Below are 72,089 nucleotides of genomic sequence, written 5' to 3'. Positions count from 1 at the left end.
TTCCGAGTCATCCTAGAAGAGCCACTGTACTCAGAGCAGCCGGTAAGAACTCCATCTCACTGCCTAAGCCCCAGAGATACATCTGGGAGCCAGGGACATTCAGGACACAGCAGCTACCCAAACCCCGCCATTCCAGAATTCCACTTCCCTTCTGCCCCTGCCTGGTCCTTTGGGCTGGAGCAGACACAGAGTCGGTCTGCTCATGTCCTGTGGAGAAACTGAATCCTGAGTCATCTAAGAGCCACTGCACTCAGAGTAGCTGAAACTGAATCCTGAGTCATCGAGGACCCACTGCACTCAGAGGAGAAGGATTTCCAGATCCAAGAGGTGGCCTAAGTCCCAGGAGTTCTTCCACCCAGGAAATTAGGAGCATAAGACCACAGAGACATCTGGATAACGAGGAGCTCTGCAATAAGCAAGATAACTGGAAATACAGACTCTGGTCTTACACAGTGAGGGCAGGTACCACTAGAGTAACCAGATGGCGAAAGGCAAGCACAAGAACATAAGCAATAGAAACCAAAGTTTCTTGGCATCACCAGTACCCAGTTCTCCCAATATAGCAAGCCCTGAACACCCCATCACACCTGAAAAGCAGGATTCAGAATTAAAATCACTTCTCATGATGATGATAGAGGATTATAAGAAGGAATTAAGTAACTCCCTTAAAGAAATACAGGAGAGTACAAGTAAACAGATAGAAGCCCTTAAAGAGGAATCACAGAAATCCCTTAAAGAAATGGAAGAAAACACAAAGAAGGAATTAAACAAAAACATTCAGGATCTGAAACTAGAAATAGAAACAATAAAGAAAGTTCAAAGGGAGACAGCCATGGAGATAGAAAACCTAAGAAAGAGATCAGGAGTCACAGACGCAAGCATCACCAACCGAATACAAGAGATAGAAGAGAGAATCTCAAATGCAGAAGATACGGTGGAAAATATTGACAGAGTTGTCAAGAAAATGCAAAATGCAAAAAACTCCTAACTCAAAACATCCAGGAAATCCAGGACACAATGAGAAGACCAAACCTAAGGATAATAGGCATAGATGAGAATGAAGATTCCCAACTTAAAGGGCCAGTAAATATCTTCAACAAAATTATTGAGGAAAACTTCCCTAATCTAAAGAACAAGATGCCCATAAACATACAAGAAGCCTACAGAACACCAAATAGACTAGACCAGAAAAGAAGTACCCCCCCCCGTCACATAGTAATCAAAACATCAAATGCACAAAACAAAGAAAAAACACTAAAAGCAGTAAGGGAAAAAGATCAAGTAACATATAAAGGCAGACTATAAGAATTACACCAGATTTCTCACCAGAGACTATAAAAGCCAGAAGAGCCTGGACTGACATCATACAGACCCTAAGAGAACACAAATGCCAGCCCAGATTACTATACCCAGCAAAACTCTCAATCACTATAGATGGTGAAACCAAGATATTCCATGACAACACCAAATTTGCACAATATCTTCTCACAAACCCAGCACTTCAAAGGATAATTGATGGAAAACGCCAACACAAGGAGGGAAACTACAACCTAGAAAAAGCAAGGAAGTAATCTTCCAACAACCCCAAAAGAAGATAACTATACAAACATAACTTTAACTCTAATAACAAAAATAACAGGAAGCCACAATCATTTTTCCTTAATATCTCTTAACATTAATGGTCTCAATTCCCCAATAAAAAGACGCAGACTATCAGACTCGATACACAAACAAGACCCAGAATTTTGCTGCATACAAGAAACGCACCTCAGTGACAAAGACAGACACTACCTCAGAATAAAAGGGTGGAAAACAATTTTCCTAGCCAATGGTCCCAAGAAACAAGCTGGAGTAGCCATTCTAATATCAAATAAAATCGACTTTCATCCAAAATTAATCAAAAAAGATAAGGAAGGACACTTCATACTCATCAAAGGAAAAATCTACCAAGGTGAACTCTCAATTCTGAACATATATGCTCCAAATGCAAGGGCACCTTCATACATAAAAGAAACTTTACTAAAGCTCAAAACATACATTACACCACACACAATAATAGTGGGGGGTTTCAACACCCCACTCTCAGCAATGGACAGATCATGGAAACAGAAACTAAGCCGAGACACTTTGACATTAACAGAAGTTATGAACCAAATAAACTTGACAGACATCTATAGAACATTTCATCCTAAAACAAAAGAATATATTTTTTCTCAGCACCTCATGGTACCTTCTCCAAAATAGACCATATAATTGGGCACAAAACAACCCTCTACAGATACAAAAAGATTGAAATAATCCCTTGCATCTTATCAGATCACCACAGACTAAGACTGGTCTTTAATAATGACAAAACCAATGGAAAACCCACGTGCACATGGAAACTGAACAACTCTCTACTCAATGATGACTTGGTCAAGGAAGAAATAAAGAAAGAAATAAAAGACTTTTTAGAATTCAATGAAAATAAGGACATATCATACCAAAACTTGTGGGACTCCATGAAGGCAGTGCTAAGAGGAAAACTCATAGCTCTAAGTGCCTACAAAAAGAAACTGGAAAGAGCACACACTAAAAACTTGACTGCACAACTAAAAGCTCTAGAACAAAAAGAAGCAAATACACCCAGGAGGAGTAGAAAGCAGGAAATAATCAAACTCAGGGCTGAAATCAATCAAATAGAAACAGAAAGAACAATACAAAATATCAATAAAACCAGGTGCTGGTTCTTTGAGAAAATCAACAAGATAGATAAACCGTTAGCCAGATTAACCAGATGGCACAGAGACAGTATCCAAATTAATAAAATCAGAACTGAAAAGGGAGACATAAGAACCGAAACTGAAGAAATTCAAAAAATCATCAGATCCTACTACAAAGGCCTATACTCAACAAAACTGGAAAACCTGGATGAAATGGACAATTTCCTAGACAGATATCAGGTACCGAAGTTAAACCAGGAGCAGATAAACCGTCTAAATAGTCCCATAACCCCTCAGGAAATATCAGCAGTCATTAAAAGTCTCCCCACTAAAAAAAGCAAAGGACCAGATGGTTTTAGTGCTGAATTCTATCAAACCTTCAAGGAAGACCTAATACCAATTCTCTTCAAAATATTCGACAAAATAGAGACAGAAGGAACACTACCCAATTCGTTCTATGAAGCTACAATTACACTCATACACAAACCCCACAAGGACCCGACAAAGAAAGAGAACTTCAGACCAATCTCCCTTATGAACATCGATGCAAAAATACTCAATAAAATTTTAGCAAACCGAATCCAAGAACACATCAAAACAATCATCCATCATGATCAAGTAGGTTTTATCAAGGAATGCAGGGATGGTTCAATATTCGGAAATCCATCAATGTAATCCACTATATAAACAAACTTAAAGAAAAAAAACACATGATCATCTCACTAGATGCTGAGAAAACATTTGACAAAATTCAACATCCCTTCAGGATAAAAGTCTTGGAAAGATCAGGAATTCAAGGCCCCTACCTAAACATAGTAAAAGCAATTTACAGCAAACCAGTAGCCAACATCAAGCTAAATGGAGAGAAACTTGAAGCAATCCCACTAAGATCAGGGACTAGACAAGGCTGCCCCCTCTCCCCCTACCTATTCAATATGGTACTGGAAGTCCTAGCCAGAGCAATTAGACAACAAAAAGAAGTCAAAGGGATACAAATAGGAAAGGAAGAAGTCAAAATATCACTATTTGCAGATGGTATGATAGTATACTTAAATGACCCCCAAACTTTCACCAGAGAACTCCTAAACCTGATAAACAACTTCAGCAAAGTGGCTGGTTATAAAATCAACTCAAACAAATCAGTAGCCTTCCTCTACATGAAAGATAAACAGACTGAAAAAGAAATTAGAGAAATGACACCCTTCACAATAGTTGCAAATAATATAAAATACCTTGATGTGAATCTAACCATGCAAGTGAAAGACCTGTATGACAAGAACTTAAAGTCTCTGAATAAAGAAATTGAAGAAGATCTCAGAAGATAGAAAGATCTCCCATGCTCATGGATTGGCAGGATTAGTATAATAAAAGTGGCCATCTTGCCAAAAGCAATCTACAGATTCAATGCAATCCCCATTAAAATCCCAACTCAATTCTTCACAGAGTTAGAAAAGGAAATTCTCAAATTCATATGGAATATCAAAAAACCCAGAATAGCGAAAACTATTCTCAACAATAAAAGAACTTCAGGAGGAATCACCATCCCTGACCTCAAGCTTTACTACAAAGCAATAGTGATAAAAACTACCTAGTATTGGTACGGTGACAGGCAGGAAGATCAATGGAATAGAATTGAAGACCCAGAAATGAACCCACACTCCTATGTTCACTTGATCTTTGACAAAGGAGCTAAAACTGTCCAGTGGAAAAAGGACAGCATTTTCAACAAATGGTGCTGGTTCAACCGGAGGACAACATGTAGAAGAATGAAAATTGATCCATTCTTATCCCCTTGTACAAAGCTCAAGTCTAAGTGGATAAAGGACCTCCACATAAAACCAGATATACTGAAACTAATAGAAGAGAAGGAGCGGAAGAGCCTCGAATTCTTGGGCACCGGGGAAAAGTTCCTGAAGAGAACTCCAATGGCATATGCTCTAAGATCAAGAATTGACAAATGGGACTTCATAAAATTGCAAAGTTTCTGTAAGGCGAAGGACACTGTCAATAGGAGAAAAAGACAACCAACAAATTGGGAAAAGATCTTTACCAATCCTTCATCTGATAGAGGGCTAATATTCCATATATACAAAGAGCTCAAGAAATTAGACTCCAGACAACCAAATTACCCTATTAAAAAATGGGGTATAGAGCTTAACAAAGAATTTTCAAAGGAAGAAACTCGAATGGCCGAGAAGCACCTAAAGAAATGTTCGGTATCCTTAGTCGTCAGGGAAATGCAAATCAAAACAACCCTGAGATTCCATCTCACACCAGTCAGAATGGATAAGATTAAAAACTCACGTGATAGTAGATGCTGGCGAGGCTGTGGAGAAAGAGGAACACTCCTCCATTGTTGGTGGGACTGCAAGATGGTGCAACCACTTTGGAAATCAGTGTGGCAGTTCCTCAGAAAATTGGACATAGCATTACCTGAGTATCCAGCTATACCAGTCCTAATCGTATGTATACCCAGAAGATGCTCCAACATATAACAAGGACATATGCTCAACTATGTTCATAGCAGCCTTGTTTATAATAGCCAGGAGCTGGAAAGAGCCCAGATGTCCTTCAACTGAGGAATGGATTCAAAAAATGTGGTATATTTACACAATGGAGTATTACTCAGCTATTAAAAACAATGAATTCGAGAGGTTCCTAGGTAAATGGATGGAACTAGAAATTATCATCCTGAGTGAGGTAAGCCAATCACAAAAGGACACACATGGTATTCATTCACTGATTGTTGGATATTAGCCCAGAACCTTGAAATGCCCAAGATACAACTCACAGGCCACATGAAGCCCATAAAGAAGGAAGACCAAGTAGGGATGATTCGGTCCTTCTTAGAAGGAGCAACAAAATACTCAAGGGAGCAAATATGGAGACAAAGTGAGGGATGGAAACTGAAGCAGGGGCCGTCTGAAGAACATTCCACCTGAGTATCCATCCCATATGCAGTTGCCAAATGTAGATGCTGATGTGGAAGTCAGGAAGTGCATGCTGATAAGAGCCTGATATGGATGTCTTCTCAGAGGTCTTCAAGAGTCTGACATACTCAGAGGCAGATGCTCACAACTAGCCATTGAACTGATCATGGGGTTCTCAATAGAGGAGTTAGAGTGAAGACTGAAGAAAAGCTGAAAGGATTTGCGACACCATGAGGAGAGCAACAATACCAACCAACCACAGCTCTCAGGGTCTAAACCACCAGCCTGGGAGCACTTAGGGAGGGATCCAGAGCTTCAGTTGAATATGTAAGAGTGGACGCCCTTCTGGGCATAGGTGGAAGAAGAGAACCTTGACCGAATAAAGGCTGGATGCCCCAGGGGGTGGAAATTTTGAGGGTGGGGAGGTGGGAGTGGGGGGGAGTAGATAGAGGTTACATCCACAGAGAAGAAGGAGGAGGGGTGAGGGGATTGGGGGTTCCTGGGTGGGTGGGGGATGAGGTAAGGGGACAACATAGGAAATGTAAATAAAACATCCAATAAAAATTTTTTAAAAAAAGAATTTCACAGTACATTTCTATGCAAGTTATGGATAATTACAGAAGTTCATGCATGTGTCATTTGCATATGAAGTAATGATGCTAAGATTGAGATACCACTTTGCCATTGTATTGCATTGAAATCTTTAGATAAGTTAGAGTACTTTCTAAAAACATGATCAATAATTTGCGGATGTTAACAGCATACCAGACAATCTTAAAACCTGGGATTATCTAAAACCATGTTTTTTTCTTGCCCTCACCAGTTCTTTTAGCTCCACTTTTAACTTCTTTCTTTGGGGTGGAGGGGATTTCTGGCCATCCCATAGGTGTATCCTACTCCTATGGAACTGCTTATGACATCACAGGTAGATTGATGACATCAGACTGTTTCTCGACATTCTTATTCCCCATTAGTTTTTGTGATACATCTTTTATCTAACTCTGTTGTTAGATACAAACTCATTAATAGACCCTGCTGTCCTCAAACTCACAATTCTACTTCTCTAACCCTCCAATTTTTCAGAAGTTATCATGCATCACCTGATGTACAAGCACTGGTGATCTTAATGTGAACTGAGAATGACTTTCTTGTTATGCAACACATGCGGTATTTATTTACAAATATATAATGCCTGAAAGACAGCATTGGACAGTCATAAATGGCAGGCTTATTTAGCTTAGCTCAAGATGCTTTGAGAAGATCTTTGATATGCTATGCCTACAGACTTAATTTTCAAGCCTTATGGCTTTTTTCATCCAGAGAAATCAGTAGTAAAACATTCATGTTGTTGTATTTTGCGTATATCAAACACATGTATGCAAATTTGAATTGAGAAAGAGAATTTCATGTTTCAGAATTTTTGTCTACATTATATTTATATGCTCATATGTTTAATAGTCTCCTTGAATCCATTTCAAAGGATTGCTATTACTATAGATAAATGAGAAATTATTGGATTTACATTATCACTAATAAATGTAAATAAAATCACACACAATGCATACCAATGAAACCAAGCAAATTCTCTTCTATGTACTCTTAAGTTATTGACTTCTTGTTTAGAATATGAATTCTTAAATGATTACCATGTGTGGAGTGTCTAAAAATCATTCTGGATGAAGATGTCTATAAAGACAAAATAAAAGATACAGTTGAGTCCAATTCTTATATTATAATATGTTCACTAAAGAAAATTACTCAGGGTAGATGAATGGTTGTCCTTTATACACCAACAGTAGCCTATTTTAGCATTTCCTTACAACTTAAATATGGAAAACTCTTACTAAATCCCCCTTTATAAGACTCCTTTCATGAAATTGTGATAGATGCAGTCAGATAAGTATTCTGTCAGGTTAAATTGTTATTAGAATTATGTTATTTGATTTGTAAACACAATCAACTGTGTTGAAAGTGAGCAACTAGTCAACCTTATAAGATACATTAAAATATCTTCAGTTATAATGAGAAAGAAAACTTCTTATGAGATCACTGTATTAGTTAGAGCTTTACTGCTGTGAACAGACACCATGACCAAAGGAACTCTAATAAGGACATTTGATTGGGGTTTGCTTGCAGGTTCAGAGTTTCAGTCCAAAATCAAGGCAGGAGCATAGCAGCATCCAGGAAGGCATGATGCAGGAGGAGCTGAGAGTTCCACATCTTCATCTAAAGGCTGCTAGCAGAAGACTGATTTTGAGGCAGCTAGGATGAGGGTCTTATAGCCCACATCCACAGTGACACACCTACTCCAACAGGACCACACCTTCTAACAGTGCCACTCCCTGCACCAAGGATATACAGACCCTCACATTCCACTCCCTGGCCCTACATAGGCTTGTCCAAACATGAGTCTATGAAGGTCATAGCTAAACATAGCATAACGCAAATACATTTAGACCAACTTCAAAAGTTCCCAGTCTATAGCAGTTTTAGTAATGTTCAAAGTCCAAAGTTCAAAGTGTCTTCTCAGATCCATCCAATCACTTAACTGTAATCTCCAAATCAACAAGGAAACCAGCTGAGCAAACTCTGAACTCTGCATCTCCATGTCTGATGTAAAGGGCTCTTCAGATCTCCAATTCCTTTTCATCTTTGTTGACTGCAACTAACTGCTTTCTCCTCCGCTGATTCCACTCCCTGTTAGCAACTTTCCTCAGCAGGTATCCCATGACTCTGACATCTTTAACATCTTTAGGTCTCCATGGTACTTTCAACTTCACAGCTTCTTGTTCCAATGTCTGGGATCTCCACATGATCTTCTCTGCTCCTCTAAAGAACTCCTGTCTCTTTTCTAGGTCTGCCCTCTGTAGCATTCTAAGCTCGGGTTGATCCACTCCTTTGCTGCTGCTGTTCTTGGTGATTATTCTATGGTACTAGCATCTCCAATACACTGGTGTCTTCTGCTTCAATCAAGCTTCAACAATGGCAACTTATAGGCTCTCTTCATGGTGCCAAGTCTCAAATCCTTTTCATGACCCCTTCAGTCCTAGGCCATCAACTGCAACTGAGGCTGCACCTTGACCCATGGCCTTCCATAGCTTCTCACAGTGCTGAACCTCAGCTGTTCTTAATGACTGCTTCATACCTTCAAAAACAGTACCATCTTGGTGACTCTTACACATTAGCAAGTACAGCTGAACCAAGTGTTACAACCTTGGCTACCTCTGGAACACAGCTTCTTTGTGCTTTTAGAAAACACTTCCCACAAGGTATCACCTCAGTGATGCTGGTCTCTTCTTAATCACTGCTAATTGCTTAGCTCCAGCTAACCAGCATCAACTGTTACAGTAGTCCCTTCTAGTTTTCACTCTAAAACCAGAGCCATGTGGCCAAAGCTTCAGAGTTCTGATCCTTGCTGGGGCTGGAACATGGTCCCCTTGTTCTACTACGTTATCACTAGCTTTCTGTTCTCCAATTTCTTCCTTGGCTAAGCTTGGATGTCCTAGAACTTGCTTTGTAGACTGACTTTGAACTCAGAGATCTGCATGCCTGTCTCCTAAGCACTGGAATTAAAGGTCTGGTCTACCAAGCCTGGATTTAAGTTTGTGTTTTTTTTTTTCTTTCACCTAGAAATTTGCTCTAGGCTCTCCTTGAATTCAGAGATCAGCTTGTCTTTGTCTCCTGGGATTAAAGGCATGTACCACCATGCCTGGATCTAAATTTTGCTGGTTAGGCTCCGGCCCCAAAGTCCCACTCCCTTAACTTGTCATCTCCTTGAACACAGGATTCAGTTCAATTTCACTTCCTGGTGCCCCTTTAATACTCATATGTCATATTTTTTCCTTCTCAGCTTACCATGCTTGTTTAAAATGTTCTTCATGAGACTTAACCAGAGAACAAAGTCTATGATAGGCATTTCTTTTTTTTATATAATTTATTTTTTCTCAAATCGTAATTCATTCACACAGGGGTTATAAACACAGAAAGGCAGGATGTGGGTAAGGGAATGACACTGGAGTGTGGGTGATCAGGAGGAATACAGATATCATCAGAACCGGGTATCGGCTGGGTGAAGAGGTTCAGGGGACAAGTCACTATGACTCTGCCTATGACTTGCTTGTCCTTATCTAAGTCGGTATTTTCTGCCAAGGCTACCTATTTACAAGATCTATGACTACTCAGGCTTGTAAATTTCCACAAAAGCTGTCTGTTGACATTAGCTTATAGCCATCTGTTTCAATGTTTTTCCACTGAGACCCAAGACTTGGTGTTAGTAAACATGTATGACAGGCCTATTGCTGATTTTAGGCCTATGGCTGATTTTAGGCCTTCAGTGTGTAAGCAGGGCTGCCCCTGACATCTCCTCCCTTCTCTAAGTATAGAAGAGCTGTGGCAATTCTAAACTTGTCAAGGCAGGGATAGCGGCCTGTCTTCCAGTATTTGAAGGGGACCTTGTAATGGCTCCAGTCCCCCTGTCGTTGTCCAGTGAGGCATGAGGGCCATGCCCATCCTGATGTCTTTTTCCTGGAGAGGGGATACTTTTGACATCAACCCCTATGCAGTCAGGCTTGTCCCTCAGGGAACCCAGATAGATATTTTTATCTTTTATTTATATTCCCTTGCAGTGCTTAGCCTCGCAGCCTAAGCAAGAATTCAGATTGCCTGACAGAGGGGGTTCTGGGTGGCCCCTCTCTGCTTGGTCTAGGGGCAGAAGTCCCCCCTTTTAGGTTGGGTGGAGATGGGTTTTGGAAACACTCTGTATAAAGTAACAACCTCATCTTGAGTCTCGTGGTCCTCCAAAGCTAACTATTGATAATGTATCTGAGTAGATTTTGCTACCAAATTATTTATCTGTTGTATCACAGAGTTAGTCTGCCTATTTGAGAGCCAGGGACCAGCAGAAAAAAGCAAAAAGAACCCAAATAATGGTCCCAAGATGGGAGGAAATAGGGTTGACAATCTTGGAGTGGCTGAAAACCAATTCTTGTACCAGCCTTCATCTGTCTCTTTCTCTCTCTGATTTTTCTTAGGTCCTTCACTACCTGTTTCATGCTCTCTTTAACCCTCCTTGTCTTGTCTATGTAAAGGCAACCTTCTTCTTTAAGAGCTGTACACAGTCCAGAGCTGTACACAGCCTTTTCTATTGTAATAGAGTAAATCAAGTCCAATAAGGGTCTTTGTGATTTTAGGAGGCCTCTTCAGACAGCGAAATGAGGGATTTCTTCAGATTAGTGATGTCAATCTCTAGCTGTTTGATGTTCTTGTCAGTGGCCCTTCAAAGGTCTGAGTAGTATAAATTCGGAGGCCAGCATCTGGATTAGAACTTCCAACAGCAGACATCAAGGGTGATTCATTTTTACCTGGAAAGGAAAAAGAAGGGAATTCATAGGGAGATTTCTCTTCCCTGGATGTAAATTGTTATTCATCGTATTTATGGTTGGGCCTGAGGAGTTGCTAATTGGCTAAGATCCTATTTTAAGGTCTCCACAAAGGAATTTAAGTTTCTGTTCAATATTCTCAAGAGAGAAGTAAATCTTAATTTTCCTCAACAATTAATTGACAAAAGAGGGGTAATCTCACTAAAAGTAGAAGAAGCTATTACTAATCGATATATTATATAGTCTGATTAGTTGTCGGCGGTGCTATAACAGTCCTTTGACAAAAGATTATCAATACAGATTTATATATCCTTAAATAGGGTCTTCACGACTCTCTGAGTGTGGAAGGAGCGACTGTTGGCACTTCTGCCCTGATTTTACAAGAACTCTGAAAAATTGGCTTTAAAAACAAAAGAGGGGGAACGATACCCCCACAGAAGGAGTCCCCCTGAAATACTCTCCATCATGCCTTGTTCACTTTTATCTCTCTAAAGATGAAAGCTCTTGGCAAATCTGCTGCTGACTGCCTCTGGCACTACCGAGACCAACAAAACTTTGCCACAGATATGGGAAAGGACCCTCTTACCCTTAAAGGGAATGGCCCAGACCCAGTTCCCTTATGGGGCTGAGGATTGATATGCCTGTCTGATACCACAGAAGGCACAGCTAACTGGCTACCGAAAAGATTAATGAAATAAATAGATACCCCCACAAAGCCAGGCCCAACCATGATATGTAGGAAGTGGGTGTGGTGGCCATTCCAAAATGTCACCTGAGGCTAACACCTGACTTCCCCATATGCCCCTGAAGAAGCCACGACCACAGGCAATATTGCGCAGGCTCACTGCTATGCATAATCAGGCCATCTGCTACTTAGGGCAACATCAGATCTTGCCATACCCACTGTCCTATCACATGTACCGATCTGGCAGGCTCTGATTGGAGAAGGCAGAGGGATTTAAGGGTGATGGAGGAGAGGCTCGGGGGCTTTTTGAAGAATGTAAGGGTTCCTGAATAACCTGCGTTGGGAAGAAGAATTCCGTGTCCCTCGTTCTCTGTCTGCTGGTCAGATCGGGGTCGACAATGATAGGCATTTCTGAGATTTCCTTTGTCAGTGCAATTAATCTGAGTCTCTTCACCTTAGCCTCAGGCAGACTCTTCAAACAAGGGCAAAAAGTGGCCATATTCTTTGCCAATATACCACAAAAACAGTCTCTATGCCACATATTGAAATTCTCTACTGAAACCTCTTGGGTAGGGTCTACATAGTTCAAACACTCTCAGTAACAAAATCTTCCCTATTCTTATTAGGATAGCACATTAAGCACAATTTAAAGCATTCCACTGCTTCCCAAAATCCACATTGTTCCAAACAAAAGCATAGTGATGCATATCACAGCAATAATACTCCACTTCTAGTACAAACTTCTGTCTTAGTTAGGATTTTACTGCTGTGAACAGACACCATGACCAAGCAAGTCTTATTAAGGACAATGCTTAATTGGGGCTGGCTTACAGGTTCAGAGGGTTAGTCCAATACCATCAAGGTGGGAACATGGTACCATCCCAGCAGGCATGGTGCAGGAGGGATTGAGAGTTCTTCGTCTTCATATGAAGACTGCTAGCAGAATACTGGCTCCCATGCAGCTAGGACAAGGGTATTAAAGCCCACACCCACAAGGTCACACCTACTTGAACAGGGCCACACTTAATAGTGACATTCCCTAGGCTGAGCATATACAAAAACAATCAGGCTTCAGACAACACTCAAGAAAGTGAAGACTGAAAGGTTCAATAAGTTCAAATATGTAAGCTTTTGTGTTTGTAATTCTTTCATAAATACAGAGCCTCCAATACTCTTCAATTGTTTACAGTAATTCAAGTAAATAAGTCATGGAATGCTAAACTTTAGAAATATAATTTCTAATACCATGTTGTCTTAATTGAAGTTGATAAAAATGAAGTTCCATATTGATCAGTTATTAGAAATACACTGAAATTTTATCTTGCAAGAAGAAAGTCCTATTACAAATATGCAAATAATTTTATTTACAAAAATATTATGGGAGATTTGGATCACTCAAGAGTCTCACAAAGCAATGGAGATTTATCGAATATGGAGTTAAAGGAGAAGAGAACTTAGCCAGGAATAAACAAGCGGATGGCAGAAAGCAGCAGGACCTGACCACCATGTTAGGCAGGACAGATGAGGAAGTGTTGGTGCTATACAAATGTTAAGGTAATTGCTTTGCCTATTGTAGTTGGAAAGCTGCAGGAGATACTGCTTCTGTTGAGCAGCTGCCAGTAAAATGGAAAACATCAAATGACTCTGTTATCTCCTTTCCTCTATCCTCCCCTGCAGTCTTCTATCAGTCTCCTGCTTTTGTCTCTCACAGGAACCAGGAAGTCAATGGCTTGCAGATTTTGAAAATTACAGTCTGCTACCAAGAAGCTGGGATGGACCCAAAGGCAAGCAATACTAAGAAATAAAGTACTCATTTCCTCTTAGTGAATTTGTACAGCAAAGGTGGGCACTTCCTTAACCTATTAACTCCAAGACTATGTCAAAAAATGGAAAAGAAAAGAAAAAGAAAAATTAAAAAAAAATGGAAAGGAATGAAAAGTGGATACAACAAATGAGCTTGATCTGCTTTGGGACTTTCCCCCTTAAAATTAGAAAAAAAAATAAAAACTTTAGACTGTGAGACTGCGTAAGGGTATTCTGGTTCATGGTTGGGCATGGGTCTAGAACCCAGAGACATTACGTGAGAACTGACAGGTGTTCAACTGCGCCCCCAGAACCCAGAGTCCAAACATTTAGTCTCATCTCCATAGAGATACATTGTTCAGTCACGTAGGCCATTACAGACCCTCCCAAAGTGCACAGGCAGAGGGTGTGACTATAGGCCTCAGGCCCTAGGGATTTACATACTAATGAAGGCCAGAGGGTGGAGCAAATTAAGCATTCCTCCCCAGATCCTCCCCAGATCTTCCCCCTTTCTCCCTCCCTATTTAACTAGGGACTGCCCTGAGTTTTATGGGGGTACACCCAGATCCATTCACCATGTGCCATGACAACAAACCCTTTTGGAACCAAGGACTTCCTCATGTCATTGGGCCCTGCCACTGCCAGAGCCTCCAGGCTGGAACCTTAGACCTCCTCATGCATGTGGGACCAGCCTCGCATGGAAACCCACCGGGACTCCACCACTACAGTGGCCTTCTCTTTTTCCTCATATTAGACAGCTCTTTAAACCAAGTTATATTTTGACTTCAATTCAGCTTGACTTCAACACTAGTGTGACACACAAATCCTAATTTGACCTTTTCTACCACGTCTTCCAGACATTTATTATCTCTGCTACATAGCACATGAACTTGTGTGTCCTCTGAACTGATAAAATATCTTTTTAAAAAATGCATGATTTGCCTTTATTTCCATAGATGTACTTCATATTGGTCACTTTAAAGTTATGGTGTTATTAAACTTTTAAACTCTTTTTTTAAATAATTATTTCTAGTTTTATGAGGGACCTCCAGATTGATTTCAAGAGTGGTTGTACCTGTTTGTTCTCTCAGAAAAAATGGAACAGAGAATGAAGGAAAGGTCCATCCAGTGACCAACCCAACTCAGGATCCATCCCATTCACAGACACCAAACCCTGACACTGTTAGTGATGCTGTGTAGTGTATGCAGATGGGAGCCTAACATGGGTATCATCTGCGAGAGGCTCTATCAGCAGCAGATTCAGACAGATGCATATACTTACAGCCAACCATTGGACTGAGGGTGGAGGGCCTCGGTTAGCAGAACTGACCGAAGGGGATTGCAACCCCATAGGACAAACAACAGTGTAAACTAACCTGGACCCTCAGAGCTCTCAGAGACTAAACCTTGTATGGTCTCAGTGGGAAAGGATGTGCCTAATTCTCTTTATGCCTCAGAAAAGTGAGATGTGGCAGGTGGGGAGCACCCTCTCAGAGGTGAAGGGGTGAGCTTATGTGGTGAAGAACTCTGGGATGGAAGACAAGTGGGTGATATTTGGGATGTAAATAAATAATTGTTGAAAGAGAAGTGGTATTTCAATTCAATTCAAATGTTCATTTTCAATTTGTATATGCTAATTAAAATGATCAATGCCAGACTTAGGCCCTGAGAAAAGTCAGAGAGAGAAAGAGAAAGATGAGTGCTGGTACAAGAAGTGGTTTTCAACTTCTCCAGGGTTGTCAACCCTACCTCCTGTCATCTTGGGACCATTATTTGGGTTATTTTTGCTTATTTCTTCTGGTCCCTGGGCCTCAAATAAGATGACTAACTTTGTGAAACAACAGATAAATAATTTGGTACCAAAAGCTATTCAGATACATTATCATAAGTTAGCTATGAAGGACCACGAGACTCAAGATGAAGTTGTTACTTTATCCAGGATGTTCCCAAAACCCATCTCCACCCAACCTAAAAGAGGGTACTTCCGCCCCTAGACCAGGCAGAGAGGGGCCACCCAGAACCCCCTTTGACAGGCGACCTGAATTCTTGCTTAGGCTGTGAGGCTAAGCACTGCAAGGGAATATCAATAAAAGTTAAAAATATCTCTCTGAGTTCCCTGAGGGACAAACCTGACTGCATAGGGGTTGATGTCAAAAGTATCCCCTCTCCAGGAAAAAGACATCGGGAAGGGTATGGCCCTCATGCCTCACTGTACAACAACAGGGTCACTGGAGCCATTGCAAGGTCCTCTTCAATTACTGGAGATCAGGCCTCTATCCCTGCCTTTGCAGGATTAGATTTGCCACAGCCCGTCTATACATAGAGAAGGGAGGAGATGTCAGGGGCAGCCCTGCTTATACATGGAAGGCCTAAAATCAGCCATAGGCCTAAAATCAGCAATAGGTCTGTCATACATGTATACTAATACCAAGTCTTGGGTCTCTGTGGATAGACACTGAAATAGATGTCTAAAGGCTATTGAAAACAGGCAGTTTTTGTGACAATTTACCAGCCTGAGTAGTCATAGACCTTGTAAATAAGTAGCATTGGCAGATATTACCAACTTACATAAGGACAGGCGAGTCATAGGCAGAGTCATAGTGACCTATCCCCTGAACCTTCACCCAGCTGATACCCTGTTCTGAAAAGTATCTGTATTCCCCCTGAACACCCATGCTCCAGTGTTATCCCCACATCCTGCCGTTTTGTGTTTGTAACCCCTGTGTGAATGAGTATAAATTACAATTTGAAAAAAATAAATAAATTACATATATATATATATAAATTCTTTTTAACAGATTTTATTATTTTAATAAGAATGTAAGCAAAATAGATATCTATATACAAAATAGATTTTGTAGATAAATATAGATTATTTTGCTTAATGACTTTTCCATTTTTTTAATTTATTAGTTTTTACTGGATATTTTATGTATTTACATTTCAAGTGTTATCTCCTTTCCCAGTTCTCCCTCTGAACGCCCATATTCTATCCCCCAATCCCTGCTTCTATGAGGGTGCTTTTCTTCCCACTCACCCACTCCCACCTCACTGCCCTGGTATTCCCCTACACTGGGGTTTCGAGTCTTGACAGGGCCAAGGGCCTCTCATCCAATTGATGCCCAGCAAGGCTCTATGCTACATATGTGGCTGGAGTCATGGGTCCCTCCGTGAATATTCTTTCATTGGTGGTCTAAAAACTAGAAAAAAAAGGACACAAAGTGGGTAGAAAAGTGGGATTGGATCAGGGAAAGTATTTAAATGTGGTCAAAATACATTCTATAAGATTATAAAGGAGTGTGTGTGTGTGTGTCTATGTGTGTGTATTAGCAAGTAGACCAGACATGATACCACACACTCTTAATCCTAGTACTCAGAAGACAGAGCAGGCAGATCTCTGATAATTCAAGTCATACTGGTCTATGAAACAAGTTTCAGATTAGGCAGAAATCTACAGTGAGATCTTGTCTCAAAACAAACAAATGTATACACACACACACACATACACATACACACACACACACACCTCAACATATACTACTGGCCTAGGTATAGAGACAATTTTATGTATTTTCTGGGCTTTGACTATACAAAAAACACATATTTTGTTTCAGTGTTCAGTTTTCTTTAGTAGAAAAATAATATTGTCACTCAAGATTAATTTATTTATGATAGCTAATCTAACATGCTATTTAAATAATTTTTTAAGATTAGCTTTGTTAATAGTCAGTTTGCTATGTATTCCTATTATACTTTTGTAAAGATAGAATCAGTATTGTTCAAAAGGTAAAATATAACAAATGCATCATATCTTATGGAAATTTTGTTAATTGGGACAAATAGTTGCTTTCTGTGTTTGCTTATATCTTTAATCCGTAGTCAGTTCATCTGTAATATAAGTCTTACATCTTTGTCTTCTGCAGCTCCGATGATATTGCCTTTATTTGTACTTACCTTATAGTATTTCCAAATGATATTATAAGTTCTTGGTCTTTTTATAGGTCACTCAAACAATATATTCAGATCACAACCTTTACTTCCCCCAGTTCTCCACAATCTACCCTCTTCCCCCATGTCCACTGCTCCTCCTTTTCCTTTCAGAAAAGAGAGGGCATCCCAGGGATATCAACTGAAAAGGCCATAAGATGCAATAAGACCAGGTACGTACATTCATTTTAAGGCTGGACTAGGCAATCAGTAAGAGGAAAAGGATCCCATGAGCAGACAAAATAATCAGCAATGTCCTCTCTCTCAGTGTTAGAAGTTTCACAAACACCTGAAGTTAAACAACCATAGCATCTACGCAGAGGACCTAGTGCCATGCAAGCTATTTCATTGTGGCTTCAGTCTCTGTGAGCTGCCAAGAGCCATGGTTTGTTGATTCTATGGACTGTATATTCCTTCTATCCTCAACCCCTCTGGCTCTTGCAATCCTTGCTGCCTTCCACATGATTCTCTAAGGTCCACCTAATGTTTGGCTGTGGGTCTCTGCACCTGGTCAGATCAGATGGAGGAGGCAACAATCTATGAACATAGCAAAAGCTCTTTAGGTGTCGTTTCATTGACTTATTAATTTACTTATTTATCTATTTATTTTGTCAGTTCCGTTTCTACCTTAGGTTTTTAAAAGTCTTATCAAACATGTTTGAACATGATACTCATTAGATTACTCTATAACAGAAATTTTCAAACCCCTCTGGATTCAAAAGACCCTTTCACAGAATTCACCTAAGACTGTCAAAAAACACAGATATCTATTTCATAATTAATCAGTAACAAAATTACTGTTATGAAGTAGAAATGAAAATAATTTTATAGTTAGGGGTCACCACAACATGAGGAACTGTATTAAAAGGTCACAGCATTAGGAAAGTTGAGTACCAATGCTCTATAATAATTTATAGGTTACAGGATTAGGAAAGTTGAGTACCAATGCTCTATAATAATTTATAAAGTATGCACAGAATTACCTTCAGAAAAATCAACCTATACTGAGTCTGGGAAGAAAGCTTTGTGGATAAAGTATTTTCTGTGTTAAGGACTTAAGTTAAGAATCTCAGAACCCAAGGAAATACAAATAGGCCATCCTATTCCTTAATCCAAGAGCTCCTTTGCTAAGATGGCCAGCAGGGACCAGGCTCCTTTAAAGCTGATGGATAGGATAGTTAGCGAGCCAACAACAAGGGACCCTGTCTCACACAGGTAGAAGGTGAGGACAGAAATCTAACATTGTCTAACACCTGAAATTATATTCTGACTTCCACATTTGCTCTAAGATATCCTCCAATATTTACACATTCATTCATATATATGAACATAAATACATACACCTTATACATACACAAGGATTTAAAGAAATTAACTTTATGGCCTAAGTATAAATCTGTTTATTCAAACTATTCATATTTAGGAAAATACATGAGATATGCAATGGATATTTTCACATAGCATAGAAAATATGATGAAAATATAAATATTATGAAGGGGAAGAATTGAAACTCTGGGTGGTCTTTTAGAACCCATCAAGTATCCCTGATGCTGAGGACCACACAGAGGAAAACTGTTTTATTATATTGTTAACAGCCCTTTACATTTTTTTTTTTTGTCCAGTTGTTAAAATATAATTGCCTTTTGAGTCTGGAAACCTTAAAACTTCTTGGTCAGGAAGTCCCTGGGACTCTTATCAACAGGTTAAAAAGGAAAAAAAAGAAGAAGAAAAATACTCTTCCTACAGAAAATATGCTTAAGAAAGACAATCTTATCAGTAACTCTTAGCTATAGACACCCTAATTTAATGATTACTGGCTATTTAAATGATTTGTGGCTATTGTTTTAATACCCCTTTATATCCTCGAAAATTAACATACCACTCAGTCTTTTAAATTCTTTTTCTACCTTTTTTTTTTTTTTTTACAATTGTGGGCATTCTGTCCTACATTGGTTAATGGCAAATATGAAGTTAATTTAACCTTCATCTTGTCATTGGTAACAGCTTTTTTGCTTTTTAATATGACTCACTCACAATTGCCAGGGTTGAGGTGGGTACTGTATTGTAGTGTGTACTGTGGTTCTATGAACATGTCCTTCCTTTACCGGCTAGAACATCTTAGGTCCATGAACATCACTGATCTCAGCTGTTCTGCTTTCCTGGGACAATTTATACTACTGGAGAAAAAAAGGATTGGATTTTGTGGCAGACTTATGCCACTGGCCATCAATTTTTGCAAGTGGCTATTTATATAGTGTGCCTATCTTGATTGCATCTTATTCGTGTAAGTCCACATATAATAATAAGTTAGCCATAACTAACTATCTGCCCGTCCCCCTCCATTTCCTTTATTTTTCCAAACTAGGAATTAAGCCTAGGGCATCTGGCATGCTTTGGTAATTACTTTCCACTGAAAAATATCTCTGATCTAATTGACATTTGCAATACATGAAAATTTAAAATGCACGGACTCAAAGAATAATACAAATGCTTACATTGACTATTTTGTTTTTAAGGACCTAGTGTCTTTTTAATCCAATCCAGTCAATGACATAACTCCAAGTTAGAATGCATAAATAATCCCTTCCATGACCTGGGAGGACCCAAGGATTATCCTAATTCTTTTACAGATGCTTCCAATCCACGTACTTACAATTTAGATATCAATTAATACATGACAGTTAGTGAAAGAGGAAAAACTCAAAACTTGACTGGTTTCCTTCCCCCAGGAATCAAGGGAATCAAAATTAAACATTTCATATGTCCATTACTTAAATATGTACTGGCTTGTATTTTTTCTTCTACATAAACCACAGAAATAAATGAAAAACTTTGACTGATAGCTATTCTTTTCCCTCCTTTCCACCTGCTTTGATTCTCTCTGAGTTTTGTGACATACATGTTTTTCCTTTGGCGTTATTCTGTGATCAGAAAGATGGCTAATGAAATATGGCAGGAGAAGCCTGGGGCCTGTTTCTCATCTGCAGCCTGCTAGATTGCAGATGTATATTTATCCTGATAAATTGGCACGGGAACTCTAGAGACTTAGTTCAATTTCCTGGCCTCAACACCCTCTGTGAGTCTGATACCCCTCCCTAAATTATTTTCTCGAAAGGTGGCACACGCATCATGCCTTTACAAGCTAAGCACACTCACTCCTCGTTTTTTTCCACAGGATTTATAAAAAAAAATACAATGAGAAAATAAACACCTTTATATATTTTAATCTGCCTTTTTACTTTTAAACATGCATTCAGACAGGAGGAGACTAGCATAACTGTCCTCTGAGGGACTTAACCCAGCAGCCAGTGGAAACAGATACAGAGATCCACAGCTAAATATTGGATATAGCTCCTGGACTCTTGGAGAAGGGTTGGGGAAAGGACTGAGGGACCAGCAGAGGACGGAGACCACACAAAGACCAAAAAACCTGAAATAACCTGGTCCGTTGGTAGATCCCAGAGACTAAACTACCAACCAAAATGTGAGCATAGGCTAGACCCAGGCCCTCTGCAAATATGTAGCTGTAATGCAGCTTAGTCTTCATGCAGGTTCCCCAACAACTGAAGCAGGAGCTGTCCTTGAATCTATTGTCTGACTGTGGATCCCGTTCCCCTAGCTGGACCAACTTGAATGGCCTCAGTGGGAGAGGATGCACCTAGTCCTGCAATGACTTGATGTGCCATGGAAGGTGTGGTGGCATAACACAACATGACTCAAAGTGGGTGCTCTACCTTCTCAGAAAAAAAGGGTAGCAGGGAATGGGCTGAAGATCTGTGTGAGGGGTTTCTGGGAGGAGAGGATAGGTTGATATTGGGATGTAAAGTGAATAGATTAATTAATTAAAAATGGACAAGAATTTGTCAAGAATGACAAAAATAATATATAGCAATTGACAGGGATAAAAATTACATATATAGTTTGTAGATATAAATTAAATATATAGAGCACATACCCATATATATGTATGCATATATATGTATGTATATATATATATAATTGATCGTGAATAATATATCAATCCTTTGATGAAGCTTCATGTGTTCTGAATGATTATTCTAACAGCTCCTAATACTTACTGTGTAGTTCTTTTAATTCTGCACTAACTAGAATGAAGTGCTTTATTTTTTACAAAGAAAGGCAGGGAAATAGCTAGAAGCAATTTTTGCCATTCATGTATACCAGCCCATAGAACTACAGAAAGACTATGGGTATCTTTCATCAAATTCTTTATTAATTACCAGCAAGAAGTACTCCTTGACACAATTACTACTCATCGCTGTTTACATATGCTGTGTAAGAGCTTCCCACTAACCCCATGCACATAATGGTGCCAAGTTGAGAGCAAACAGACAAATAATATCAGCTAGAGTAGTGTCCTATTTCATGTTCTTAGACTGCACATTACAAACTGCCTTCAATAAAATTTCATTCTCATCATAAAATTGTACTATTGAAACAGTTTGCACTGTAGAGGAAGATTATTACTAGGTTATAAAATCCCCATGTGTTTTGTGTTTGTTTGTTTGTTTGTTTGTTTTATTTTACTTGTCTCTAACCATAATTCTATGGAGTTAATTACTATCACAGAAAATGTCACATCATTGAAAATAATGATGGAAACAAGCTGAATGCTCATGAAAATTACTCAGAAATGAAGATCTTACTTTATACAATAAGATCTTACCTTAGGCAGTACTCCTAACACACACAAAACCGTGAACTAATTGATCCTGAAAGAAGGAAAAAATGTGTAAGATGTCATATTAAGAATTTATTGTCTTTGAAGGTGACATGAGCCACATAACCACATTGACCAGATCGGTAATCTAGTGTAATGGAAAAGCAAATAAATATCTTTACTTCATAATTATACTGTTTTTGTATTTGGCTAACAATTATTTAGCTTTGTAAGTGAGCATAGTAAAAACAGCTTTTCTTGAAAGTGGGAAAATACAACTTACCCATTTTCAGGTTCAGTCTAGCTTGCAAATTATCCTCTCTAGGGTTCTCTTGGCATAAACTCTAGGGATTGATCTTCTCTTTCAAAGGAATTATCATTGATTTGGATTTTTTCAAAGGCATATATATATATATATATATATATATGCATATTTCTGTTAAATATATTTTACTCCTACTAATTTATTATATATTTATTGATCCAGAGTTGATATAGTTCAAGCTGGGCTTTAAATATACGTTACTCATTTTTCATCCTGCTGAGTGCTAGAATAATACTCATGTTCCACCACTCCTAGGTTTCCAACGATATATATGTATCACTGGAGTATGTATGTGTGTGTGTTTGTGTGTGTGTGTGTGTGTGTGTGAGTGTGTATCACTGGAATATATGTATGAGTATATCAGAGACACACACAGAGACAGTCAGACACATATATATAATGTAAAATACACACACACACACACACATATATAATGGAAGTAATTTTAAGGCTCTTTTACAATACTACCTGAGGTATATACTGATGCGTCATGAACACTCTTAGTGCTCTCACAAAAATATGAATGTTTCTAAAAGTTCCCTTCACAGCACTGTAAGAACACTAGTCTATATGTATCAGTTGTAACCAGAAAATAGGATACACACAAAATCATTTAGATTGTAATTTCTCCAATTCCAGTAAGTATGTGTGATGCTAAAAGGTCTTGATAAAATACAATTTCTGATTTCTTAGGTTTGGAATACAAGCCTATATTTTTGTTAAGTTTCTAGGACATATGCCATCAACAAGTCATTTGAAGGTAAGTCTTATGAGTGGTTTTGGTAAAGCAATTGCCTAGGGTATGTCAGGCCCTTAAAGCAGCCTGTCTCTTACATCAAGAGAATTTTGAGAATTAGGCCCTCCCCCAAAAACAAACAACAAGTCTATTAAGGGATCCTTAAAGCATTTCTGGTATTTCTTGGTCTGAACTTATATCCTAAATTGATAAATACTCCTACCTAAGCTTTAATATAATAGCAGTCATTAAGTATTTACTGATTATTTAAATATGAGTCTAATAAAAATGTGGTTAATACAAAACAATTTACTAGCAAGATTTCCATTTCAGATGTCAAGATTGCATATAACAAATATGTCACTAAATAAAATATTGAGTAATAGATATTGTCATAAGAATAATATAAAACATTATGGTAATCTCAGTATCAATCAGACAAGGCTTGTGGCAAGAGCACTTTCTGTCCAAACAAGAGATCCCAAGTTCAAATCTTTATCACTCACTTAGCAACTGGGCATGTCAGCACATGCCTGAAACTTCAACATCAGGAAATGGATAAAACCAAGAGTTCACTGGCCAGCCAGCCCACTAAAAACGTTGAGCTTCAAGTTCAGCAAGACATTGTGTCTCAAAATGAAAAGTGGTCAGTAATAGAAGCAACTTCATATTTTTCTCTTCTGACCTCCACATAAATGTTTTTTGGTATGTGCATCTCCATACATGTGCACGTACATACAAACACACACACACATGCACGCACATAAACACACAAAAGTGAATTTAAGTGAAGCTGAAGTTTATAGACATAAACACCAAATTTAAAATTTGCAGGAGAACAAGCTTGAGATTTTTCCCTGGTAACTCAGTTTTGGAATGCCTGAAATTTCCTAACTCGCATTTGAAAAAAGAAATAGATTTTTAACCAAGGAAAGGCTTGAAGTGTTGTTGTTTCTTCAAGACTCATATTCAATTTCATTCCTATCCTTTCTGATATGGAGATCTCAGTAATATTTCTCATTGTGTTAGGCACTAAGAAGCTGATGTTCTTGAGAGGTAAGCAAGGGTGAACAGGTGATCATCTGGGTCTGTTCTGTATGGCAACTGGTGCTCATTAGGAATTAAGGCCACTATTCTTTTTCATGCCCACGTCACCACTGTGTGTCCTTTCTTTTTACCTTACTGTGCTTCTGTGCCCACTTTGAAGGTTCATTTATGCAAATATGTAGATATATTCTTTTCATTCTGGTCTCTGGCTATTATTTTTGAATGAACATCTTTCGATTTGAGTGACTGGGCCTTTAAATTTCTGTCTCACACTCTTCAGTATTTGCCTGCTGCTCCTGAATGACAATTTCTGAGTGTATGCCACCCCCACTTGCAGACTGCATACAGAGCAAATGTGCAGGTTCCCTAAAGAGGTAATCAGAAGTTATCCTGCACTGGAACAAAAGGAAATCAAGCAAGATTATTTAGTTCTGTTTTAAGTGCCAGTGAGCTGGTTTAGACAAGAGAAAAGTCTTTCAAAGTGTCTATCTCCTCTCACAGATGCACTCCATCTCAACACATTTCAGCACATTTAGATGTAAAAATAGAGACTGTGTTTTTTTTAAGAAAACAGTGCCTCTAAATCCATGAATAATCATTTGAATACAATTGTGCATTCCAAATGAATCATGTGTTTTTAATAATGAAACAACAGATAACATCATTCAAATGGAAATGGATTTTCATTTAATCTTCTGCGATGGTGGCACTCATACAGCAGGGAATGTGCCAGAGCTAAGGGATTGCAAGAAATTTTTATAACTGCCCTTGTATCTTTTGATACTGACAGCTTCCTCAATGATTAATAGGAAGATGCTATGACATGAGTCATTATAGGTATGCATTAGGTGAAGACTAGCAAGCAGTGGATGTAACTTTATTGTTCAACCTTCATAAGTGAAGACAGTCTGTGCACATTTGATATCGGCTATGATCTTATAAGAAAGTAAGTATTCCTCATGAATCTCATATGTATACTATTCTTTGATTAAATATGATTATATATTATATATGTAAATATATATGATTATATAAATAAAGATAGGTAGTATTATCTATAAAATAATATTCTACAATTTGAACCCAAGGATAAATTTCACTCTTCTGGAGATTTTTGAAATGACATTATTTTGTTATAATTTTGTTTTAGAACTGGTTCATTTGTAAGTAATCAAAACCACAGAGTTCCAGGTAATTTTTCAGTCGCAAGAGAGAAGATTGAGGGCACAGTCTAACGCAGAAGAGCAAACATTACTGGTCTTCTCCTCAACTGCATATTCTCCCCAAGTTACTGAAACCTGATGTGTCTCTACTCTGATATTTAAAAAGTTATATCAAGGTTTGTATACTCAAAATGCCACAAATGTAAGTCATAAGTCAAAGTGACCATCTTTTCATGTTAATTGAAATTCATTTAAGAAGGATCATGTTTTCCACTGGGCTTTCTGCTTTATGCCACTAAAACCCCTACCTAGCTCTCATTAATCTAATGAGATACTGACTAGAAACAAGTGGAAATTTTTGCTACTTTACCAGCAACTAGGCTTCTTTAGACATACATCTGGCAAGATATGTTTATCTGCATTTTTTAGTCTTATAAAGAATTGCAGAATCTGGACATCTCTCACACCATAGCCTGGACCTTGAAATCTGACTTTCTCTTAGTCATTATTGCAGTTTTAAAGAGGGCCTGAATTTAAAGAAATCTCTGGTTTCTGTTAATCCCTGTAGCAGCAAACAAGACCCATGTTTACTAAGCATTTTTCAGTATATGCAAGTCATGTAATTAGTAAGAGAAAGAAACACTCATCCAAACCCAGTGACATTCCTCAAGATGTTTTAAATGAAACAGAATATAAAAACAGGTAGCACTTAGGGCTTGAATTCTGACTGGACCCTATTGTTACATGAGTTTTATTAGGTGAGTGAGGAATTGTTTAAATTACTGGTGATATTTTCTTCAGAGACAGATGAGGTTAGCAGATGATGTGGAGTTGGAAGAGTTACTGTAAGAATCTGTAAAATGATTAGCCTGTGATTTTGCGTTGGAGAAGGATGAATGCAAGAATGAAAAATGCAGGAATTCCAATCTCCAATGTTTGTCTCTGTTCCTCAGGATCTCAGTTTTTCTTGAAATAATTAAGAAAAGAAGTAGTTACAAATTAAAAATAACTTAAAATTCAGAGCCTAGTGCAAATATAGTACAGATGGAGACTTCTCAAAATTATATTCTGGTTTTTTTATAAAGCTCAAGTGGTATTTGATTCATCTCTTTGCTTCCTAATGACAAACAGCCTCAATGAAACACCAACAAATATGACTATTAGTATTTGTAGAAAAGCAATTAGTGAGCATGATATCTTTTAAAAACAAACCTCCAAGGGCTAGAAAAATCGTTCGGTGGTTAAGAACACTTACTCCTCTTGGAGAGGAAATCAGTTGGGTTCTCAGAATCCATATGAGATGCCTACAAATACTTTTAATGCCAGCCCCAATGGCCTCTATGTTTCCTTCTTATATCTGTGCATTCATCCATGCACATGGACATACACATAATGCAAATATTCACATATTTTAATGAAAAGTTTTCTGACGTTCAGTAGGAAAATATGAAATGTGCAAAGCGAACATTTTTAAAGAATCGTTGAAGTTTATATTTTTTGTACTACACAGTTCTAGTTTTCAAATGTGAAGAAACAGACTTTCTACTTAGCTAAATTCTATGGTGGGTGTTCTTGACTGCAAGACAATTAACTATTCCTACTTCTAAAGCAGGTATCCATTAATCAGAAAGAAAGACTGAAGGTGCTCACTCATGGCATTTAAAATATTTTATAGTGAAGCCTAATAGGACCATCATCTTGAATAATAAAAGAATCTGGAAATATGGCCTAGTGTTTTAGGAGTAACAAAAAAGAAATACATTTGAGTGTGAGTGTCAAGGGGAGCAGAGGGCAGAAGTAGAAGGCATATTTTTATTTTTCTTTCCTCTTTCAAATGTAAGACCTATATTGTTATATTTCATCCAATAGGATGAAAACTGTACAACAGATATTTCTAATAGTAAATGAGTGAGATATGAAGAAAGATGAGTCTATGAAACAAAATGAAGAATTTATCAGCCTGTGAAGGAGAATTTTAACTCGACTTTCGTGTAAATGGGATGCATTAGGAAGTGTAATTGGGAGAGTGCTGATAGTGATCCAAGCTAGGGCCAAGCTAGGGTGTTTAGCAGAGTGGAAATATTTGCTGATTGGTGGGGCTGTTGCAAAGTCTCTAGCAGGAAGAGACTGTGAAGAGGGATGTTATGTTCCTTTTCAAATTCACTGTACATTTTGACAAGAAGAGGGGCCATTCCATGTAGATGCTTTCCAGATCATAGAAACAGAATGACTACAGAGCAAATGATGTTCTTAAGTGGAAAGGAAACAGAGACTTTGCTTTGGATGGAGTTCTGTCAACCTCTTCAAATCCAGTGCATTAGAAAGTCACAGTCACATCTTACGCATTTATGGCTTAAAGATCTGAACATTTTATTTCATTAATCATTAATGGTGTTTATATTTTATTTTGAGATAAGTGTAATAATTTATCATAGTCTAGTGAGATAAACCAATTGAAAATTAAGAGAGAATTCATCCTTTCAGCACTTGATGTTTAAAACAGAGCAAGTAAGAGAGGCAATATACCATCTATAAGAAGCCTGGTCAACTCCAGCACCATGCTATATTGAGCAAATCTATCAAAAGTATGTCTCCTTATATTTTTATTTGTCATTCAGAAATACAGTCTCCTTTCAGTATTTCTTTATTTCTCATTCCTATTTCATAACACAGGAGGCAAGTTTCACTTTGATTCCTACGTTCAGAAAGTTCATTCAGTGAATGTTTGGTCAGAATATAAAGATGGTAGAAATCTTTGACAGATGAGAATTTTATGTGGAGAAGAGGCAAGGATATCATAATAGGAAGATGTCAGAGACAATCAAATTCCAGTTGTGTATCCTCAGGAGGCTACTTTCTCTGTATAGATCCCATTATCTGAAATTGGTAGAATCCCTCCAAATAACCTGACTAGCTGGAGAAAAAGCATAGAATACATGAGCATATTAGCTACATTTCATGTTCAAATAGTAATATCAGATAAAGAATAAAACATGAAGAATTACCTGAAGAACACATATTTCCAACAAACAAGAATCTTAAAAACTGTTTTATACTATAACCCCTGTACATTTATAATGTGTATTATTTCAATAATGTCTCTGAGAAAGTTTGAGATATAGCTTTGTTTAAACCAAAAATCCCATACTTTTTTAAGTTATAAAATCTCCTTCTCATGTGACATCTATTTTATATCTGTGGAATACCAGTGTTTGGAAATATAACTTGAGGGAAAAAATAAGTTGTGAGAAGTGATTCCCACCGTACTTACACTGAGAAGACAACGAGAAGAGTACCTTGAAATTAGAAATGGACAGTTCTGCTTAATTGATCAATATACCTTTCCTTTTATAGGGAGAGAAAATTCTTTCCTGTTGTAGACTATTTTTATTCATTGCAAATTTCATACATTTTTGGTCACATCCTCCTTACCAGCTTCCCTTCTTCATATCTAAACATCCATCTTCAGGAATCATATTTTTAAATCTGAGCCTTGTATGTTTTAGGGGAAATGTTATAAAGATGTCCCATTTAGGACTGAAGTCTCAATAATCCTTTAGTCTCTGCACTTTGACCAGTAATGGGACTTGAAAATGGTGAGATGCTTTTTAACGTCCAAAGTGTTATTCTAGTGATATAATTCCTCCAGCGAATACAAACCTCCTAAGCCTCCCCAAACAACTATCAAATGGAAAATATTCATTTAAATGCAAGAATTATGTGGGTATTGTCGCATTAAAACCACAACAGTGTAACAATCATGAACTCTTCCTTATGGAAAAGGGCCTAAAAAATCCAGTCACAGAGTGAAGTGGTTGTTTACCACTCTCACTTTCGTGCCATTATTCTACCACAGGACACATTTTACATGGCAGGGCAGTATTGTAGCACCTGTTATTCACTGCTGGGTAAATCCATTCCTTGTTTTACCCCACTGAAGAGAGTAACGTTTTCCAATATTACTAAGTTTCCCCAGCAGTGATGAAGTTCTCATGTCCATTCTAAGCTTGATTACTTCCTGTCATGTAACCCAACTATATTGTGTCTTCAGTCTTGTGCTCTAGTTATAGTAAGAAGCCAAAGGCAGTATCAACAGGCCGAGTGTGATGTGGCTTCTCTTGTCTGCGTATTGAATAGCTCATAGGGAGGCATCCCACATCTAGCAACATATAATAGTCAAGAAGTTATATGAGATGGCTCTGAAGATTTATATGTATGAAAATATAATAGTCTTAAAACATAACTGACAAAAGAAAAACAATCAGACATTTATGTGAGAATGGAAAGTAAAAACTATAAAATAAGAAAAAAGTAATTTTGGTATGGAGACAAAGTGAGGGACAGAAACTGAAGGAGGGGCCGTCTCAAGACCACCCCACCTGAGTATCTATCCCATGTGCAATCACCAAAGGTAGATGCTGATGTGGAAGACAGGAAGTGCATGCTGATAAGAGCCTGATATGGATATCTCCTCAGAGGCCTTCAAGAGTCAGACATATTCAGAGGCAGATGCTCACAACTAGCCATTGAACTGATCATGGGGTTCTCAATAGAGGAGTTAGAGTGAAGACTGAAGGAGCTGAAAGGGTTTGTGGCACCATGAGGAGAGCAACAATACCAACCAACCACAGCTCCCAGGGTCTAAACCACCAGCCTGGGAGCACTTAGGGGGGGATCCAGGGCTTCAGCTGAATATGTAAAAGTGGAGGGCCCTGCTGGGCATAGGTGGAAGAAGAGAACCTTGACCTCATGAAGGCTGGATGCCCCAGGGGGTGGGAATTTTGAGGGTGGGGAGGTGGGAGTGGGGGGGGTGTAGATAGAGGTTACATCCACAGAGAAGAAGGAGGAGGGGCGAGGGGATTGGGGGTTCCGAGGGGGTGGTGGGGGATGGGGTAAGGGGACAACATAGGAAATGTAAATAAATCATCCAATAAAAAAAAAGAAAAAAAAAGATAATTACAAAAAAAAAAAAAAGAAAAAAGTAATTTTGGAATCAACTGCTTTTACAGAGGCTCTGAGACAAAAGTTGAAGTTGTAGTTGAAAAAGTTAATTTTGTTTTTCATTTGGGTTCCTATTTTATCCTTTATCTACACAGCAAGAATAAATGTGGGCATATCACCAAACATGAGTAAAGAAGAGATCCTTGTATTTGACTTGAAGGAGTAAAAATTTAAATGAGAAAATAGGAATTCCAATGAGAAAGTATACATTCTAAGACCTCAGTGGCACACACTATCAAATGCAAGAGGCTGCAGGGGTTGCAGCTTTCTATTCAGAGCTGACTTCAGGGTGCCTTTGAAGTGAGAGAGGCTGGGAGGGGAAAGGAGATTGTAAGTCCTAAGTTCTCAGAGCGTCTCAGAATGCTGGTCAAGGACAAACTCTTACATCAAGTCTGCCGAAAGCAAATCAAGAAATGAGTGGCAAGAGTGGATCTCCTATGTATGGTTTATCGAAAAAGCTGGAACACGTCTCCTGGTTGCATCCGAAGCAGCAAGTCTTCATGGCTGAGTCAAGAATGTTGATTTCACAACAGAAACAGCATTCCTCAGAGCAAGAACAATTACAGGAACTGTGGAAGCTGGGGAGTGAGTTCCCCTGCTTGTGGCCGTGCTCCAACAGGTCTGTCTCCATGGAATCTATCTCCAAGAAGACTCAGGAGTAGTCTTCTTTGTCTTAGGAGCCTCTGGGAGCCAGAGTATCCGAGGACCGGCAGTTTGGCCAAAGCCTGGAAACAAGAGATGGACAAAACCAGGAGCCAAACTATGAGGTCTCCCCTTACTTCTTTCTACAATGAGCAATTGAATGGATCTTTGCAGAGTCCAAATACCCTACTATATAAAGCTAGGTAGCCACTGATTGGGGTGTGCATACAAATGATGTATGAAATGGAACCAATCAGGAAAAAGCTTTCAAACTCATTAGCTGAAAGAGAAAGCCTAATAAAAGTGAGGGTGTTCTTAATTCTAGACTGTACTCTATGGTTTCCATTCTTATACCCATCTCTATACAGCCATCCAGAGAGCTTTAGATAGGTTTCAGCTTATGCCTTTACTTCTATAGTTATTCATACTTGCAGGTTGTCAAAGGTAGCCTTCTATGTAAGCTACAGGGCCAGCCAGAGGCAGGGGTTGTTCTTAATTCCCTTTGCTGATGCTGAAGCTCCAGGGAAGTAAGCACTTGGGTGTCAGAATGGCAGCAGCTCCATTTGTCACTAGCATGTGACCAATAAGTCTCCACTGAGGGCAGACAAAGGTGAGTCTCTATGTGGTTGGTATTGTGAAGGTCCTGTTTCCTTTGCACCCAGGGTCTTCCACCTTTGGATGCTGTGGCAGAGGTCAAAATGCTTCTGGGAACCCCCCAACTCCTGTGTTCAGCTTTATGTCTTCATTGGATGCTCCCTCTTAGTCCATCAATAGTGTTAACAGGTAAGAGCAAATAGCAGCCAGAAATATGTCCTCAGAAAGATTATGAATGATGATAGGGAGCTACAAAACAATGGCAATAGTAAAAACAATTGTTACCTACCAAAAAAGATAATATTCAATTGAATACTTTCCTATGAAAGCTTTTAATTTGTGATTTTTGTTAGTAGGCCAGTATCTCAGTACCTCATAGAACATCTTGATTATGACAAGCAAAATGCTAAAGAAACACTTATACCACTTTTGCATCTAAAGACAAACAACAAAAAAAAAAAAAACAAAACAAAACCCAACTAAACAAATGGAAAATAGGTCCCAACCACCTCATTGCCACCTATTTCACTCTGATGAGCTGGTTTGATGTTTGCCTGGGTAGTCTTGAAGATATGGCCCTGGTGACATTGGTGCAGAAGAGCTGTCAGGCAGACCAACTCAATTACCACCCAGGGGTAGACACAGGGCTTTGAGTTGAGTTACCCCAACATCTATCCTATTTATGAACTATTAGTCCTTTAGAACCAAAGCCAAAGTATCTCCATGACATAACAAGATATCCAAGAGGAGTCCCAGAAGAAGGCAAAAGCCTCAAAGTAGCCCAATGACTCACTGGAATGAATATCTGTGTGATATACCACAGCACACAGCAAATTCCATGTTGAGATTTGTTTGTTTGGGGTGGGGAGGGGTTCAGGAATGGGGCTATGAGGAAATGAGTGGCATTAGAGTCCATGAAGTAAAGTTCACCAAGAATCAATGAAAAGTTAGAAATAAAACAAAAACCCCTTAGTGCCACTAAATCAGACAAATAAATAAATAAAAAGAAAACAAAGAAACCCTGAATGTTCATGCATATAAGGCAATGTCCTATGTCTCTGACTCAACTAGTAAATTGTCCACATGGACTAACACAAAGAAAAACTGGCATCATCTAACTTCCTTCCCTTTTACACATTTACTGCAAACGCTAATAAATCAGAAAACAATACTAAGAGATTGTTATAATTAAGTAATTTAGAATTCAGTATCCAGGAGATGATACAATGTGAGATTTAAATCTCTTTTCACTGATTCATGGTGTAGTTTTATCTGTGACAGTTGACTCAGGCTTGAAGTCTGTCATTACTTGGGGCTTCAGCAAGTGGGCTGATTCCAAAAAACTTTGTGACTCATAGCACACCAGGAAAGTATGGAATGTCCTTTCTAAAGTTCATTTTACAGACAAAACACATTTAAATTCTTTGGTTTAAAAAAGGGTATCTTATTTGGATGGCAGTGTTATTGGAAGATTTCAGTTGAAATCGCTTTTATTTTTCGCAGTGTGAAACAGAATACTTACAACTACATTGTCTTTTTGTTCCTGTAAAGGCAGATTCACAAAGGACCTGGTCACCTGAGTAGAATGAGTCACAGGGTTCTGAGTAACTACATAAGAAGAAACAAAAATGTAATTATGATGATTTGTTAGATACATCAAAAACATTGTCAGTCTTTGTGATAAACTTGAGATCATACTATCTTAATCACAATACAGTGTTTGACAAGCTGGTAATTTTGAGAGAGTTGTGGAGAGTTGTGCCGATGAAACTTTGACCAAAGTAGAATTATACATCCTATATCTTTCGCCCAAAAGTCTTGATGGAATTAATTTCATATTTGCATTCCTATTGTTTTGCTTTCCATTGCATTGCTATCTATATGTGTTATTCTAGTCAAGAACTGCAACTGATCAAGAATTGAATTTTCCAGGTCACAGTCTAGTACAATGCTCAGACCACCAAAGCAGTTATTTTATGTTTCTTAAAAATATAGGAGATTTTATTTCTTCTAGAATATTGTTTGAACTACACACCATGGTCGATATATTTTTTAAGTATAAGTAAGTTATTCAAAGGCAAATATTTAATGAATACTTCAGGTTCAGTGTCGCATTTATTTTTAGTCTGTGTTGATTTTTTGTATTGTAAATGTTCCCACCATGGCAAATGTAACTTATCAATGGTTTGGATGCTTATTCATAAACCCCCTCCATCTTAACAATTGTCATGTAGTGAATATAAGCTCCTTCATAAAATGGTCCCAATATTATGCAGAAAAGTGATCTGAGAATAAAGCCACATAGGAAATGGGAAAAGATGAAAAACATTTGTCTGTATCAGTGAGAGCCAAGATATATCTGTGATTTTCACTGCCAAACATGGGATATTCCTGAAATGCAAGTACCTCTAGCTTTTAGCTAATTCAGGTCTGCTTTTGTTATAGCAAACCCCAATAAATGAGAAAGCATAGCAACTTGTGTACTTTGATCTATTCCTCCTAAGGTTTTATATACACATATATGCATATATATATATATGTATATATATATTCCATATGTATGACAAAATATATATCATATATATATATATATATACACATATACATGCACATAGACACACATACACACATACACACACACACACACACACACACATGGTTTTGTAGGTCCCACTCTATTTGCAAAGTGAAGAATGTGCAAGAAAAGTAATGATATAATGAATGGATCTTATATAATATGCAAGACAAGGTTATGAAGTTTATAATACATACATTATCTTAGCCAATTCCTACAGTAGACTACAGCTATAATGTTTTTCTGCCCTGTGTAAAGATTACTCTTGTGTTATTTAAATGCTGATGTCTCTGTTCTTGTATGTTGTTACAATCCAGACATGGCATTGCAATGCTTATTCTAAACATATCCTGTTCCAAGTTTGTGTAAACATTAATGCTCACAAATAGTCTCTGCATTGTCAATAAAAGCTGATCAGCCAATAGCTGGATAGAAGAGAGAATAGAGCAGGACATCTACGTTTCATGGGAGTGGGAGAAAGGGAGGAGTAATAGGGGATTCATCATGAGAAAGGGGTCTGAAGAGACACCCTGAGAGAATATTCTGAAACCCAAAAGCAAGAATACTACTAAAATGCAAGTATCTCTGTGATTTTGGCTTGGATGTAGTCATGTACTCCTCATACATGCCATCTAAGGGAGACTTCCTGCTGTCTCAGTCTTCTTTGTTCCAATTTTAGGGGTTAGTCTGGTACTGCTATGTATTCAAATGTTAGATATTGATCCCCCAAGATCGAGTTGCAGTCCCAATGAGCAGATTCTCATGTACACCAAATGATGCTGTATGAATTTCGCTCACCAATCTTCTCTGACTTGTTAAATAAAAGTAAGTGACTAGGAGTCAATTAATGAGGAGAATACAGATAGAAAGTGTTTCAGTTTCCAAGCTGGGTATCATAATTAGGGAACACAAGGCAGAAGAGAGAAGAGAAAGAGAAAGAAGACAGGAAGGACAGTGAGACTTCATTAGGTGGGATAGACCAGAAGTTCATGGCCAGAGAAGCACCCCCTGAGGACAGATTGATGGCTTAGGAATAACCCAGATGACAATCAAACAGCAAATAACCCAGGGAGTGCAGCTGAGAAATAACAAGTCTAGAATAAGAAATACAGTTTAGGAATAGTCACCCAGTACTTGTTGTAAACCTGATTAAATAAGCCCATGGGACTTTGTCTCTATTCTTTGTGGGGTTGGTTGGACCATAATAAGAACTAAGTAAAGTGAATAAATATACATTACAACAACAGTAACCCCATAAGTTGATTCCTACTCTTTATTATGAAGAACTAAGGAAAATGAAGTTGAAACTAAGTCAGACTTTTCCATGGCACTTTCATTTCTAAGTCTCACTTTCTGTGTGAAGGTATATCTTGAATTGTGGAACTATCATCTTGCATTTATAATGGTTTCTACTGCTAAACATATTTCCAGATGCTCTGTTTTCCCAGAAACTCACTAAATAACAGACCATATATTTGATAAGATGCTTACATGAGAGGTAAGAAAAGATCACACTACATTGGGTACTACTATAACTGACCTCAAGAAGGAAACATATGTAGAATACACAATAATTATAAGTCTGAAGAAGTGAAGGAAAAGGACAAATCATTGAGTCTCTTGATCTTTTCCATAGAGAATGTTTTCCAATCTCATGATGGATAGGTTTTATTTATTTCTACACATTCCTTCTCCATATACTTTTCTCCATATCCCTTTATTTCATTAAATATCTTCTAACACATAAAATACCAAATTAAAGAGTTAAAAATGTGTAAGGATGCTTTTGTGGAGATTGTACACAGAAACAAGCAAATATTGACATGTTAGGCCACATGCTTTTCGTGGATCTTAAATCCATACACATTACATTTCTTAAGACAGATCATTTAACTTTTAGCACTTTATAATAATAGAAATATTTTTAGGGTAACAAGGTCAATTTATGAGAAAGGTATTATAAAATACATATATAAATAACAGTAATTTGAACTACAAAACAGTCAAACCAACATAGCTTTTAGAGTTGCTAGGCTAGTTTGTAAATAGAAATTCAGATGTTTTTGGAAAGAAAGTTTACTAAGTTCATAAAAAAATCATTGGCTCCTAAAATTTTAAATTTTACAACTTCTCCCTATGAATGTTTTTAAGAACCTATTTAATTTGTTTTTTAGTTTTTCATAGAGATGATCAGGATGTAAGAACTCTTGTTTGTGTTTTTCTTGAATGTTTTAAGAAATTCCCATGGTTTTGTTGCTTTGCATTCTCTCTGACTGACTTAGAGACTGCATGCTTATGCTTGTTGGAAGCGTGATTTTTTTCCTTGGGTTAAATGTAAACATCCCTCTTCCTCGTGAAAAGAGACATAATACCAAGGTGCTTCTGAAATCTGGGTCTCCTTTTTCTTCTACAAAGCAGACAAGTGAATTTTAGTTGTTCTTGGTTCTATTTTTGAATTTGTTTTCTCTTGGTGGGTCATAGTTGCTCCCTTTAGTTTTGTTTTGTTTTGCTTTGTGTATGAAAAGGTTTGCTTTTCCATATATCACTCTGAACAGTAACAATGATATGATAATACGTTTTTACTAAGGAAGCACAGAGAAAAATTGGATAAGATAGAGTAGGAAGAGAAGAGCAGAAGTCCTAAACATTAGGACTGTTGGACAGAATTATCAGTGCCAGTCTCTTGGACTAGCACAATGGAAGAAACACTGTGGAAATAGGGAACAACATTATTCACTATTGATCTAATCCATAGTACCTGTCACGTCTGAGCTGTGGGGAGGGGGTCGTGAAAATGACACTTAACTTATCCTTACCATCACCCACCCACTCTTCTTGTGAGAGAAAATAATGTGCTCATTTTTATTGGTAACAGTATAACTTATTACATACCCAGCTTGTCATAAGAGCCATCACTGAGGTATCTTTCCATCTTAGAACACCATGAGCTTCCATCAGAAATTTCATGCTTAGAAGCATTATGAGGTAGAACACTTGTTCAAGAGATGATAAGGACACATTTCAAGTCATTTATGTTTGATCAGTATAAAGAAGACAAGTCTTTCCAATATAGATATGTTTATTCACTTTTTGAAACCAGTATGTACTATTATGCTAATAATATAGTCTTCAAAAGTATAGTTTCTTCATCCTGTTATGGAAAGCATTTATGAAAGATACTGAGAAATTGGGGGAAACAAAAACAGGTATATTAGGATTGGACATACTTTGGCTCCAAATAATTTTCTTATGATTAGTAGCACTACATTCTTCCAAGTAGTACAGAGCTGGTGTCTTCATAGAAAAAGAATTCCCATAACCCAGATGGCGAAGAAAAAGATAAATGTCTTTGAAAAGAGAAAATTGGGCTAGCTAGGATATAAACAGTGACTAAATGCCTACTTTTTCTAAATTTAGTAAGGGATTCTTTAGATTATCATTAATATTTTCTTGAAAACATATGATATAGAAATTATTGTCTTGAGACTTAAATAAATTTGTGAGGTATATCCTACTTGTTTTTGCTTGTAACTTGTCCCACCTTTGCTGGAAGAATCTGTCTTCTTCAGTATAGATTTTTTTTTATAAATAATTGCTATATTCTTAAAAGCTTGTTTATTTGCTATTAGAATTTTAGATATTTCAAGGTATAACCCTGAAGCATGTCAATTACCCAAAGGAATTTGTTGGAAACATGTCTATATTAATCAAATGTAATGCGCATGACTGTTGATGCTACCATTTGAGGATGGAATTTGTCCATGGAGAATCAAAGTTATATTAAGGAAGTTAATGTTTTCATGTTATCATATTGAAAACATACAAAATATATTCACAAATTGAAGGCAGAGAATTTGGTATATCAAGTACCCCTGAACACAGTTTTACATGCATTGTACCTTTGAAGTGATCAAAGGAAAATTGCTATCAATTTATGTTGAACAGAGTTCCTCTATCTTTTCCCTTTCCCTAAGCAAGAAAATATGATATTAACTTAAGATTGAGTACACATAAGTTTAAAGGTTTATTTATTAATAATTAAATAAATCTGATATTTACATAATACACACAAATAATTTGTTGACTAAAATAAATTGTAATATATTTTAGTATTTTGAGCATTGAAATTTCAACTTTTTATATATATAATTCCTAAAATTATATCACAAAATTAGAAAAATAGTATTTTTGTTTATAATTTGTTTTAGTGTTATTTCAATAATACCATCCACTTATTATCATCAAGTTATTTGTTCAGTGATTATCTTCTATCACCATACTGATTTACATAGTAAAACATTGGATCTTATAAGTAGTCACTTACTCCATATTTAACCTCTATGTTATACGATTGTACCTTAATTATCTTTGACTTGATAGTAACTATATTGTCATGGGGAAACTGCCAATTTGTTTTATAAGGCCACAGTTGCCATGATGGCCAAAGCACATAAAGAAAGAGAATTATCGAGCCTTTTCTTATGAACATAGACTCAAAAATTATCAATAAAATACTCTCAAACTGAATCTAAGAGTACATGAAAAATATCATCCACCATGGTAACATATGCTTTATCCAAGAGAGTCAGCAATGGTTCAACATAAAAAACACATGATCATTTCAATAGACACAGAAAAACTCTTTAATAAAAATATAACACTCTTATATAAAAAGTCCTAGAGAGATTGGAAATACAAGAGACATAATTCAAGACAGAAAGGTAGCTTATACCAAGCTCATGGATATTGTCAACATAGAAAGAGAGAAACTCAAAACAATTGAACTAAAATCAATAACAAGACTAAGCTTGTGACTCACTCCATACTGAATCATTATAGTATTTGAAGTCTTAGCTAGAACAATCAGACAACTGCAGTAATTCAATGATACACAGTTTGAAAAGGAGATCTCAATGTATCTTGATTTGATGATAGTATGATAGTGTACATGTGTTCTATTAAATATCACCAGAAAACTCCTACACATGGTAAATACTTACAGCATAGTAGCAGTATAAACATTAATTCACAAAGATCAGTAGCCTTCCTGCAAAAATAACAAAAGACTGAGGAAGATTTTTGGGAAACAACTCCTTTCACATTATCCTCGAATCACATAAAATATCTTTGTATAATGCTAACCAAGCACATAAAAGTCTTGTATGATACAAAATTTAAGATATCAAAAAAGCAATTGAAGATATCTGAACATTAAAATATACCCCATGCTTATGAATCAGTAGGCTTAATATACTAAAAATGGTCAACCAACCATTCAAAATGCCAACACAGTTCAATTTTTTTCGGGAAAACATGTTTCTTGATATATTTCATTTTAACTTATTTATTTTTTGAGGTTGTAATGCATTTACATCATTTTCTATTTCCTTCCTTCCTCCAAACCCACCAATATTCCCTTATTTACTCTTTTTTGACTTTCTGGACACTTTTTTCATTAATTATTGTTATGTACAGCACTTCAGAATGATTTCTGTATATATTTCCTCTTATCCTGTTCCTTTTCTCCTCTCATTTACTCCCTTTATCTATTCCACTGTGAGAACAAAACATTTTTCTTCTCCTTTTTTTTTGAGAATATACATTCTTCCCTCCCCCCAACCCCTATTCTGCCGTTATACCATTTTAATTACATGCAAGTATTAAGGTCAGTTCTAGGTTAAGAAACTAGCAATACAATAGATGCAAATAGCCAAGGAACAAGCAAGATAATAAACAAAGTCCCATGATCACTCCCATGATCACTGTTTCTAAGGCCTTAGGATGACCAAAACATCTGAGCATACTTCCTTGTCCTAGCCCAGAGAAATTTTCATGCCTGAAGCCTACTTCTTTGTTCTAGCCTAAGATTTATAATCCTGCCTGAAATTATTTCTTTGTTCTAACCTAACATTTTGATTCTTGCCTGAAATTACTTCATTGTTCTTGGCCAATGTCAGATTCCTGCCAAGCAACCCCCAAAGCTCTCCACATCTCTCCCTTTTTTATTTCATAAACAAGACTGAGCCTCTCTTAGGTTGTTCTGACAAAAGTCCCTTCCTTACCTGTCATGGAATATACATCATCAAAAGCCATGCATTTCTCTCTTAGGTTGGTAAGACTTTGTGTGGAATCTTACCTGTCCTTGGCTTGCCAGCCTGTTAATTTAATAACTCTTTCTAGGGGTCCATTTTCAGTTTCAAGCCATGTACTTTGGCTGCCAACATGTTGATGATGTTATAGACAAGCTTTAACATGATGAGCAGGAATAAAAATATTCTCAGGACAAAAAGGGCTAGCATGATCAAGCTATATATCCCTTTCTTGAAACTTGATCAAAATGGAAATATTGACCTCAGACCACAGATAATTTTATCAGCAGTATCTGCACCATCAAAGCTCAGCAGAGCAGCATTTGTTAAATTCATAATCTCACTATGCAAATGTAAAACATCCAGAGAGGTGTTAAAGTTATGCAAAATACCCTGGAAGTGTCTTTAAATTTTTTTCTAATTATAATGACTAGCACTGTAAATTTTAGAAGTAACACAAATCCATTGTTATATGGTGTGACACTAGTGATGGCTTCTTACTCTTTTTTTAAAGATATTTTATTTACATTTCAGATATTATCCCATTTCCCCATCCCCCCAGGAACCCCCTATCCCATCTCCCCTCCTTCTGTTCTATGAGGGTGTGCCCCCACCCACCTACCCATCCACTCATACCTCCCTGCCCTCAAATTCCCCCACACTGGAGCATTTGGCCTTCATGAGACCTTACTCTTAAACTCTGAACCACCTTCCAATAATTTGAATAGGATAAAGAGCATCCATCCATTGTTTCCAAATGCCTATATAAATCCTCTTGTATACTTAACATATTAGTAACATTTATTTTGCTAAATGATTAACAAAAGTTTTAACTTCTGTGACAAAGCAATTGAAGAAGCAATGGTGCTAGAAATTAATGTAATTAAAACTGATATATCAGCAATAATCAACCCCATTACCCTGTTGCTTCTGCTTAAAGTCTGACTCACTTCTTCTAGTACTTGCAAGCTTTTTTCAAAGTACCAAAGTCTAGCAATACTCAGGGCAATAAAACAAAAGCTGGTTGATAGGCTCCCGTAACAGACATACCATGTTTCAACACACTAACACAATTAGAAAGTGTACAGTCAATACAGATTACACTAAATTCTATAGAAGAAACAAAAGTAATTTTAACATGACAATTAAAAGAGACTTAATACACGCACTAACACTTGTTTGAAATCCAGATCCTGTCTCAAATTTATCTCTTGCTATCATAGAGAACAGCAGCTAACTTCCAAATATGTCTCTGAAAATGTCTAGAACCAGCCTTCCAAATGAAGACTGTTATTTCCAACAATGGATTGATTTCTAGACCAGCCCATGATTGATTCTGAATAACTGGTTACATTTAAGAAAAATACAAGAGTCATTATAACTCTTTGATTCTCTGTCCCACAAGGTCTAAAAAGTTGAGGCAAGGCAGTTTGTTTCACCTGGAATATACTCAAGCAAAGATGGGTCAGGAACATATGTCTAGTACCCCTTCCCAGTCACCATTGTCATGTCACTCAGCAAGCTCACAGGTTAGCATCAGTCTTTATCCTGGCATCAGCATGTCTCACAGATCATTCTGGAAGCCATCATGCTCCTTTAGCATCCTGCAGAAAAAAAAACACACAAACATGTCCTCTTCTCATATTAAATACCTGATCGGGATCATGCCATATGACAGTAAAGGGTTCTTTTCTTTTCACCTAGGTATAAGTATGCCTAGTTGTAGGGTGCCATAGACATTCAGCAGAAAGTTCATCAGTATCCAAATTTTTAAAAGTATAAAATAAAAGGAACATGATTTAAATAGATTTGTGATGTATGAGTATATACCTTCTTCTTTTTTATTTTATGAATATATTGTTGTAATGTTCCATGGGCCCGTTTCACAATACCTTGTCCTTGAGGATTATAAGAAATCCCAGTATTATGGGTAATATTAAATTGTTGACCAAAAGTTTCAAAAGCTTGACTGCAATAGCCAGTTCCATTATCTGTTTTAATCTGATTTGAACAGCCAGCATAGAAAATCAATGTAGGCAATAGTAATTACGTTTTTAGTTGCTTCTCCTGTTAAAGCAATTGCAGCTAGAAATCCTGTGAGGATGTCAATAGTCATATGTACATATTTTAATTGTCCAAAATCAGAAATATGAGTAACATACATTCGATATAATTGATTAGGGATGAGTCCTCGAGGATTAACACCATTATGTGATACAGGTAGAAATTTAAGACATTCAGGACAAGTCTTTACAATTTAACATGCACATTCTCTAGAAATACCAAATTGTTGTCTCAAGCTATTACTATTTTGATGATTTAAAGAATGAAATTGTTTGGCTAACTGTTCCTGTGTAAGGCCTATAATCTACCTAGTATACAAATCTGCTGTGGCATTGCCCTAAAGGGTCCAAGTAATCCAGTATGAACTCTTAAATGTCCTATAAAGTTAAGGAACAGTCAGTTCTCTTAAATTGAGTTGTATTTGAATAAGTAATTGCAAAATTTGAGAATTATCAGTATTTAAAAATGGAATAGTTTCAAGTAATTGTAAACCATGAGCTATATATTGGTTATCAGTATACAAATTAAAAGCTTAAGTTTTCAGCATTACTTTTTTGGAAAATTGGATATTTTATTTATTTACATTTTAGACGTTATCCTCTTTTCCCATTTTATTCCTGCTTCTACGAGAGTATGCTCCCACTCACCCACTCACTCCTACCTCCCTGCCCTCACATTCCCTCACACTGGGTCAGCCAGTCTTAATAGGACCGATGGTCTCCTCTCCCACCAATACCAAACAAGGCCATCCTCCCCTACATATAAGGCTGGAGCCATGAGTCTCTCCATGTATGTTCCCAGGCTGATTGTTTAGACCCTGGGAGCTCTGGTTGGTTAGTATTGCCATTCTCCCCATGGTGCTGCAAACCCCTTTAGCTCCTTCAATTCTCTCCCTAACGCCTCCATGATCACAGGGATCATGTTCAATGGTTGGCTGGAAACATCTGCTTCTATATATTTCAGATTCTGGCAGAGCCTCTTAGGAGACAGCTATATCAAACTCCTGTCAGTGTGCACTTCCTGGCAACCACAACAGTGTCTGTGTTTGGTGACTGCACATGGACTTGATTCCCATGAATAATAGCTCTTCTAGTCTCAGCTCCACTCTTTTTCTCCATATTTGTTCCTGTGAGTATTTTGTTACTCCTTCTAAGAAAGACCAAAGCACCTCCACTTTGGTCTTCACATTGTCTGTGAGCTGTATCTTTAGTATTCCGAGCTTTTGGGCTAATATCCACTTATTAATGAGTGCCTACCATGTATGTTCTTTTGTGATTGGGTTATCTCACTCAGGATGATATTTTCTAGTTCCAGCCATCTGCCTAATAATTTCATGAATTTATTGTTTTTAGTAGCTGAGTAATACTCCACTGTGTAAATATACCACATTTTCTGTATCCATTCCTCTGTTGAAGGTCATCTGGGTTCTTTCCAGCTTCTGGCTATTATAAATAAGGCTGCTATGAACATAGTAGAGCATGTGTCCCTGTTATATGTTGGAGCATCTTTTGTGTATATGCCCAGGAGTGGTATAGCTGAGTCCTCAGGTAATAAGATCATAAAATGACAATTCTCAGTTTCATAAGGAAGAACTAAATCACTCCTGAGCTATTAAAGAACTGCTGGATGTACTAGAATTCCTACCTACAACTTCAAATTGAATTACAGAACCAAATTAATTTTAAAAATAGCATTATATTCACGTAACAACAGGCAAAGACACAGACAGTAAAATCACGCACCTATGGACACCTTATTTATTTTTTATAAAGAATCCAGAAACACACACTGAAACAAAGACAGCATCTTTTAGAAATGAAGCTGGTTAAACTTGATGGGCACAAACAGAAGCATTCAAATGATGCTTCTAATAACCACAAGTATTAGATTCAGTAATACTGTCTAATTTCAGTTTTGCTACTATTGTGACTCATAAATATGCAACATGCAGGATATCTGATATTAGACTCCTGTGAAAGGATCATTCAGTCATCCAAATAGGTCACAATCCACATGTTGAGAATTACCACCATGGGTTACCACCAAACTCCCCACCCCCAAACATCCCTTTCCTTGGTGGTGTGCTGTGATTGTTGGATGCAAAAGAAAGATAGATCCTGTTCTGTAATACAATATTTAGTCTATGTGCTTTTACTGTGTAATTTCATACCATTAATTTTGAAAATTATTCATGAAAAGTTTTTATTAATATCCTCTATTTTGTTATTGGGGTATGGGTTCTCTTTTTTACTAACTGTTCTGGAATTGTTCATTACTTGTGTCCTATTGAGTCCTGTTAACCTTTTCAGAATGATGTTTTCCTTGCAGTTTGCTCTGAGGAGCTAGAGTAATGGACAGAACTTGCTTAAATTTTTTTTATTGTGAAATTTTTTCTAATGGAATTGAGAATGAATCAAGATTTGTTTTAAAAAGGCATACAGTAAGTAGTAGTAGAAGACTAAACTTACGGGGATTGAGATAATAACAGATGCCAGAAAATAAATTATAAAACCTATTGCATACTGATGTGTGAGTTGTTGGACAGCAATGAGGAAGAGGAGTACAGAATATAAGTCTAGGGCAGTCAAGATATTTTGTGCAGATGGGCTAAATGTAGTAATTAAAGAATGCAAAAAAAGTAGATTTGTGTTTGTTTCATTTGTTTGGTGATAGAGTAATTTACAGAGAAGAAGAAATGTGTTTTCTAGAGAGTACAATTGAAAGAACATATGAAGAATAATATTTCAACCATTGAATAGTAAGATATTGCTTTTAAATACCAAATACTTAGATATCAAAATGAGAATGTTCAGAAAAAGATGGAATTTACAAAACACACACACACAACATACACAAAATACAAATAATCACCAATCATAATATAGCCTTTAAATTTCCATTAAATGCAATTATTAATAACCTATCAATCACAAGCTTTTAACCTACTCTGGATCGAGAAACATCTGTGTGTGTGTGTGTGTGTGTGTGTGTGTGTGTGTGTGTTATTTTTATTTATTCTTCTCTCATACATCTGACTACAGTTTCCCTTCCCTCCACTTTTTTAAGCACACCCCTTAATCCCCTCTCCTCCAGATCCAATCCTCCTCCCTTTCTCCCCTAAAACGACCAGTTACAAACTCACATATTAAGTCAGGATAAAGCAACCCAGTAGGAGAAAAAGGGTCCCAAAACCAGGCCAAAGAATCAGAGAAACCCTGACAGTCAGTCCATTCAAAATACCAAGCCAATAACCATAACATATGCAGAGGACCCATGCAGGGCCCTCTATTGTTCTTTCAGTCTCCATAAATCCCTATGAGTCCTGCTTAGTTGATTCTGCAGGGGCATGCTCTTCTAGTATCCTTGACCTCTGAGGCTCAGGCAATTTTTCTCCCCTCTTTTGAGTTATTGCCTGAGCTCCTAGGAGAGGAACCTTATAGTGACCTCCAACCTGTACTCATCTCCCACCTAATGTTTGGTTATGGGTCTCTGCATCTGCTCTCATTTGAATTTTTAACAGTATTACAACAGCAAAATGATTTTAAAAATTTAGTAGAGATGGCCATACAGTGCTTTATTGTTTTGAATTTTTGATTCCCAGCTGGCTATCCTGTTGTTGAAGATTGTAAGAACATTAGGAGTTTGGACCTAGTGAGAGGGAGTGAATCACTACAGTGGTTCTAAGGATTCATCATCCATGCCCACTTGGTGTGTTTTATTCTGCTTTCTTTTGAACCATGAAGTGAGCATCACATTTCTAGTGCCAAGATGTTGCTGTTGTTGTTGTTGTGCTGTCATGGTAATAGTACCATAACTAACATGTTTATCAGGCTTAAGCCAAAACCCATATTAAAGAATAATATTTCTTTGTTCTTGTATCTTTCACCAATTGAAGAATTATGTTAGGCTCTCATGTCTCCCATCATTAAGAAATACAAAACTGACATCTTTCAGCAACAGAAGCATGCTTTATCATAGGGTTGAAAGCTGTGAGTCTGAAATCAATACCACAGGGTAAAATTCAAGGTGTCATTCTATGTCCTTGATACAAACACTGAGAGTCTGTTCTTCCACTCTATTTCCCCTGACTGTTGTCATGAGAGGTCAGAGTTATGTCACTCCAGATTCCACAGACAGGTCATCCAGCTCTCTGCTATGTCTAAGTCATCAGTTCCTCTATGGCCATTTCATATCTCCTCAATTGCCTTTTAGAACAATCTATATACACTTGTATTCAGATCTCACTTTGATAACTCAAAATTATTTCATTCAAACTTCCTTATTTTAAACTCCTAAGGAGTTTAACTCTTTCACTGACGAAAGCAACAGGTCTTGTGAACCAGGCAGTTGATATTTGGTGGTAGTAAGATGGACTGTTAATGCTATCATATATAACATCGAGTATAAGAAATTTATAGACCATAACATTATAAAAAATTGTGGTTAACTTGCAAAGCAGCATAAAATCAAATGCTTGACATGAAAATAAAAATCAAATATACTAATTTTGAAAATGAATGGGGAGTAATAGTCCCATGTCCTGTGTCTTAATGGAGAATTACAATTTGAAAGTTTGAGAGGGAGAAGAAAGAAAGTCAAGCACTAAAAGCTGTATAAAATAGGCAAGAATCCTAGAATCTGCAAGGAAAAACAAATTCAATCCAGTTCCTAAAGAAGCAAATCCTTTCCCATCCCTATTGTTTAGCCTTTGGAATATTTAAATATTGCTGGCATGATATTAATAAAAGTCCTAGACCATCTTTGGGGAAATAAGCTGTGAATATGTGAAACATAAAGGGAAAGATATAATCAATAGGTAATTTTATGCTAGCATTGTCTATTTCAGTGGTTCCCAGCCTTCCTAGTGCTGTAACCATTTCATAGAATTCCTCATGTTGTGGTAACCCCCAAGCAGCAAATTATTTTCATTGCTACTTTAAAACAGTAATTTTGCTACTGTTATAAATTGTAACATAAAATAATCTGTGTTTTCTGATTGTCATATGTCATTAGAACCCCTAAGAGGGTTGAAAATCACTGGTATCTGCTAGCATTTCAAGGATAAAAAGGAACCTAGGGGAATTTTAGTTTTGGGGAGACATGGTTTCATCATGGCCGGATAGAAAATCACGGATGGAAAACATAGAATAAGTATGTTCACACAGGAGAAAGAAAAGGAGAGAAAGCGAGGATAGAGAATTGAAAGTAAGAACTGAGATTATGGCTAAGATTATGAGCATCTTTATTTACACAAGTGGATGAGACAGATATCTAATATTAAGTCCTGTGTTTCAAAGAGTCATAGTGAAGAACATAATGAAAGTGGCTCCTTGATGCTCTCCTCAAACTAAGTGGGTCATATCTACACTTGCACATCTGGTGCACTGTTTGGAGTATGTTGTTCCAATTCATGTAGTCAAGAAGTGCCTGAAGCAGCAAGTAGACCAGAATTCCACCACATGGTAAAATTTGAGAAAATGACGTCCATATTTTGTATCTACTACATTTTTCCAAAGTTAAAGACATGAAAGTCTGTAGACAGCCCTTACTGAGAAAGAGAAAATGACATTCATATCTTACAGAGAAACAGAAAAAAATTTATTACTGCAAACATACAGTGTCTCACACTACACAGAATAACAGAAAGTCACTCTTGTTTGGGTGGTATGGTATTTATTATTATTATTAATTATTAATATTATTATTATTATTTTTAGTTTTTTACAGTCTAATCGTTACGCAAGTCTTGGTCCCCACTCCCAGAGCCCCTCATTCAATTCATTCTTCCCCTTGTCTCCAAGAAGATGCATGCCACCTCCCTGCCAGGAATCCCTACACCCTGTGACCTCAAGTCTTTTAATAGTTAGGCACATCTCCCACTGAGGCCAGACTAGGCAATCCTCTATGTGGGAGTCTCAGATCAGCTCATGTATACTGCCTGGTTTGTGGCTCAGTTTCTGGGAGACCTTAGGAGTCTTGCCTATATACGTGATTTTAAAAAAGACTGGGGAAGGATTATCATATTGAGAGCAGATCGTCAGCTACCACATACACACTCCCATGCCCATACACTGTTCCTTTAGCTGCATTCATTTGGAGCATAAACATCCTGCCTTCGGCCTTTCTATCTTAGTAGAATTGATAAGGTAACATTTCCAAATTGCTCAGTGAGGCCTGGATGTTTTTCTGCTAATAAAAACATTCTCCTAATGTGACATTTGGTTTGAAAGGTTTGAAAATTGCGTGTGCACACTTGAGGGGCTATTGTAAGCAAATGATACAATTTCGGTAATGAAGAAATAGACGTGGAGCTGCCTCCATGTCTCCGTTCTGCATACTATTTATGTTGATTTTACACATATTTCAGAATTAATTTCAAAACAAGAAATATATGAGGCTGTGACATGTAACTTTGTTCTGTTTTCAGTTCTGAATGGAAGCAGTATGTGACCTCTGTGCACTGATTCTAGCTACAATTCCTTCTGCCCTGCTTTTCTCAGAAACCACTTTCCCCAAGGCATTGGGGGTAATTCAGACATTGTATTTAACTTTGGGACTGTACTGTTCAACAGGCAGGGCCTCTACATTTGAGATCTAATAGCATGTGAAAATTGTTGTAAAAATAGAAGTACATGTGCAAACATTAAAATGCAGTTCAAACAAACAGTTCATGGAAACCTTTTAGTGTGAATTTTTGAACAGCTGAGTTCTGCCAAGCAGAGTCAGGGAAGAAGATATGGACAGCTGCCAAGGAAAAGACATTTTTTTTCCAGAAAAACCAAATGCAGAGAAGAATTGCAAATGATAAGAAGTTTTGGTACATGAAAATTATTTTAAAATTTCTAAGTCTATGATATGGTTATGAGGGTGTGGTGCAAAGGTGTGAAGGTTATGGGAAATAAAAGTCCTTTTCAAAAATAGAACTGATTTTTGCAGAAGGACAATGAAGTTAAAGCCAGAGGAAGACCCTGGTACAAAGCAAGCAAACTAACAACAACAAAAATAATCATAATTTTCAAAAGTAAACCAATTAAAGAAAGCATATGTTTAGGGCATCCTAAGAAACTATTTTAAACAGGAGGAAATCTTGGGGCAAATTTGCCATTAAAAATAAGTTTTCTTATCTAGAGAACATGGATAAGTGAGATATCAGTTAACAGTAATATCTGCAAGATTTATTTTGCAATACTGTATTTAGTAGTCACATGATCTTGATATACTTTTTAATACTGTATTGACCTAAGTCTCTAGACTTTGTGGATTAAAAAAAAAGTTTGTGATTCTTCTTATTCTTATTTTTTTTTTTTTTACTATTTCCTATTATAGAATTTTTTTTTCTCACTGTGTTCCTATTTATGGGTTTGTCAAGTGGCTGTACTATTACTCTTGCTATGATAACTCAGGAACTAACAGTCTTTGGAGATCAGGTCAGGACTCAGTGGAACCCATGAATAGTATTTAAGGAGGAGAAAGCAAGGGAAGTAATTACTATAATATAGCATGTCCAGACAGCAAGCTTGACCTTTTAAAATCCCATGAGCTGAAATACATGCTCCAGTTACTGTCTGCACTTGTGAAGAGATGCATTTTTCCTCCTAGGCTAAATAGACTCCGTGAGAGATCCTGCTGAGGGAGGGATGGAGGGATTTATGCCTGCTGAGTTAATGCAGGACACATAGTTGTTTGGCAGTTCAGGGTTGGATGCTGAGGAAGAAAAAGAACATGTGTAATCCTACAGGGATCTAACAGCCTAGAAGTAAACAATGGTTAACTCATAAGTTGTTAAAACTGATATGAACTGGGAAAGAAATGAAAAGGTGTCTCTCTGAACAGAGCTAAGGCTAAACTTTAAAGATAATAGCATAGCTGCTTTGATATCTTGGTGAATTCCATTTAATTTTGATGGTATGATTATTTGGATATGAAAAATTCTCACACATGATTCATTGTTTGAAAATATAGTCCCCAGCCAGTAGCACTGTTTTTGGAGATTATGAAAATTCTGAGAGGTAAGAGTCTTACCTGAAAGAAGCTGATCTCTGATTGACTGGGCCTTGGGTTAGTTGCTCTACCCCACTTCCTGTTCCATAGGAAATTAGTCAAGAAATCTCAGCTGCATGCTCTCACTGATATCATGTCATGAGCCATCATACCTTAGCTACAATGATAAATGATAAATGATAAATGATACTGTTTCAAACCATAAGTCCATCTTTCCATGTGATGCTTTGTTGTGTATGATTGGACAACAACAATAAGAAAAAGAGTTAGTACAGAATTTTATTTTTACAGTAAACCTGTTTATGTTGGTTATAAATTCCTGAACCTATTTTGTAGGCATAAGGTAGAAGAATTTGATAACTACAGGCTACTTATGTTTTAGAACACTGTAAGCATAACCTAATGAGATGTTTGGATAATAATCTAGAAGAACAGAATGTCAATAAAAATAAAAATGGCAAAAACTGTGCTAAAAAGATATCAGATAGGAAAAAGGACTGTCTCAGGAACTGGACTGGAGGCCAGTTCTTTTACTGTATGGCAAAGCTTCTGACTGTGTTTGACAGGTTATCTGACCATTTGAGTATGGATTAACATTCTTGGTAGAATAAATTTCAAGAAAGAATAAAAGGCAGGCTCTGGCATGGCCACTGCCTTCTTGCTTAGAGAAATTTATAGGGATGTCCCATAAGACAGAGATTCTGAGCATGAACATGGGTAGAATGGCAACCAAGTTAGATGGCAAAGGAGCTGTTATCTTTAATGTCACTGATATCATTAAAATCTACACACTTTGGACCAGTATAATGGAACATGTACACTAAAAGTAAGATTCCACCTATCTGTGCCTTCAGCTAGAAAAATAAAAATATATTTGAAAAGAAAAAGACTAAACAGGGACTATATTAATATAGTTTTTTTTAAATTTTAAACTAATTACTTAGGAAAATATATTCCCAATTATAACCAAGAGCAGATCCATTAAAGCTGTGGTAGAACAGAACCAAGTTAAATCTCAGACTGTCTATGTGGTACTTGTGGTGGTTTGAATATGCTTAGTCCATGAGAAGAGGCACTATTAAGAGGTGTAGCCTTGTTGGAGGAAGAGTGACACTGTATAAATGGGCTTTGATGTCACCTCCTATATTCAAGCTCTGCCTAGTACAGATGAGAGCCTCCTCCTGGCTGCCTGATGGAGAAAGTCTCCTTCTAGCTCCCTTCAGATCAGGATGTAGAAATCTCAGCTCCTTCTCCAATACCATGTCTGCCTGTAGGCTGCCATACTTCCAGTCATGATGAAAATAGACTGAACCTCTGAAACTGTAAGCCACCTTCAATTAAATGAATTTTGTTATAATAGTTGCCTTGGCCATAGTAACTCGTCATAGCAATAAAACCCTAACTTTTTTTAAAAAACAGAACTTTTTTTCAAGTTTGCAAGAATCAAGTGTGAAGAGAAGATGGTTTGCACAAAGTTTTAAGAAAAATGCTGAAACCAGGGAATATTTGGTACTTGTGGTGGTTTGAATATACTTGGCCCATAGGAAGTGAAACTGTTAAGTGACATCTTAAAAGCCTACTCTGAAAGTGGTACACTTCCTACAACAAAGCCCACCTACTCCAACAAGGCTATGCTTCTTAATAGTGCCACCCCCTGGGCCAAGAATATTCAAACCACCAAACCAAAGTATACTGAACACAGATGAAAATAAGACAACTATCTACCAGATATTTAGAAGCAAGATTTGATATTTGCTTTGATGGATTTGGGGTTAGGTTGGATCCTTACTTCTGTTTTTATCCTTAATTCTCTGAATAGTTACTAATATGTGAAATTAATAGAAGTATATATGTCTATTTGTGGGTATGTGCATGTGAATGAAGATGCCAGCCGAAGCCAGATGAGAGAACCTCCGTTGTATTTGAAGTAGTGATACAGATGGTTACTGGGCTCAGCTTCTGAGAGGGATGCTGAGAACTGAGTGTTGGTTCTCTACAAGAATACTATGTGTTGTTCAGCACTGAGCCATCTCTCTGGCCTTCATTTCTTTTTTTCCTTGTCTTCTTCTTTCTTTTTTGTTTGTTTGTTTCTCTCTCTCTCTCTATCTCTCTCTCTCTTCTTTCTTTCTTTCTTTAAAATTATTTTTAGAAATGCTTTTGTTTTCTTTTTGTTTCTTCTATGTTGAACATGAGCATCAGTTAACTTTTTAACATGTTCAGTAAAGAGATGACTAGAGTCTCAGAAGAACCCTTGGATGCTAATAATATGAAAAATTTATTGATTTTGTAGTACACTAAATACTATTGAGAAATTTGAAGTTGTACTGAAGATATTATGTAACATATAACTATGATACCATGAGTGCATAATTTAGATGTGAAATTTCCTACATAGCTTTTATTATACAGAGACTATCTTTTTTTTTTAAGGCTATAGAAATTTTTGGAGGTGGGGTCTAGAAACAGGCTCTCTGGGACAGGCCTATGTCCAGTTAGTCTCTGCCTTCTATTTCATTTTTACAGGAAGAGGTGACATCTCGCCCTTCTGTGATTCCCCAGCCATGGAACTGCCCTTTCCCATGTCTTCACTTCTGTGTTGAACTATTCTTCCTCACACAATGAGCAAAAATTAATTATTCTTTTCCTGAGTTGCATTGTGAAGTTGGTTATTGCCTTTGTTCTTGTTGTTTTGTTGAGTTTGGTGACAAGAAACATAAACAATAGACAGCAAAGATTCATTCAACCCTCACTGAAACTTCACAATCTGCAATCAACATTTCACTTGTTAAATCTCTGTCTGTCTTTCCAGCCATGGGCACAAAATCCAATGCAAAGTTTGTTTTTCTACTTTCTCCACTAAATCTGTTAGAACATCCCTGAGAGAGAAGGTCTTAAGTAATGAATGTTAATGACTTAGGTAGGATCCAGGATGTCAGACCACTGATTATCAAATGTTGACAGGATTCATACAAGACACCTGGAAACTTTACTAGTCCATAGGTTTTTATTAAGCAGTATTGATTCTGAGGGTCAGGGTAGGTATTATTAACCACTATTCTTCTTAATAACTTAAATCTTTGTTAACCCATGAATCAGGCTTTGAGTTTAGACATGTAGAGGTGAATATCAAGTCAGGAGTTTTAGTATTTTGTTAAGTTCAATACAGAGATTAGGATGGAACTCTGAATAAAATTGACCATTCTGCTCTTTAATTCTGAAGAATGATTCTTGGTTTGTTCCAGTGTACTGATTTACTTTAACAGTCAACATAGATAGTATAGACTAGAGTCATCTGAAATGATCCTCTCAATTTCATAATTGCCTAGGTCAGCATGGCTTATGTGAATGTCTTGATTAATCTCTGTAGAGGGGCCCAGACCACTGTGGGCAGTACCATTCCCTGGGCAGACAGTCTTAATCATTAGAAGCTGAATTAGGAGAAATCAACTCAAATCTAGCTATAACTGAAGCTATGTAGATTATTTAGTTAAATTCCACAAGAAACACAGTCTTACTATAGTCTTTCTGTAGATGGCTTATCTAGTAAGCCAGCAACCAAAATCTTTCATAATTTCTGTCCCACTTTATTGGCTATAAAATGAGTACTTTGAGCAGAGGAAATGGAACATCCAGGCCTGAATCCAAGTTCCTGTCTTAACTTCCTTCAGTGATGGATCTTGACTGAGAATAGTAAGTGAATAGTGGAACTAGACCTGGAATAGTAAGCTAAAGTGAATTGTAAAATTAATTACTTTTAATATAAATGTAACCAGCGAACTAATCTGATGACTATATTTCTTTACCTTTGCTAGTCCAGAATAACTACATAGATATATAAAAACCAAGAAATATTTCAAGCTGCACCTCAATACTGGACAGTTAAATGATATATAATAAGTCTTATGCTAATCTAGCTACCTCCCAGCCATGATCCATGATTGTTGCATATAATCTGGCTCTTTGGGTTTCAGATGGTTTTTCTCATGGTGTCCTCTCTGACCCTCTCCACCTCCTATATCTGAAACTTTCTTCCTCTCTTTTTCTCCTAGCTGGCAGAATTCCCACCCTATTTTCTCTTCTGCCCAGCTATTCAGTGGTCAGGTAAATATTTTTTACACAAATTTAAAATAGCAGATTCTTGTTATAAGTATTACAGTACCGCTTTGGATTGAAATAAGGAATGTGGTTAGAGAAATCAGCATTTGAACAACACAAGCATAACCTTTGCACAGCACCCAAAAACATTATAACTAAAATGAACCTCTCTATCTCTAAGTTGTGTTTAGTGAGATAATTCATCACAGCAACAAAAGAATGGAAGAACAGTTACCGATTGCCATTCAGAATGTGATCACAACATCATGCTTTCTTTAGGAAATTATATGTGATTCTTTGGTTCCTAAAGATACTGTAAAGAGATTATGTCTTACTTTACTCTGACTCAAGATTACTATATGCAAGTGGATCCTGTCTTCTCAGAGACATTATATTGTAGAAAGACATTGTTTCCTGTTGGATTAACTTAAATAATTGGCACAGCTTCAGTTATAGATAATATTGAGTTGGTTTCTCCGAAAACAAAATTCAGCCTTGATAGTGATAGAAAGTGACATCCATTTGCCCATATCAGTTGATTTGTGTGTGTGTGTGTGTGTGTGTGTGTGTGTGTTTATTTTTCAGAGAAAGCACAAAATAAGGGGCTTAAAGAAATTGTGAAACTGGAGATCGATCGTTCAGAGTACAGGGAATTCAGAGGAGAGTTCATTCAAGTAGGCAAGTTTTAGTGCACTGGTTCTCATCCTTCCTAAATGTGAAAATTTTTAATTCTATTCTCCATGACAGAGTGACTCTCCACAACAAAAATGTTTTAGTTTTTACTTCATAACTGTAATTTTGCCACTGTTATGAGTCATCAATATCTGTGTTTTCCGATGACTTTGAGTGACCCCTGTAAAGGACTATTCTGTTCTTTATGGAGTCATGACCCACAGGTTGAGAACCTTTGTTTTAGTGGATGACAATTATGTTTTGGTTTCTGAAAAATCAGTAATGAATATTTTAGAAAACATAGCAGATTGACATCATCATAACTTTATTCTTTTTAGAGCACGATGGGTGAATGTGTGTATGTATCACTCACATTGTAATATGGCTGTGATAATGGACCATATGGCTTTGGGTTTTTACTGGGCAGCATGTACAGTAAAGAATAAGCAGGGTTTCATTTTTCTCAGCTGTAAAGATGCAAAATTTTTAAATTAAAAATAACCTTTCAGCTGATTCCTTGCATAATTGCTATCTTGTTTTGCTAATACTATGGCTAAATTATAACTTGCCAAAGCCTTGGGGATTTGCATGCTGGTTTATCCTCTGTATTAGCATTGACATGGTTTTCAGTCAAGTGTGTAACTAAATCCTGTGGCTATAAGCAAGGCTGGCAGTATTTGCATTGAAAATCAGTGGGAGATTAGAGTAAGAATGGCTCTATGCAGCCTCCCTAAATAGATTCCGTGATGAAAATTCTAGTCTCTCAAAACACCATTCACTCCCATTAACTAACTGTGGCTGCTGAGCCTGCTCCTGTATCAAATACCAAAACCAACCAGTGAAAATAAGGGGAAAACATACAGCCAGCTACCACAATATAACACGTCTCTGAAATGATCATTTACCAAATCTTTATAAATGAAGAGTTGAATGGGAAGCGTATCAACATTTTTAAAATGAATTTTATAATGCAAACAAAAAAAAAATAAAAGCCCTCATTTTCATTGCTAATAGGAGACCAAATACAGTTTGTCTTACGATGTCATGAAAGGGTTTATAAAGTATGCTAAAGGCACTCAAGGACATATTCTGTCAAATAAACCTAAGAAAATATCTTTGTAACCTGGGCTTTTTATTCTTACCCTGTATACTACCTATTCATCAAGATTTTTATCTAATGTTTCAATAAGATACAATTAGTGAAGATCAAATGAAACAGTGAACTTCATGACTATAATTTTGTTTACGGATTTGTCACTACAGACTTCACTATTAGCAAACAAGAAGTATTTAAGATTCGGTTTAGAGCTATCCACTGAAGTTAGATTTCTAAAAGGCTAAGAATTAGTCCTTGAACTACACACTAGTCAGTATCTACTGTAGAGGGAAAAGTTATGGATACTGGGTATATAGAATCCTTTTTAGATATAAAATATTCTTTAGGCTTTCTTTAGGAATGTGGAAAGACCAGTCACCACTACTGGAACTGGCCGACCTGCAAAGAGAAAGGAAAGAATGCAATTTAGTCAGGTGGAACCAAGCTGAGAACCATAGTGACAGGGCAAGGCCGAAGTGACAGGGCAAGGCCGAAGTGACAGGGCAGGACTACATTCTTGAGAAAGATAAGCGTACAGAGAGTTTTCACCTGATCCTGACTCATGTAGGTTGGGTTCCTTTGGAATGTTCCACTATTTTTATGTTATACCACCCTAGCAACCCCCTCACCCCCTCCTCATTTCCTTGGTTTGTGGTTTTTCCCTTTAAAACCCGTTCCAAACTGGCAGTCGGGGTCAATTCAGCTCCTGCGTGGGCATGCGAATTGACCGGCAGCTAGCTGTCACGCCCTAATAAATAACCTCGCAATTGCTCCGGTATATGGTGTCTCGAGTAGATTACTGGGTGGTCGCGACTTTCTGAGACTTGAGAGAGGGTCTCCCCTCTGCAGAGGTCTTCACTACAATGGGTAAATGAACTTGTGGTCAAAATAATAGAGTGGACAATGAAAGAGATCTGATATATATACAGTGATTTTAAAAAAAGTCATGCTCTTGAGGATATTTTACATTTTCTTGGACTTTAGCTCCTCTTCATGTACAAGATTATGGTTTTGAAAATCAATCTTACCAGGGTACCAGAAAAAACACTCTACTGTTGTGATGGGCTTACATTCAGCACGAATCAACTACAAAGGCAGAGAGAGTCCTTGATGGTTCACAAACAATGTCTGAAAATACATTAAGTCATGGGGCCTATGTGATGCCTATATCGAATTCTTCTGGTGAGGATATGCATTTTACCCCCTATAGATTGATTGTACAGTGGGATTTGTATCCACTGTGCTTTGATAGAGACACTTTGATTTTTACCAAGATAATTTTTGAAATTTGTGGTTGGAACTATGGCTGTGGCATGATGCTTGCTGTGACGTCCCAGGACATGAAAAAGCAATAATGGCTAAATCATCACTCGATGGCGATTCCAGGGAATCCATATATTCTAGAATAAGAAAAGCCACCAAGGTCCCCGAAAGTTTGGATCCCCTACTGTGTGGGAATTCGAGAGCAGGGAGATGGGACTGGGAGGATGTTTGGAGCACTCCATCACAAAAATTAGGAGGAATGGGTAAGGGATAAAGGATCTTGGGGGAGAATGAGAAAGGAGATAACATTGAAAGGTAAATACGTATAATATCCAATAAAAAACACACAGATAAAGGATTTTTTTAAAAAAGGGAGTTACTTATCTTAAATTAATTTCAACAGTTTCTAGGAGTTGCAAATTGGCTAAGATCCTATTTTAAGCTCTCCACAAAAGAACTTAAATCTCTGTTCAATATTCTCAAGAGAGAGGTAAACCCTAACTTCCTCAACAGTTAATTGACAGAAGAGAGATAATCTCACAAAAAGTAGAAAAAGCTATTTCCAATTGATATATCATATAGTCTGATTAATTGTCAGTGGTGCTATAAAAGTCCTTTGACAAAAGATTATAAATATAGATTTATATATCCTTAAATAAGGTCTTCATGACTCTCTGAGTGTAGAAGGAGCAACTGTTGGCGCTTCTGCCCTGATTTTACAAGAACTCTGAAAAATTGGCTTTAAAAATAAAAGAGGGGGAATGGTACCCCCTCAGAAGGAGCCCCCCTGAAATACTCTCCATCATGCCTTGTTCACTTTTCTCTCTCTAAAGCTGAAAGCTCATGGCAAATCTCTTGCTGACCATGTTGGTGACCTCGGGCACCACCAAGACCAACAAAACTTTGCCACAGATATGGGGAAGGACCCTCATACCCGTAAAGGGAATGCCCCAGACCCAGTTCCCTTATGGAGCCGAGGACTGATATGCCTGTCCAATACCACAGAAGGCACAGCTAACCGGCTACCACAAATATTAATGAAAAAAATAGATACTCTCACAAAGCCAGGCCCAACCATAAATACGATGAATAATAATTTACATCCAGGGAAGAGAAATCTCCCTGAGAATCCCCTTCTTTTTTCTTTCCAGGCAAAAATGAATCACCCGTGATGCCTGCTATTAGAAGTTCTAATCCAGATGGGCCAGAAGCCAGGATCCTCACCCTTACCCTCACCCCCTACCTTTTCCCAGCTGCACAAGGTTCCCTGAAGCTTGGCAACTGCAAGATCCTGCTTGGCAACTGCAGATAGACTCAAAGCAGTGTACCATATTATCTGAAGAATAGCAAGGAGACCATAACTCAAGCAGTGTACCATATCTTCTGAAGAATAGCAGGTTGCAGTCCTCCTCACCCCCACGAATAACTAGGGCCTGCCGGTCGGGTCAAGTGGCACCCAGACGTGGGGCTCGAGGCACGGACCCATACAGACCCCTCTGGACGGACCCTCATTGAGAGGATGTGCGCAGGACATCAAGTTTGAGCGAGACAGAGATCATCGCCTGCGACCTGTCATCCACAGAACCAGGTTGATGCTGCCATCAAGAAGACGGTTGAAGTTCATTACCATCAGCCAAAAATTGAAGAGGATACAGAAGTGACTCTGCAGGAGACTGACACAGCTGCCAGCTCCCCTGCCTCCCCGTACGGTCGACCCCTAGACTTCCACGCCCTCCAGAAGGGTTCCTGGTATGCCTGGGTTTGCCCTCACTTCTCTCGCTAGAGAGCTTGGCCTCTTGATCACCACAACAAAAATTGGCTTTTTCCTAAACCAAGGCCGCCCTTGATATGGCCGCTAACATTGGGGAGCCTTCCTTTATGACAATATTACACCCCAAACTGACAAATGGTTGGTAAATTGAACATTTACAAGGGACTAGGAGGGCTGTGAGTTAGCCCAATGACGGGATTATTGTAGGTCCACTTCCCAGGGGCCCACCCAATGCAGCCGAAAAGGAGTGCGTGGTGCTGGGAGTGGGTGCAGCCTACATGGCCTAAGACAGGGCTCTCACCCTCCTTTCACCCACATCGGAGTCCCTTGACGTTGCCCATCGTCGACAGCCTAAAACCTTCGACCATCGATGTGACTCATCTCACATCAGTGTTTTGGGGTTGTGAACTTGTCTAAGACCCCCCATAATTAGACATCCAACTTCAAAATTCACATAGTTGGGATTGATCATAAGATGCCTTCTCTAACTAAACAGAGAAGGGGGAGATGCCAGAAGCCAGGACCCTCGCCCTTACTCTCACCCCCTACCTTTCCCTCCTGCACAATGTCCTCTGAAGCTTGGCAACTGCAAGATCCTGCTTAGCAACTGCAGACAGACTCAAAGCAGTGTACCATATCATCTTAAGAATAGCAGGGAGACCATAACTCAAGCAGTGTACTATATCTTCTGAAGAACTGCAGGTAGATCATAATTCAAGGCAGTGTACCATATAGACCATGACATGTTTCAAGGCACAGGCCAAGAAGATTTTGTACTTTTCCACCACCTGGCCCCTCTTACCCCCTCCCCTTGTAAAACATGCTATAAAAAAGCATTTCATGTTCAAAAATAAATAAATTATTTATAAAAAAAGAAAAAAAGAAAAGCCACAACCCTGTGAGTCTGAACAAAGTCATTTCATAAAGAGCTTAGAAAAATGGAAATGTCTCTACAAATCTAAGCAAATGGTATTTTCATGAAGACAGAAAGAATAGCTTTTATAAGAAGTCCTATTATAACAAGTGCATACAAAATGATCAGAGTCAGTACTTCAGTACAGCTCTGCTTTTCTGAGAAGTAATGAATGCTTCATGACCTAACTTTGGGAAACTCATCAGAAGCAAGTTCCTTAGTCATGTTTTCTTCTCTATTTTTCTGCTTTATCTTTGTCTTTAATTTTGTTATTGTGTTTTTCTGAGTGTGGGTTTGTGTATGATATGTATGTGTGTATGCATATGTATGATGTGTATGAGTACAGATATTTGTAGGAAGGTCAGAGGGCAAGTTTGAGACATTGGATCTCAACTTCTACCTTGATTAAGATCTCTTTTATTGTTTCTGTTTTTTGACTGTGTATTCCATATGTGTGTGTATATATATATATATATATATATATATATATATGTATACATGTATTTAAGTATATATCTACACATGTATCTATGTATATATCTACACATGTACACATGTATATATGCATATATACATATGTATACACATATATATGCACTTATATATATGTATATATGTACATATACATATATACATGGATCATATGTATATATGCATATGTACATATACACATATATGCACACTACATATATAGGTACAAATATACATATATGTATATATGTGTGTATATATGGATAAATGTGCATATATATATGTATATATAAAATATGCATATGTGTATATATCTTACTTCATGTTCCTTCTTTGGGAAATACTCTCCTAGGCAAGATTAATGACTTCATGATAATTAGAAGTAGTAGGAGTCCAGGAGGCAAAGGTGTATATTAGCAAAATGGCAAATGCTGAGAACTTAAGGATAGCTTAAGACCTTAAGGCTGTGGGAATAAACTATGAAAACATGAGTTTAAACAGATGTACTTTCTCAATTATTCAAGATAAAAGGATACAATATGAATTGTATAAGGAGCTTCACAGATCTATAAAACAGGCAGCTACACTAGGACCCAGCTTGTCAGAAAGTTACTAAGGAAGGAGATAGAGAGGTATAGGGAGTGGTGATGAAAAAGCAATATTCCAGTCAGCTAAATTTTTTGATTTTGTTTATAAAGCCAGGGAAGTTCTTGATGTAGTGGAATTTTAGTTCCAGGCCCAGGCATGGTAGCAATGGTAATTTTAGGATGTATGTCCCACCCAGCTAGCTTATTATCTGTGCTTACTAAAGACATGCAGATCTCTGAGTTCATATACAATATAAAGGAAAAATGTGCTTGTTTTTTTTTTTTCTAAGAGTTAAGAGGCTAGAGTCATGGGACTCTGATTCATGGGATATTCAAAAAGTATCCTGTAGTTACTACTGAATTCATATGTAAATAAAAGACTCTTTGATCTGCAAATAATGAGCTACCCAGAGAACTTTTTTTTTTTTTAAGAATAGCAAAAGAAAACAGTTTCTGAACAGAACACAGGGAGAACAATCTGAAAAACTATCCTGAGAAGAACAAAGGCTATCAGCTTCTAACCCATGATTTTACTTCAAGTAGTTTATACCCATTCCCCTCAACCCCTCTCCAAGCTGAGGCTGGTCCTTTTATGTATTATTGAACACAAATTCTTCCCTCATACAATATATTCCAACCACGATTTTCCCTCCCTCCACTCTTCCTAGGTCACCTCTCAACTCCACTCTTCCCCATATATATTCCCATTCTGTTTTCTTTTGAGAAAAAAAAAAAAAACAAGCCTCCAAGAGATGGTATCCAAACAACACAAAGAAAGATAAAATAACACAGGGCATATGCTTTTCTAACTAGCCTAGACAAAGCAACACAGTAGGAAGAAATAGTCCCAAGAAGAGACAAAAAAGGCATAGTAACACCCACCTCCACTGTTAGGAGTCCTGCAAAAACACCAAGTAAATAGACATAGTATATGCAAATGACTTGGTACAGATCCTCCCAGGCTCCCTGTGCTTGCTCCTTAGTCTCTGTGAGCTGATGTAAGGCTTATTTAGTCGATTTGGTGGGCCATGTCCTTCTGATGTCATCCATTCCCTCTGAGTACTAAAATTTTTCCACAACCCTCTTCTGAGGAATTTTTCCAAGGGAAAGGATCCATTTGAGACCTCTAATTTAGACTGTCTCTCCACATAACATGTGCCTGTTGTTCTCTGCACCCTCTCCCATATGCTAATGGAAGAATCCTCTCTGTTGAAAACTAGACTAGATAACAATCTATTAGCACAGCAGAATATCATTAGGAATTAGTTCATTGATTTCTGTCCTTTTTTTTTTTTCAGTTGTATCCTAGAGCTCTGGGATGTCTAGTCTCTGGTTCCTGGCCATCCAGGCAATGTTGGACATGGGTTCCCTTTCATGGCCCAGGCCTCAAGTTAAACCAAGCACTGTTGCCACTCCTATAAGTTTTGTGCCACCTCTATTATTATTTTTTTAATGTGGGATTTCAGGGAATGTCAATTGAAGTTGTAAAGATGTGTATAAAGTGTTTTTGTTTGTTTCTACACTAAAATACCTCCCCAGTCCTCTTCTTCTGAACAAGTACAAAAAATGATAAAGTAACTCAACCCTTTCTGTTGATTTTTATTGACAAATTTCTTAGCTAGGGTTTCTAGTGATGTGATGAAAGCCATGATCAAAAGCAAGTTGAGAAGGAAAGTATTTATTTTATATACAATTTACAGTACATTGTGAATGGAAATTAGTTCAGGATTCAATACTGGAACATGGAAGCAGGAACTAAAGCAGATACCATGGATGAATGCTTCTGACTAGTTTATGCTCCATGATTTGTTCAGACCCCTTCCTCATACAAATCAGAACTACCTCCCAAGAGAGAATGAACTGAGCCTTCCCACATAAAATATTAATGAAGAAAATGTACCATAGACCAATTAACAAGCAATATGATAAGGAAATTGTCTCAATTGAAGTTGCTCTCCAAAAATATCTCAAGCTTGTGTCAGACTGATCAAACCAAAGACAATAACAGAAACAAGTTTTGACTTGTATAAAGAGACATTGAGAACTGAGACAGGCAAAAGTCACCTAGAGGCCAGCCAGATGCATAGATCACCCACACTGGTAGGCAGGTATAGGGACCACCCACATTGAGAGCCACTGCAATGTGCAAGTAAGTGGTAGACAGATGGGAGAGAAGTAGAACCGTTTCAACATCATGTAGAGAGATGGAACTGGAGACATGAGGTTGGTGAAGAAGAGTCTTGTGAGTAGCTTGCCCTGCAAACTGAGGCTGTAGTAAATCCTGAGCCCTATGATACCACTCAGTGTTCTGGACATGCAATGATAGGAGTCTATGTCAGTGTCCATGCCTCATATTACCACTAAAGACCACTAAAGACTATGTACATGTCCTGGGACCAATTTGATGTCCAAGGGCTATGTATGTGCAGAGTTGGATCCACCACCACCCTCCCCCCCCCAGCCCCCGCCCTGGCTTCAGCTGATGATGCAGCTTGCCTTGGTAGTACAGTACATCTGGCTGTGGTGGCAAGAGTAAGAGTGAGACATCCCAGAGACATGAGCACAGGAAGAGTTGACCTGGCACTGTTTTAACTATCTTGGACAGTGGCGAAGAGCTTGTCTTGGTGGTGAGGATGTGGGTGAGTTGGTACGCACATCAACTCAGCTACTACCCAGGCCCAGATTCAGGGCTTTGAGTTGGCCCATTCCAGCATACACCCCACCTACACACTGCTTTAGCTTTTGAAAGGTCCAGATCCAAAGCTGCAAGAATTCCACGATACAGGGCAACAATAGGATACAGAGAGGAATCCTGGAGGATCCAGTATTGATGGTGTTGCAAAAGCTAGAGGTCTTGAACCAGAACAATGACTCATTACAATAAACATTTGCAAGTAAAGATGTATGGACAAAAACATATACTGTGGGACACACTATGTCATATTAAGGCTTTCAAATTTTTTATGCTTCTTTTTGTTGTACTTATTTATATTTTGGTTTTTATTTTCTTTCATGGGTGAGGCTGCAAGAAGTGAGATAGGAGTACATGATGTGAAACTCACAAAGAATCAATAAAAATTGCAAAAAAAAAATTGGCTCCATAACTAAGGTGGTAGAGTTTTGGAAGATACTGCTTCTTAATGTCAAAGTCTAATGTGTCATTTGAGATAGCTTCTTTGAAGACTAAAATGGAGGACTTCCTTTTCCAGCAGGGTGCCTCCTCCGGTCTTGTCTCTGGAGCCCAACTCCCAACACCCTCTGCCATAGGAAGGTCACATGGCCCTTGACAAAACTGCAAGTGCAATTTCTTCTTTTCTGATAAGAACACACCCAACAAGTACCTAGGATTTTTGGAATGCCTCTCCATACAACTGAAACATGTACATATTTTAAATTCTAGCCAATGATTTTACTTTCATCCTCAAAACTCCTTCCCACTCCTCTTTGTTTACATACATCTCTTGTTTACCCAAAATAAAGTGTATGTACACCAGCTCTTTCACTGAAGATCATCTAAGAGAACTGTTTCATTTCGTACCATCTGAAAGAGTTATAACACTGAAATCCCCAGGAAAGACCTTCCTTTGAGAAGGTTCCTTGAATTGTCCCCATTCCTGACACTCCTCCCTCCCAGCCAGAATGAGATCCTGCAGACATGACCCAGTCCAGACACCCTGAGAGAAGAAATGGAGGACTTGAAGTCACAGCTGATCCCAACAAATACTAGGGTAGAGTATTAAGAAAGAATGGTGGACATCACTATGGTGGTAGAGAACTAGGTAGGCACATAATTTGCTGTTGGTTTGGTCTCCAGCCTCTCATAAACTGGCATGGTAATATACAGCTTTGAGAACTGGAGGCAGGAAGATTAGAAGTTCGAAGCTAACATTATTAACAGAGAAATTTTGAGATTACCTTGGGTTACATGAGCACTTGTCTCAAAATAATAAAGAGAAAAAAAAAGAATAGAAGAAACTTACTTTTTATTTTCACAATAAGAAGATTTCACTTTCTTTGTGATTAATGGTCCTCATATTTTCACCATCTTGGTTTTTCTTTACTATTAACTTCCCTCCTCCTTTGCCAATTGGTCTATCACTAGTTTCTTGGGTTTTCATCTGAGGATTAAATTTCTAACATGGCTCCTAGACAAGTCTCTTCTTTGAAAGTCTTGGTAGTACCTACAGAAGTTAGAACTCACCAGTCTGCTTCTTAAAATTCTTCTGTAGATTAGGGTACTTTCTGATATAGCACATACTGTGATAGATGCTAACTGTAATAAAATTTTTATAACTTGTTTCTACTCAGCCATGGGAATAAATATTTCATTATTTTAAACTATAGACTTTATTATGTTTTTAAAAATAAATGGTAGCTGACATCTTTAAAATTGATCTTATGAGTTGATTTTCCTGAGCAAGAAAGTGCATGCCATTTAAATAGTTGAAATTAAGCATTTGTTAGGAATTAAATAACGACTAAGCCTACTTTATGAGTTATTCCTCAGAAAGATCTGAAAATGTTTGTCCTGATGGCTATAGAACTACATGCATTTTCAATGAAATACTTTAATTATGGGAAGAATCTATTCAACAAAATAAATTTAATTAAATAAAAATTGTTTTAGGAGCTAGCTAGTTTCTAAAACTTGTATTTGTTTCCAATATAACAGTTTTTTGTGTTTCTTTTCAAAGTTTTGGTTATCTAGCAACAACAGAGTAGTGTTATTAACTGTTTACAAGAAGACATAAAGTTTCATGTGCTCTTATCTTTCAATATGGATGTATTCAACCAAATTAATAGTTTCTCTTTTGTAATTTCCCCTGTAATCATTTCTTATGCAGTCCTTATATGTGTACATGAAATTATTTTATTTTCAGTATATTAAATAGTAGATATTAAACATTAGTGAAAATGATTTTAATTGAATTATCATATAAACTTGATTCAAGAAAATATGAGGCTGATTGAATAAAAATGGAAGGAAAGTGCCTATGCTAGTTTGTATAGACCAATCATCTTTTGGTCATCGTATTAAAAAAGACAAGTTAACATAATGATTTATTTTTGCCTTTTAAAATTTCAGCTGCCTTCCCAAGTTCCCAGGTAATTATTGAACTTAGACATGGCACAAAGGTATCATTTATTCCATGCATATGCTCTCAGGTTGTGGAGATATTTCCAGTTAAGAATATCCTGCTATAAACTTCAACATGAGTTAAAGATATAATTCTTAGAATCTGTTTTGATTCACTTTTCTTGGTATTCAATCAACATATCTCTTAGTCTCAAAACTGTATAATTAGGGGTTTATGTTAGATCCAGTAAAGAAATGTATACATTCACATAGAATTTCAAACTTGGGAACATACAAGCTTTGCTAATTGTACATACCTTAACTTCCTTACAGATATGATACATATGTTTACACACATATATTGTTTTTAAAAGAAAATTTATTTTTTTACTCAATGTTTTTGAGGAATTTTTCTTAACTGCTAAAACAGATGGAATTTATTAAACTTCCAGACCATTATTTTTCTCTAACAATCTGCCTCACCCAATATAGGGAGGGGAGGGCAGACATACTGAGGAATCTATTCTCCCCTAACCTTCTCTGCAAGGCATCTGCTAAGACCTCATTCATCACAATGTAATCTGTGAATGGATATCCTTGTAATACCCAAAGGTCTCATTGGGAGTGGGACTGTAATGTTTAACCACTTCTCTGGCAAAGCAAAAGCAACATACACTTTTGTCAAACTGTCAGCAAACACTTCTCTCTTGATACAGTTTGCTCAACCCAACCTGCTGAAATGTCAACTGATCAGAAATGTTTCATTTTGGTGACAAAAAAATAAATAAATAAACCTCAAAGTTTCCCTTTATGTGGTTCTCACAAGCGAGACTCTTTTCCTCCATGGTCGAATATTGACTCCAGAGGGATCCAAACAACTTTGTGATGAGGAGGGAGGCTTTAAAATCTGATTGTCAAATTAGGTTAGTAAGCCATATGTACTTTATAGTTACTGAACTGAGTAAGAGCTGTCCCCACATATCCTTTACTAACATACCTGATATTATAAGAGATCAGTTATTTGTCTCCCCTAAAGCTACTCTTCTCCTAGCTAACCTGGAAGTAATGGATGGTTACAATAAAAGCCAGGAAGGCATCACTCCCGGATTCCCAGGCAGACTCAGCTGGGACTGAAATATAACGAGGTGTTAACTATATGGCCCATGCTTCCATTCAGTCATGAACGCAATTTATTTTCAATCAAGTTCAGAGAAGACTGAACTTGAGTTATATGTGAAAACATTTAATCATGTGCATTTTAGAGATGGCATGAGAACCATGAATGAGAAACAATGACATGTTTTATATAGGATGAGAAGTGGTCTAATAAATCATAGAATATTCTCTAAAACCTACAATATATGACTCGCTTTACGATTCTACTCTCTAAAGGTTCAAAAGCAAGGCACTCTGGAAGTCAGTGTAGAGGTGGAATTGAAGGAGAGCTCTTAATCTTTCCACTTAGCATTTTCTTGTCCTGCAATGTCTTTAATCACCGAAGAACATTTTGGTTCTAAATGGTTTTTTTGTTTTGCTTTTAATTTAATTTATTATTTTAATTTAACTCTTTCTCGATCTCTAATATCCCCATATCTCCTGGAAACTGAGGAAAAAGTTTCTACGTCTACTGTTTATTTCCTTTCCTAATGTCATTGTGAGTTTTAAATTCCACAGAAGTTACACATCTCAGGTGCTACTTCTTTAAAAAAAATATATATTTATTAGTCATTCCAGCAAATTCTAGTAATAATTTTAAAGTCTTCAGATAAATGTTCATTTTACTTGCAAACTTGTTTAAATATACATGTTAACATTTAATGTCTCACTAGAATAAACACATACTCTTTACTTCTCAAATATTAGATATTTAACTGACAATAAATCTCCCCAATAAATAAACTTTAAATAAAATAAGTAAGGTAAAATATTTTAAATTGGTCACTGTACTGCATGAATATTGTAAACATTCAGCATAAAATTAGAAGTCCAGATGACTCAACATTTTCAAAATGCAAATACAAAGATGACTTTGATAGAAAACCTTATACAAAATATTCACAAATCCAAATATATAGCATTTAAGTTAAATTATTTTAATACTTGCCTTTTTAATTTTCAACATCTTTTGGTTAAAAATATAACTCTTGCATAATATTTTGTCCCTTTGTGCTTTTGTATTGTTTATTTTTACGGCAACAATTGGGTAATTACTAGCACCATAATCTTGAGTGTGACTAATATGTATCAAGTTCTTTGTATTGTTGAAAATTGGAGATCTGTTACCTAAAAAAGTTGTTATGAAAAATACTTTAACGTTAATTTATTTATTCACTTTATATTTCAATTACAAACACCCTCTATCCCAGTATTCCCCTCACGCAGCCCTCCATCGACTCCTCCCCTTTCCATTTTTCCATCATCTAATGTGTGGAGCCTCTCAAAGGACAGTTACACTAGGCTCCTGTCTGCAACCATAGCAGAGTATCATTAACAATACTAATTGGGCCAGTCATCAGTTGACCATGCCCTCAGTCTCTGCTCTATCTTTGTTCTTGCACACCTTGTAGGCAAAAGACGTTTTAGGTCTAAGCTTTTGTGAGTTGGTTGGTATCCTCCACTGGGATTTCTGCCTGGCTATAGGAGGCAGTCACTTCAAGCTCCATATCCCTCTGTGCTAAAAGTGTCATTTAGAGTCACTCTCAGATTCCCTGGAGCCTCCTGGATGCAAAGTCTCTGGTCCTTCTAATACATGCTCCCCACGCCCCTCTCTCCTGTTCCACCTGCTGCTGATTTCCCTTCACTTTCCAGGCCCTCTGTCCCAGGCTTTTACTATACCTGATCCCGACTTCCTCTTCTCTTCCCTTCCCCATCCCCTGTCCCACACCATTCCTCCCTCCCTCCGCCACTGATGTACATTTCATTTCTCCTGAATGAAATTCAAGAATTCTCCCCTGGACCCTCATTATTTAGCTTCTTTTGGTCTGTGGATTATAACGTGGATATCCTGTACTTTAAGGTTAATATCCACTTATGATTACATATTATGCATGATTTTGGGGGTTTGGGGTACTTCATTCAGAATGATATTCTCTACTTCTATCAATTTGCCTGCAAATTTCATGATTTTTCTTTTTAGTAGCTGAATAGTATTACATTGTGCAAATAAACTTTTTTCTTCATCCATTCTTCAGTAGAGAAACCTGGGTTGTTTCCTGTATCTGGCTATTACAAAGAAAGGTACTATGAACAGAGTTGAGCATTTGTCCTTGTGTTATGTATGGCAGAAAATCTTTTGTATATATGCCTAAGAATGATTATAGCTAGATAATGAGGCAAAACTACTACTAATTTTCTGAGAAATTTGCAAATTGATTTCCAGAATGGTTGTACAAGTTTGTACTCCCACCAGCAATGCAGGAGTTTTCCCTTAGTTCTAGATGCTCACCAGCATGTGCTGTCACTTGCGTTTTTGATCTTAGCCATTATGATGATGAATCTCAGGGTTATTTTCACTTGCACTTATCCCTGATGACTAAGGTTATTGAGCATTTCTTTAAGTGTTTTTCAGCCATTAGAGATTTGTCTTTCTTGAATTCCCTGATTAGCTCTATATCCCATATTTTAACTTCAGTTATTTGGTTTGTTGGTATTTAACTTCTTGAGTTTTTTCTATATTTTAAATGATACCCTTCTGTCAGATGGAGGGGTGAAGATCTCTTCCCATTCTGTAGACTTCCATTTTATCTTATTGAGAATATCCTTTGCCTTACAGAAGCTTTTCAGTTTCATGAGGATCCTTTACTTAACTGTTAATCTTAGAGCCTAGGCCATTTGGGTTCTTTTCAGGAAGTTGTCTCCTGAACACCAATGTGTTCAACGCTATGGAATACAAAATGGAAAAGAAGAAATCAACCTACCACTATTTGCAGTAGATATAGTATTTATAAGCAACCCTCAAAACTCTAACAGAAGACTCTTACATCTCAAAAACAACCTCCTGCAAAGTGACTGTATTCAAAATTAACTAAATAAATCAGTAGCCCTTTTTTATATAAGTAATAAATGAGTTGAGAAAGAAATCATGGAAACAATACCCTTCACAACACAAATATCATAAAATATTTTGATGTAACTCTAACAAAGCAAGTAAAGTATCTGTATGACAGGAACTCCAAGTCTCTGAAAAAAAAAGAAATTAAAGAAACAAATTTTTTTTATCATGTCACTATCTGCTTTTCAGAACTCAGAGAAATCAACAACTATCACCAAGATGCTATGCCAACAGATATGACACTGTATTATTTGAGTTTTAGAAATGTATGACTCTCTTTATTGTATATTCTTAACATTTTAAGTAGACTACATAGTTTTTCCTTTAGGAAGAGAAAATGAAGTCTTGATCGAATTATTATTGTTTCCATAGTTCAACCATCCTGGCCACATATTTTACTATCTTTTTTTAAAATTAGATATTGTCTTTATTTACATTTAAAATGTTATCCCTTTTCCTGGTTTTCTCCTTGAAACCCCCTATTCCATCCCCCTTTCCCCTGCTTCTATGAGGGTGTTCTTCCACCCATCCCCCTACTCCCACCTCCCTACCCTGTAACTCCCCTACACTGGGGCATTGACCCTTCACAGGACCAAGGGCCTCACCTCCCATTACAGAGATACTTGATCCTTGAGGAAAGGGTTATAGTACACACATTCTAGTTAGCTAAGACTTGGTACTCAGAAGAATCTTTTTTTAATGGATATTTACCAATTGTGAATTTCTGTGTTAATTGTCATCTATTTTAAAATGATTCTTCTCTGATGAGCAAGGTACTTGAATATGAGTAAGGCAAAAAGATGTTAGTCTTTTATTCATGTATATATAGCAGAGTAACAGAAATAGGTTTCCCCCCATGAATCATGACCTAGCTAGCCACATATTCTTGGACTTGTTGGCAGTATCAGCTGTTAGTTCATTTTATGAAGTATCACTTAAATTAAATCAAAAGGTAGGTGGTGTCTCATATAATCTTTACTCTACTACACACCAATAGGTACATCTTGACAGGTAGAACATTAATGTAGCTTTCATAGAGCTTTGAGGTGATACCGGAAGGAGAAAGCAATCATCATTTTCTCCCAGCTGTCAACTGCCATTTCATTCTTCCTTATCATTTACTCCTTGATGTAAGCACCCTAAGGGTACTACCTCCAGAGGGGAAAGAAGTAAGTTCACACATGTCCCTGATTTCCTAATTTTAGCAATGAAAGTTCTATTTCCAAGCAGAGCTATTAGAAAACTTAAGGAGTTTGTTAGTTTCCCTCAGTTCTATGTTCTACCCTAGAAAAGGTTAGTCTCCCAAATTGTAAACAAAGTTAAATTACCATCCATAGCATCATAATAAGTTTAAATGTGGCTGGTGAGATGCCTCCGTGAGTAAGCCTGGTAGCGAACAGGACTGACATCCTTAATACCATGTAGTTCACATCATAAAAAAAAGAGGACTAAGCTGTCCTCTAACCTATAGTCCCACCCTTTAGAATGTGCCCTCACACAGAATAGGTAAATACATTTCATGCACTGTTTAAGTAAATAAATAAATTTAATGAGCTTCTGCCAAAATTCTTCAATCAGTTGTCATGAATTCTGACACAATGAAAAATGTCCTGGTCATACTAAAAGACCAATAACTTACTGGGTGAGTTAGTGAAGACCTAAGAAAGTCAAAGAAGTAAAAAAAAAAAA

The sequence above is a fragment of the Grammomys surdaster genome, unplaced genomic scaffold (genome assembly GCF_004785775.1).
Source record: "Grammomys surdaster isolate TR1022 unplaced genomic scaffold, NIH_TR_1.0 279, whole genome shotgun sequence".
Taxonomy (NCBI): Eukaryota; Metazoa; Chordata; class Mammalia; order Rodentia; family Muridae; genus Grammomys; species Grammomys surdaster.
This window is presented reverse-complemented; position numbering follows the sequence as displayed.